Source organism: Dendrobates tinctorius, unplaced genomic scaffold, assembly GCF_039654945.1.
Source record: "Dendrobates tinctorius isolate UK_male_01 unplaced genomic scaffold, ASM3965494v1 ptg000165l, whole genome shotgun sequence".
Classification (NCBI taxonomy): Eukaryota; Metazoa; Chordata; class Amphibia; order Anura; family Dendrobatidae; genus Dendrobates; species Dendrobates tinctorius.
The window spans coordinates 3,023,619-3,095,707 of NW_027361832.1; the positions used below are offsets into that span (position 1 = coordinate 3,023,619).

At 41.6% G+C, this 72,089-nt stretch overlaps 1 protein-coding gene across 1 annotated transcript; it reads left to right on the plus strand.

The window, feature by feature from the left end:
- The first annotated feature begins 18,796 nt into the window (after positions 1–18,796).
- On the plus strand, positions 18,797–24,947 carry LOC141053053 (uncharacterized). The gene is made up of 3 exons (XM_073550381.1): positions 18,797–19,654; positions 19,755–19,895; positions 23,690–24,947. The coding sequence occupies exons 1-2, from the start codon at positions 18,816–18,818 to the stop codon at positions 19,807–19,809; spliced, it is 894 nt and encodes a 297-aa protein (XP_073406482.1). The 5' UTR covers positions 18,797–18,815; the 3' UTR covers positions 19,810–19,895; positions 23,690–24,947.
- Positions 24,948–72,089: the final 47,142 nt, after the last annotated feature.

Sequence of the window (72,089 nt, forward strand, 5' to 3'; positions counted from 1 at the left end):
TCCTAGAGGATTAGGGTATGTGCACACATTGTGGATTACTCTGCGGATTTTTCCACGCGGATTTGGCCAAATCCACAGGTAAATCCGCCGGTTAAATGACCTGCGTTTTTTTTACCTGCGGATTTAGTGCAGATTTTGTGCGGATTTCCCCTGCGTTTTTACACCTGCAGATTCCTATAATGGAGCAGGTGTCAAAACGCTGCGGATTCCGCACAAAGAATTGACATACTGCAGAAAATCCACAGCATGTGCACTGTGTTTTTCATTTCTCATAGACTGTACTGTACAACGCAGCAGGAACTGCTGCCGATCTGCAGGACCAAATCCGCAGCAGAATCTGCAACGTGTGCACACACCCTAACTAGTGTTTGCTGCTCCCAGAGTGCTCCTACTGGGAAGTTAAGTCTGGCACTTGTAGTGCCACAGCAGCAGTTAGTGCTTGATGACAAATAGCTGTGGAATAGTGTTTTTCTATACAGCGATTGTTAGTGGCATGGACATGTTACTAGTGTCATATAATATATTAGTATCAGTAATGCAGGTGACTTATTGTTGGAGTGAATCCTACAATGTTTTGAGCTACAGGGGGGGGGGGGAGGGAGGTCACCCCGGGACCAGCGCTTTGAGGGGACCCACCCACAGCACACCGATAGTGTTACATTCTGCGGCAGATCAGGCAGAATCGATCTCCCTGCTCTGCCACCCAGCCGCTATGGGGCCCGTGAGCAGGCACAGGGGCCCTGCACCAGCAGTGGGTCCCCACCTGTCATTGCAAAATCAACTGTGTTGGCTGGATGCCATTTCAGCTGACTACATTGATGAGAGAATGAGCATTAGGCCGGGGTCACACTGGTGAGGAATACGGCCGAGTGAGAGGCGCTAAAAGCACGCATTACACACGGACCAATGATTCTCTATGGGGTCCCTCGCACCAGCTGTATATTTCTCATCCGTATTCTACGGTCCGTGCCAATCGCAGCATGCTGCGATTGTCAACGTACTACGGCCGTAATACGCCAATGCAAGTCTATGGGTGCGCAAAAAATACGGATTACACACGGACCACACATGTGACTTTCGAGAAATACGCACCAGGTGTCTTTTAGCAAAACCGGCAATTCAGTGCCCTATACAGTAAACTCACACTGACAGGTTTAATAAAGAAACGAATGAATAGATATATATGCATTCTATGTGTCTATATCTATTCTTTGGTTTCTGCTATAAACCCTGTCATAGGGCTCCATTATATGTCCATTTTGCAAGCCTGCGAGAGAATCTCGCCATACGGATGCTTACAAGCGCAAACTACGTGACCATACCTTGCTTATGGATGACATACGGAGCACTGTTTAGGGGCCATTCATCCGTATTACGCCTGTAAAATACTGACTGTATTTTGCGTCGGTTAGTGTGACCCCGGCCTTACGCTCCCTCTCCCATCATCCCCCTCATCAGCTTCTGATGTCACTAACGCCAACACTGACAGGGGGTCGCAATGACATCACTATTCGGAGCCTACTGTTCGGAGATGTGCGGGAGCTCGCAGCAGTGAAGAAACCAGGAGGAAAGGTGAGTTTTGGATTTATTTTTTATGAGGCTGCCTATGGGGTGCATTATATAAAGGTCTGCATTAGTCTATAGGGTCTGCCTATGGGGAGTGCATTATACTATATTGAGGACTATAGTGAACTTGTCTGATGTATTATACTATATGGAGGCTATCTAGGAGGCCATCATACAGTGTGGAGATTAGTGTTGGAGCTATCAAACAATTTGGGGAATAATAAGCGGTCAGTATATATACAGTGAGGGGGGGATTAGACTGTGTATAAGAGAGCATCGTACAGTGTATAGGGGAGCTGTACGGGGGGAGACTCATGACATTATTAAATGTAAAGTGGGCACTTATTGTTATAGGGAACTCAGGTAACTGTGACTGTCAAAGGGGCACAAATGGCGCTATTACTTTCTAGGGGACAAAATATGGGCACTGTTTGAGAGTTTCTTTAGAATTTAGAGGGCACAGAGAACCACACAGCAGGTACAGTTAAAGGGACACATACAGCAGCAGCGGCTCAGCATTGAGGTATCAGCAGGGTAATTCGTTTGTGCAGGTAGGGAGTAGTCCCATTGGTGACAGTGCTGAAAATATGAAACATGAAATTAATCTTTGACTCTGCTGACGAGTCCTGGCTCGAAGAAGTTGTCATGTTGGTCTGGGCCAGATGGAAAAGTGAACGATTCCATCAGAAAGAAGGTCAGCTGTAAGTTACCATCTGTAACTGTGCTGTGATCTCTTATACGGTACATTCTGTAGGACGGGTATCTACCGCTCACTATATGGCGGTAATATCAATATTGGTCTTTATTTAGAAATTATATTCAGCAACAGCGCGGTCCTCTGCCGAGGTTCTCCTCCACTATTATTGTGCGTCACCGAGTGGTAATCAAGGTTACCTGGTTAGGGGCCCACTCAGAAGTTTCGCCCCCCCTGAACCAAAACCCTAGCTAAGCCTCTGCGTTCACACGTTCAGTATTTGGTCAGTATTTTACCTCAGTAAGCCAAAACCAGGAGTGGAACAATCAGAGTAAAAGTGAAATATGTCACCACTTCTACATTTATCACCCTCTCCTCATTTTGTCTTTCAAATACTGAGGTAAAGTACTAACCAAATACTGAACATGAACATGTAATTGTGATCTTATTGTGTATATCGATGAAACTCATCCATTCAAATCAATGGGTGCGTAAAAAAAAAAAAAATCGGATCCAACACACAAAATTCATGTGGCATCCAGTTTTTACGAATACATTTCTATAATTTCTATTATAAACTCTGACACTAAAAACAAAACACTCATCTGAACAGCTCTATTGAATAACATTGATCCGAGTGCTGTCCGTTTTTTTTTTCTCCCCCCCCCCCCCCCTTCCCACAAACAGCACTGGGACTGTAAACGTAGCCTAATACAAAATAAGGTTATTTTCAAGGTGCATTTAGATAAAAAAGCCTTAGAAAACATTCTAAAAAAATCTTTTTATTGATTTCAAAGGAAAAACAATTTGCTGTCCATGTTTATAATAATAATCTTTATTTTTATATAGCGCTAACATATTCCACAGCGCTTTACAGTTTCCACACATTATCATCACTGTTCCCAATGGGGCTCACAATCTAAATTCCCTATCAGTATGTCTTTGGAATGTGGGAGAAAACCCACGCAAACACAGGGAGAACATACAAACTCCTTGCAGATGTTGTCCTTGGTGGGATTCGAACCCAGGACCCCAGCGCTGCAGTGCTAACCACTGAGCCACCATGCTGCCCCAATGTTTGAAGCCTTTTGAGAATCTTTCAAACACTTCAGGCTTTCAAAGCCATCAAGTGTTTAAAATAAATTACATATCCGTTCTTCAGGCATTTTCAGTTTAAAAAAAGAAGCTCAATACTTTAAAACAAGTTAATAGGAAAATTAAAGTTAATATAATGCAATCATCATGTAGAAGAGAGGACTGGACTGCATGGGCTGCTGAAATGCTGGGTCCGGAACTGCTGGTGCCGAGCCTCCTGTTGCTGAAGGGAATGAGATTGCAGATGGAGCAAGCCGGTAATCTGGGTGAAGGGGGCGTGGCCAGGGAGAGTAAGTTTAAATAAGTTGCGTGGGAACGCAAGGGGGCTTCTCACCAGAACGTTGAGTAGGTGCAGTCTTCGGCTGCAGTGATGGGAGCGATAGGATGCAGCGTGCAGATACAGAGTGGCCACGTGAAAGACTTACCCATATCGGTGGGTGCGCAGGGGTAAGTGCGACAGACAGAGCATCGCAGTACTGGCGTTCCAGTGTCAGCTAACACACAGAGGCGCACACCAGGCAGAGCTTTGCAGCTCAGCCATTCAGGTGACGGCGGCTGCTCAGAGAGACACGTGCCGAGTGGAATCTTGCTGAGAGCTCTAATTTTGTGCTCCGCAGTTAAATAGACTAGGGGCTCAGTGGGCAGAACCGGTGACTGCCTGCTGCCGCCAGAAGCAGGACTGTTTGTTGGGTAGGGACACCTGAAGATGCTACACCAACCTCCACCAGCATTCTATTACCCACTGGACACACTTGCATCCCTTTTCCCTGTTATCTCCCTGCGAGGAGTTCATTGCTGTTGACCCATTTAATATAGTTAATCTCTACTCTGCAGCATTTGCGTTACTGCATCCCAGCACCTGCATATTACAATCATATTATATTGCACTGTGTACAATTGCTCATTTTGCCTTTCTACCAGGTAAAAACTTCTCTTTTCTCTGCTCTTTGTAGACACAGGAAGTCTCTTTTTCCCTGCATGAATTATTCCCCTCTTCAACTTCTGAACTAGCTGCTCCCTCCTCCCCCTACTAGTGACTGTTGCGGTGACTCCTCAGTCATGCAGAGACAATTTACCTCCTGTTTCTACATAGAGCTTAGAAGTATTCAGTTAGTCTGTTTCTAATCATGTGATGTCATAGACTTAATGGAAAAGAGAAGAAATAACTGGGTAGAAAGGCAAAACGAGCAATTGTAAGTACACAGTGCTATATAATATTATGATTGTAATATATTTAGAGAATGAAACTTTGATGGGAGGAGGAGGAGTGTTTCTTTAAATGGATCTCTTTTGGGGCAAAAATTAGTTTTGCAATTTCCTTTTATATTCTGTATTTCCTTCTACAGCATCTGTGTTGAACTGTCTATTGCTGGATGTAAAATGAATTAACTGAGAAACTACAGTGGGGAAAAAAAGTATTTAGTCAGTCAGCAATAGTGCAAGTTCCACCACTTAAAAAGATGAGAGGCGTCTGTAATTTACATCATAGGTAGACCTCAACTATGGGAGACAAACTGAGAAAAAAAAATCCAGAAAATCACATTGTCTGTTTTTTTTTCATTTTATTTGCATATTATGGTGGAAAATAAGTATTTGGTCAGAAACAAGCAATCAAGATTTCTGTCTCTCACAGACCTGTAACTTCTTCTTTAAGAGTCTCCTCTTTCCTCCACTCTTTACCTGTAGTAATGGCACCTGTTTAAACTTGTTATCAGTATAAAAAGACACCTGTGCACACCCTCAAACAGTCTGACTCCAAACTCCACTATGGTGAAGACCAAAGAGCTGTCAAAGGACACCAGAAACAAAATTGTAGCCCTGCACCATGCTGGGAAGACTGAATCTGCAATAGCCAACCAGCTTGGAGTGAAGAAATCGACTGTGGGAGCAATAATTAGAAAATGGAAGACATACAAGACCACTGATAATCTCCTTCGATCTGGTGCTCCACGCAAAATCCCACCCCGTGGGGTCAGAATGATCACAAGAACGGTGAGCAAAAATCCCAGAACCACGTGGGGGGACCTAGTGAATGAACTGCAGAGAGCTGGGACCAATGTAACAAGGCCTACCATAAGTAACACACTACGCCACCATGGACTCAGATCCTGCAGTGCCAGACGTGTCCCACTGCTTAAGCCTGTACATGTCCGGGCCCGTCTGAAGTTTGCTAGAGAGCATTTGGATGATCCAGAGGAGTTTTGGGAGAATGTCCTATGGTCTGATGAAACCAAACTGGAACTGTTTGGTAGAAACACAACTTGTCGTGTTTGGAGGAAAAAGAATACTGAGTTGCATCCATCAAACACCATACCTACTGTAAAGCATGGTGGTGGAAACATCATGCTTTGGGGCTGTTTCTCTACAAAGGGGCCAGGACGACTGATCCGGGTACATGAAAGAATGAATGGGGCCATGTATCGTGAGATTTTGAGTGCAAACCTCCTTCCATCAGCAAGGGCATTGAATATGAAACGTGGCTGGGTCTTTCAACATGACAATGATCCAAAGCACACCGCCAGGGCAACGAAGGAGTGGCTTCGTAAGAAGCATTTCAAGGTCCTGGAGTGGCCTAGCCAGTCTCCAGATCTCAATCCTATAGAAAACCTTTGGAGGGAGTTGAAAGTCCGTGTTGCCAAGCGAAAAGCCAAAAACATCACTGCTCTAGAGGAGATCTGCATGGAGGAATGGGCCAACATACCAACAACAGTGTGTGGCAACCTTGTGAAGACTTACAGAAAACGTTTGACCTCTGTCATTGCCAACAAAGGATATATCACAAAGTATTGAGATGAAATTTTGTTTCTGACCAAATACTTATTTTCCACCATAATATGCAAATAAAATGAAAAAAAAACAGACAATGTGATTTTCTGGATTTTTTTTTTCTCAGTTTGTCTCCCATAGTTGAGGTCTACCTATGATGTAAATTACAGATGCCTCTCATCTTTTTAAGTGGTGGAACTTGCACTATTGCTGACTGACTAAATACTTTTTTTCCCCACTGTATCAATAAGCTCATAATGATAAAGAGCTTGTAAGGCTATGTGCAGAGATCGTTGTTTGAGTTTTTTCAATGTTAATCCTCTTTTATTCATATGTAGAGAGTGTTTATTCCACTTCAGGTTTTGAAAACCACCTAGATGAAAAATGAATGTGCACATCACTTATTGAAGTGGATCCTGCTCCAAACTAGGCACTGTCAATCCGAGGGCTACAAAAATGTTTCAGGAAAAAACTCTTCAAAAACTTTCAGAACTAATTCAGGAAACATTTCAAGAATAGAAAAACAGCTCTAAAAAAGGAGCGTTTTTGAGGCTGCATCTGCTTGAAAAACTCATTGTTTTTGAACGCCTCAAATATAATTCTCATGCACATAAAATAGCTTTTTTTTTATCTATTTTTTACTTAACGTCTGTCAGCTGATTTATGGTTTAAGGCCAGGGTCACACATATGAGAAACTTGCGCGACTCTCTCTCATCAATACTCTGCACTGCCGTCGGCGGTTCGGAACGGAGAACTCAGCTTCATGGAAATACATGAAGCCGAGTGTCGGTGGCAGTGCCGGGTATTGAGATGCGAGACTCATGCGAGTTTCTAGTAAGTGTGACCCGGCCTAAGGTCAAAAATCAGCTGAGAGGAGCACTTGGCTCAGACAAGCATAAAGTTCATATGGGACCCACACCAATTTTAAGAGTGGGTTTGCATTTCGCAACACTGCAAGTGGACTAGTTGACATGCATGCGTAGTGCTCAGAAGTCACCTTTCAGGCCATGTTCACACATTCAGTATTTGGTCTGTATTTCATATCAGTATTTATAAGCCAAAACCAGGAGTGGGTGATAAATGCAGAAGTGGTGACGGGTTTCTATCATACGTTTCCTCAGATTGCTCCGCTCCTTGGCTTACAAATACTGATGTAAAATACTGAACATATGAACGTGGCCTTAAAGTCCGAGTGGGAATATGCTTTAAAGAAACACCTAGATTTTTTTTAACAGCATGTTCTCTAATCTAATATATAAAGCTCAATGTGTGTATGTGTGTGTGTGTGTGTGTATGTATGTGTGTATGTCCGGGATTGGCATCTTTGTGAACCTGTATATTACAAGAAGTGAGGTGAGTGAAACATGACTTTCCAATATATAAAGTTGAATGTGTGTATAATTTGTATGTATGTATGTGTGTATGTCTGGGATTGGCATCTTTGTGAACCTGTATATTACAAGAAGTGAGGTGAGTGAAACATGACTTTCCAATATATAAAGTTGAATGTGTGTATAATATGTATGTATGTGTGTATGTCCGGGATTGGCATCTTTGTGAACCTGTATATTACAAGAAGTGAGGTGAGTGAAACATGACTTTCCAATATATAAAGTTGAATGTGTGTATAATTTGTATGTATGTATGTGTGTATGTCCGGGATTGGCATCCGCACTGTCGCAGCTACAGCCACAAAATTTTGCACAGTCACACGTCTGGACCCCAAGAGCAACATAGGCTGTGTTGTGAGGCAAAATTTTAACCCCGTGTGTTCCAATTCACCAAACAATTTTGCCCCTATCTACATAATGGGGAAAAAGTGAAAGGAAAAGTGTTGGAGGCAAATTGACAGCTGCCAGATGTGAACAAAGGGGACTGAAAGAATGAGAGCGATGGCGCCAAAGAGTATATACCATACAGTTGCTAAGGTGGGGCCCGGACATGGGATACTCACCACACATGGGGATATGAACACACACACAAAATGCGCCACACACTACCACATGCTCCAACACATATACCACCCTCAGCACACATTTCACCACACATACACCAACCTCGCCACATAAAAGTCGAAACACAAAAGTCACCACTCAAAACTCATCACGCTGTCCCAGAGCTGTTTAAAAGATGAAAAATGAGCTGTGATTGGTTGCAATCAGCAAGAGTTTTTGTTATAAACAGTTGTGGTAACTGAGGCCTATTATTCTTATCATTTCTATGGTGTTATCGTCCTTCTGTAAAGCTGGAAATAACACAATTTATTACCGTGCCAACACAGACCACCCTCTGACACAGACTGCAGGGGGAGCCCAGTATCTCACAGGATAGGATTAGATACACGGCTCATCAGTCAGTATCACACAGGAGAGGATTAGATACACAGCTCAGCAGTCAGTATCACACAGGAGAGGATTAGACACATGGCTCAGCAGACAGTATCACACAGGATAGGAATAGATACACATGGCTCAGCAGACAGTATCACACAGGATAGGATTAGATACACATGGCTCAGCAGACAGTATCACATAGGATTAGATACACGGCTCAGCAGACAGTATCACACAGGATAGGATTAGGTACACGGCTCAGCAGACAGTATCACACAGGATAGGATTAGATACACGGCTCAGCAGACAGTATCACACAGAATAGGATTAGATACACGGCTCAGCAGACAGTATCACATAATAGGATTAGATACACTGCTCAGCAGTCAGTATCACACAGGATAGGATTAGATGCACGGTTTTTATGTGCAATATAATCATTATAATTTGTTATAACTAACCACAGTTGGTTACTATGCCCAGGCAACGCCGGGCTCTTCAGCTAGTAATTGATATATATTCAAAGGTAAAGTACAGAATCACAGAGCTCATAGTCTTTCGTACCAACTGGCATTGGCAAGCAAAGATCAAAACCAAAAGCATAATTGCATGGGTTAAAATAACTCATAGGTCAATGTCATCATTTCGCAATCATTTACACATAATAAATTTATAGACTAATTATAACCATGACATAGTAGCTGCCATTACTACTTTTTGGGTAGGACATTGGGAGCCAAGATTGAGCTTAGAAGAAGCTCATTTGTAGCAAAACTTTATCAATCGCCTTGGCACAGAAAGAGCTTTCCAGCATGTATCGTTTAGGCACCACAGTGTTGTTCAGAGTCAAAATATATAGATCAAGATGTGTATTTATTATGACTAGTGTTGAGCATTCCGATACCGCAAGTATCGGGTATCGGCCGATACTTGCTGTATCGGAATTCCGATACCGACTTCCGATATTTTTTCAATATCGGAATTCGGAATCGGAAGTTCAAAGTTGATTGACAGCCTGACGTCATCATGATGCGCGGTGTGTGCGCATCATGATGCGCCGTCATTTCGGGCCTTCCGGGGGTCTCTGCCGGCCTGCCGGGGGGCTGTGTGGACTGCCCGGGGTCTGTACCGGCCTGCCGGGGGGCTGTGCCGGCCTGCCGGTGGTCTGTGCACCCTGTGGGGGTCTGTACCGGCCTGCCGGGGGGCTGTGCCGGCCTGCCGGTGGTCTGTGCACCCTGTGGGGGTCTGTACCGGCCTGCCGGGGGGCTGTGCCGGCCTGCCAGTGGTCTGTGCACCCTGCCGGGGGTCTGTACCGGCCTGCCGGGGGGCTGTGCCGGCCTGCCGGGGGGCTGTGCTGATGTCCGGGGGTCTGTGCAAGCATCGTCCGATGGGACTACAAGTCCCATCTGGCGATGCCTGCTACCATGACAGTGATTGACACATTAGCCAATGATGGGACAGTAGTAGTCCCATCATCCGGCTAATGTGTTAAATGTTAAAAAAAAAAAAAAATACTACATACATACTACATGCATGCTACATACATACTACATGCTACATACATACTACATGCTACATACATACTACATATATACTACATGCATGCTACATACATACTACATGCTACATACATACTACATGCTACATACATACTACATATATACTACATGCATGCTACATACATACTACATGCTACATACATACTACATATATACTACATGCATGCTACATACATACTACATGCTACATACATACTACATGCTACATACATACTACATATATACTACATGCATGCTACATACATACTACATGCTACATACATACTACATACATACTACATGCATGCTACATACATACTACATGCTACATACATACTACATGCTACATACATACTACATATATACTACATGCATGCTACATACATACTACATGCTACATACATACTACATATATACTACATGCATGCTACATACATACTACATGCTACATACATACTACATGCTACATACATACTACATGCTACATACATACTACATATATACTACATGCATGCTACATACATACTACATGCTACATACATACTACATACATACTACATGCATGCTACATACATACTACATGCTACATACATACTACATGCTACATACATACTACATATATACTACATGCATGCTACATACATACTACATGCTACATACATACTACATATATACTACATGCATGCTACATACATACTACATGCTACATACATACTACATACATGCTACATACATGCTACATACATACTGCATACTACATACATACTACATACATACTACATACATACATACTACATGCATGCTACATACATACTACATGCATGCTACATGCATGCTACATACATACTACATGCTACATACATACCACATACATACTACATACATACTACATGCTACATACATACTACATGCTACATACATACTACATATATACTACATACATACTACATACATGCTACATACATACTGCATGCTACATGCATGCTACATACATACTACATACATACTACATGCTACATACATACTACATACATACAATACATACATAGACATACAGTACATATAACATAGAGTAACATACTTACCAATACTTGTCACATTGTTCCCCGAAGCCATTGTCTTTTCCGGAATAAATATTAACATAACAAACCACAAAAATACTCACCCACGATCCGAAGCAGTCCACGAGTGTGTCCCACGACGATCTTGGGTAGAGAACTGCAGCATCAGATGATGCTGCCGTTCTCTACGGGCTGCAGGAATCCAATGACGGAAGGTAGGTATCCTTCCGCACTGTATTCCTCCGCCACTTAAAAAAAAAAAAAAGTCCCTAGTCTCACTTTATGCCATTGCTGCGTGGGAAATTCCCACACAGCAATGGCATAAAGTGAGACTAGGGACTTTTTTTTTTTTTTTAAGTGGCGGAGGAATACAGTGCGGAAGGATACCTACCTTCCGTCATTGGATTCCTGCAGCCCGTAGAGAACGGCAGCATCATCTGATGCTGCAGTTCTCTACCCAAGATCGTCGTGGGACACACTCGTGGACTGCTTCGGATCGTGGGTGAGTATTTTTGTGGTTTGTTATGTTAATATTTATTCCGGAAAAGACAATGGCTTCGGGGAACAATGTGACAAGTATTGGTAAGTATGTTACTCTATGTTATATGTACTGTATGTCTATGTATGTATTGTATGAATGTATTGTATGTATGTAGTATATATGTGGTATGTATGTAGCATGTAGTATGTATGTAGTATGTATGTAGCATGCATGTAGCATGCAGTATGTATGTAGCATGCATGTAGCATGCAGTATGTATGTAGCATGCATGTAGCATGCAGTATGCAGTATGTAGCATGCATGTAGTATATATGTAGTATGTATGTAGCATGCATGTAGTATATATGTAGTATGTATGTAGCATGTATGTGGTATGTATGTAGCATGTAGTATGTATGTAGTATGTATGTGGTATGTATGTAGCATGTAGCATGCATGTAGTATGTATGTAGTATGTATGTAGCATGCAGCATGTATGTAGCATGTATGTAGTATGTATGTAGTATATATGTAGTATGTATGTAGCATGTAGTATGTATGTAGCATGTAGTATGTATGTAGCATGCATGTAGTGTGTATGTAGCATGTAGTATGTATGTAGCATGTATGTAGCATGTAGTATGTATGTAGCATGTAGTATGTATGTAGCATGCATGTAGTATGTATGTAGCATGTAGTATGTATGTAGCATGCATGTAGTATATATGTAGTATGTATGTAGCATGTAGTATGTATGTAGTATATATGTAGTATGTATGTAGTATGTATGTAGCATGCATGTAGTATATATGTAGTATGTATGTAGCATGTAGTATGTATGTAGCATGCATGTAGTATGTATGTAGCATGTAGTATGTATGTAGCATGCATGTAGTATGTATGTAGTATTTTTTTTTTTTTTAACATTTAACACATTAGCCGGATGATGGGACTACTACTGTCCCATCATTGGCTAATGTGTCAATCACTGTCATGGTAGCAGGCATCGCCCGATGGGACTTGTAGTCCCATCGGACGATGCCTGCACAGACCCCCGAAGCCTGCACAGACCACCGGCAGGCCGGCACAGCCCCCCGGAGCCTGCACAGACCACCAGCAGGCCGGCACAGCCCCCCGGCAGGCCGGCACAGCCCACCGGAGCCTGCACAGACCACCGGCAGGCCGGCACAGCCCCCCGGCAGGCCGGCACAGCCCCCCGAAAGGCCCGTACAGACCCCAGAGAGGCTGTACAAGGCAAAAACAGGGTTTTTCTTATTCCGATACCGGAAGTCCCATAGACTTGAATGGGACTTCCGGTATCGGAATCGGCGATACCGATACTTTTTTTAAAGATCGGCCGATCCATTCCGATCCGATACTTTGAAGTATCGGACGGTATCGCTCAACTCTAATTATGACCAATCAGCACACTATTTTAACTTGTGTTCTGGCCTTTTAAATTTTAGAGCATTACATGCATGTATGTCCAAGCCAGCGGAGGGCAGCAACAAGGAGTAGTGGGTCATGTTAGAAGAAATCGGAAGGGCCAAATAGACTTTGAACTTAGGCGACATTCACTCATCCGTGTGATATGTCCATGTGCTGTCTGATTTTTTTTTTTTTTTTAAATCAGATGGTACACAGACCAATAAAGTTTCAAGGGTCCTTTCTCACATCTGTGAAAATCATGGATCCGGATATGATATCCATGAGACTGAGAGCATGTCCATGTCCTATTCTGATGCGATTGTGCCGATCAGAATAGAAAAATTCTCAATGGTCTGTGTGCTGTTCGATAAAAAATCGGACACAAATGTTTAAATGTAACCTTAGTGAAAGCAAACCCAAGGAGCAGATTCTAATATTAGGTAAAAAAAAAACAGGTCAATTAAACAACTCTATTACCTTATAAAGTGGAATTGCATAGTAGATTATGCAAAATATACTGGTTGGAGATTCACTGGCAGGGTTCGTTCACATGATCAATTTTCTCGTACTATCCATGGTTTTCTCAAAGAGCACTCATATCTATGATACTCTATGGGGCTGTGCACATTAGAGTGACAGTCTACATTTTTTGTGTGAACTTTTAGGTCTCACCCCTCTGAATAATTCCCTTTGGTATGATTGTTACATTGCAACATTATTTATTGGTGGCTCAATCATCACAAAACTAACAATTATTTTTAATAAATGTCTTGCAGCAAAGTAAATATGCAATTTATGGTAGTTTCACGGTGTCACTTTATTTAACGAAACACGCTTTATTTGGTTGAGGATAGTCATGCCGTCGCTTCTCCACACACTAAAGACTAAACTGTTTCTGGTCTTCTTGAGTGCTCTGAGGAATTGAATGTACTCATGAGTGCAGTGGAACGTTCGGATGCATCATTCATTTTTTTCAATCTGGAGACTTTTGAGGATGCATCAATGTAAGTTGCATTAGTGTGCCACAGACAGATCTTAATGAAGCAAATCTTGGTTTATTTCCGGTGCAACAAACAGTTTTTTTTGTGTTTGACGACATGAAGTGATGAAGTTTCTTGTGTGACACAAGGTCTTCGGCAAGCTGCATGCGAGTTGAGCAGACATCGTTGCCTTCCTTCTGCAGAGCCAGTGACATCTCAACTTTTTCTATGCTCAGAACCTCACTGTCAAAAAAGCCAGACCCACCATAATCTCACTGAGATACCACCGGTGTCTGTTGAAAGTTTTTGTTGTTGCCTCAGCAACAGGATCGTTGATTCCTTTGTATACTACGAGTTCTTGAAGTAATGTGAAGTCATTTTGCGGTAATGTGGCTGGGATCTGACAAAGGTATCAATTCTTCAAGTATAAGTGGACAGTAAAAGTGCAAAATTGATGGAGATTTTTTAACTCAAAAGTCAAAGTTAGACAAAATTAAAGGGGTTGTCCGGGCTTTTCACACAATCTCAGTACATATCTGGGCTGCAGAATTAAGACAATAAGTAATTTACTTTCTGTCACTAGTTTGCACGGTTTTCTAGATATTCTGAACAGAACATCCAAGGGGGGTGTTATGGCATTGAAATGAGAACTAGTCATAACCTCCTACTCTACTCCAAACATGCCCTCCCCGTCCACATGAAGCAGCCCTCATCACACAGTAACGAATTCTTCCCCTCCAGCAGCCTCAGTGCAGAGAGCTGCTCCTCCCCCAGACACACACTGAACAGTGATCTATGGAAAGTGAAACTCTAGTGAGGAGTGAAAATCGTCCTGTATTCTGGGCCACTCCATGATTACAATACATAACTCATTATCAGTAATTCCTTCCCTCACTGTCCGAGGCTGCTGGCAGCAGTGAGAACAGACTGTGTGATGGCCAGTGATGGGGGTCTGCAGCTTCTAATCTGCACAGGGGATGGCAGTCACTGATGTAATCTGTTGTGTGACAAAGCCTCTGCTGTGTGAATGAGACAGCTCTGTGTCACTGATGTCTTCACACAGCAGCAGATTTGGTGCAGTGTATGTGTGAGCACTGTGTCTCTAATGACACAAATACTGATGGGAGCAGCCTGTCCAATCAGCAGCTGTAACAGTGTGAAGTGTTGGGGGGTGTATGTATGTATGTATTGTGCTGCTTTCACAAATACAGGATCACTGCTGTGTTCTTTCCAATGCTGGAATGATGATAAAGATGAGTGCTGGTGCAGTTTACTGCCAGCCAATGAGTGGGTGGTGCTGGTCACTGGAGCTTGCTGGGAGTTTGGTGGAGCTTCGCACATACACTGCACCATATCTGCTGCTGTGTGAAGACATCAGTGACACAGAGCTGTCTCATTCACACAGCAGAGGCTTTCACAGAACAGATTACATCAGTGACTGCCATCCCCTGTGCAGATTAGAAGCTTTAGACCCCCATCACTGGCCATCACACAGTCTGTTCTCACTGCTGCCAGCAGCCTGGGACAGTGAGGGAAGGAATTACTGATAATGAGTTATGTATTGTAATCATGGAGTGGCCCAGAATACAGGAAGATTTTCACTCCTCACTACTTTCACTTTCCATAGATAACTGTTCAGTGTGTGTCTGGGGGAGGAGCAGCTCTCTGCGCTCTGCACTGTGGCTGCTGGAGGGGAAGAATTTGTTACTGTGTGATGAGGGCTTCTTCATGTGGACGGGAGGGCCTGTAGCTATGGAGGGTGGGGTTATTGCTATAGAGGGCATGTTTGGAGTAGAGTAGGAGGTATTTGTAATTCAAAACCAGGAGAGGAACAATCAGAGGAAAAGTACAATAGAAACACGTCACCACTGCTGTATTTATCACCCACTCCGGGTTTTGGCTTACAAATAATAAGGTAAAAACTGACCAAATACTGAAAGTGTGACTGTGGCCTAACATTCCATTTTTTTTCTGACAACAGTGACTAAACCTGAAGGAGGCCTAAATGGCAAACATAAAATCACATTTCATTGACGTTTGATACGTTGCTCATAGGGATGAGCGAATCCCTGTGTATTACGCTGAGCTCCTTCTCCTTTGACATTAGCAACCTATGCAAATGACTGAGGGAGGAGATAAAGTTTGTTCAGCATTTCACCAAATTCTACTATCTGGGAACGGAAGGAAGGACAGTAAATGGAGCACGAGTGTGAGCTGCTGCGCATGCTTGCCCTCGGCTCCATTCACTTAGACTCTGGGCTGGACAGCGGCTGAAGCCAAATACACAAGAATTTGCTCATCCCCAGTTGCTGTAAATCACCCTGTCACTCACCAACACTTGCAAATTACTGTTATAAACTGTTATAAAATTAAGTAAGTGTATTTCAGGCAAAAATGTAATTAGACAGTAAAAGACACATGGGAGTGGTGTAGTCTACTGCATTAGTAATATAATAAGTTCATTGGAGAGAGTTTCGAGGAACCATGGGGCCTTTATTGCCGCTCTATATTAAAACTACCCAAATACAGCTGTTCAAGGACTGACATTGAGCCCTGTTTTAAATACAATCAAAATAAATGACCCTTTTTCTCATATGTGGAGAAAATGGTTCTGAGAACCTACCTGTAGGGCAACTTTTCACATTTTCTCTTTTTAAGTGGGTATCATAAAGCTATCACTTTTATGTAAAAGTGTCACATACCTAGGTTCAACTTTTCAGAGTTTTTTTTTATCACTTTTGGAAACATGAAAACCAGGAGACATAGTGACCTGAAATTGAAACGAAGGAAGAAACTAATTGCAATGAGAACAGTTGTAAAAAGATGCCAACTTGTTAAAGTCTGCGTTTTGTTGTCCTTTTACTGTTGTTTATACTTGCACTTGGCCAAGAACGTAGTGTGTCTAAATAGAAGGTCACCTTAGACAGACAATTAGGCAGAAGCACATTGTTATCCAGGGGAATTGGTTTGGCGTTCAACAAGGCTTGTTGTGGAGTTGTGTTAATAGCTTGTACAAGGATCCGACATGAGAGCACACCTATGTTCTTTTGTCTGTCATTTTTCGGAACTACCTACCACATCTATAAAGAATCCCTTTCTTTTCTGTTCTCTCCCTTTTTTTTTTTTTCCCCCTCCTACGGGATCAAATGATTACAAAAGAGCTATGCTGAGGAGACACAACTAATCACACTTTGCTTGGGAAACAATATGACAAAAGACACAAAATCGTAAGTGGCATCTTCTAAACATCATGAGGAACCCATGGAAAGGAGGTACCAGCTCAAGTCATAAAAAAATATATGAACATCATCTTTTTCTTAAGAAGTATCTAGATTAGAGAAGATGAGAAGGATTTTTTGAAATTGACTTTGCAAGCCTCACAGAATTCCCCCAGAAAATGTGATAGGTTTGTACCCACCTTCTCTGGATACTACAGCCCTATTCTGACTTCTGCCTCCTTACTGGCCTTGTTGCAACCTCAGGTCCTTGTTTCTCAGGCACCACGTGCACTACTCACCTACTGACATTAGTAACATACCCAGAGTTCGGATGATAAAATCACTTCTCTGGGATTGTGTCCAGAATTCAGAACCAACCTCTCACATCACTACATTCCCGTCTCTGCAATTCTCGAGTGAACAGAACAATCACTCTGTACTCTAATATGCACTTCCACTGCGGCACTACAGGTCTAAATAACAATTGCCATTTTACTCCAACAGCCCTAAATTCCATAGTCACAAATCCAACATACATTGCATAACAAATAAAACATACATATTACCAGTCTCAAATGATTACATATTTGATTATTATTGTTTGGAGCATATGTATGCACAGAAGTCCCCCTTTTTAATATGTGTATGTATGACTGGTAATATGTATGTTTTATTTGTTATGAGAGAGTATAAGAGATGAACAACATATATTATGCATATGTCATATTATATTCTGTCACTTTGTATTATTTATGCTTTGTTTTATTAAGGCATAATTTATTCACGTATATTTGCATATTTATATATAATCAATAAAATTAGATTTCACTTTTACTTTAGTCCACGGCACTATTTCTCATTATTCTCACATTTCTCATTATGTGTATTATTTTTATATCTTCATTCACAATGTTCCATTGCATATTCCCTCGGTATGGCGCCGCAAGTGTGTGACGCGCTGGGTGCTTGGTACCAGCCCCATCATGTGACCATCTTATGTGTGCCGAGACCAAGGTTTGGAAGCAGTGGACAGCACGTCTATGTTCCGTACTAGCGCACTCTTTTCACCTCACATCTTAGTCACGTGACCAGATTCACTTGTCATAAAAGCTCGACCGAGACCGGGATTAGGCCACGCCCCCTGAGGAAGCGACATCGTGAAACGCGCGTCGGGGTATCTGACCGAGGTTCAGACGGGACTGCACACACGCCGCTATGGGTAATTACTCTGCACTTACCTTCTTATAGACCTTTCTTTATTGTGCACTGTATCATAAAGGAGCTAATTTGTGTCTATGTGAAGCTATTCACTTAGCGGTATAGCAATAGTGGGTTTTGGGGAAGTTAGTACCGTCTAAATCCCTATCCCTGGAGAATATGTGAATAAAAAAATATATTCTAATTTCTTATATAGAAAAAACCTTTTTTCCTTTTTGAATAGTACATATGTTATTCACATTGTGGGTCCCGTTTTTCTTGGTCATTATATTGACCTATGGAGTCAGTCACATGACATTGATATATGCCCATGCATGTTGTTTTATGTATGATGTTTGTATTACAAATATTTATTAAAGTTTAACTTGTTTGATAAATATAATTATCTCTTTAAATTTTTGGCTACATTTACTCGTTGTTCCTCCTTCATTGTAGTATGATATTGAGTCGCCTTGTAGCATGGGCATTTGACGTCTTTTGCTGGTATTTCTATTTGCAATTGATTATTTCTGTGTTTTTCACAGCATTCAAAGCCAGTTCAAACATGGATTATAAAGCCCGTGAACAGACATGGCTGACACAGTTGAATGATGTTTTCTGTGATGATCCAGGGGTTTTACCAATGGGTAATGGTAGAGATAAACAGGATATTTTTAATAAATTAAAAGATGTTTTGAATAAACGTATGAGGACCTGGTGGAACCGGGCCTTTTTAAATAAATACCTTGAGAAAGGATTAATACCCAGAGGCCTTAGGGTTCAAGTGTTTCCCTCATTTGAGGTTGATGACCTCACTTTTCGTCAAAAATGGGAAGATTTGGCCACAACATGTTCCAGGGGATTCATGGAACTGTTGGTGTCCAATAATCAGACTACTCTGGAGAATTTGGATAAAGACATTGTGGAACTGCAAAATCAATTAAAACAAGATTTATCTAATGAGGGTTTAGTTAAATTTAATACTGAACTTGAAAATGAATTTGTCAAATGGGAGAAAAATATTTGTGAAAACAAATCAAAGAAATTCCAACGGGATATAAGTGATCAACAATCTAATATGGTATACAGATGGAATAAAAAACCTTATCATGCCCGAGGACCCTCTCGTGCCAGATCTGCCTCTACTATATCGGTAACTTCAAGTGAAGGATCTAATAGATCACATCCAAAATATTATGACTTGCGTAATTCCGGCTTCAACCGTGAAAGACAAGCTACTAAATGTAAAACTTCTCAAGTCAATCAGCAAAACAAAAAGAAAAGAAGGGTTTGGAGGTAATTAATTTGTCAAATCATATTCTCTCTAATGATCAGCTGGAGGTATTGGAGAAAGGTTTATCGTTCTCTCCAACTAATAATTTCGATCTCTTTACAGCTACAAAAGATTTACACCTCTTCTCAAGGAAATTAATCTTGAAAAAATTACATGAAAAAGACGCCAATATGCCAGCGATAGAGAATATAGAATGTGAGGCACTCATGGCACTTGAGGATCTTCTGGATGAACAATCTTCAGGTACAAAGAATATTTTTCCTCAGAATTGTTATCCTAGATCTACTAGGTTTCCCCCTTTGTCTCTGTGTCCGGCGGTGGAGGTCTTTACAAAAATGGTATTACAAGACTTTCAAAATATATCTAGTAGGCGTAGACGTGATAACTTGACGTTTAAACAAAGATCAGCTCTTGAAAACTTAAGGACATATGACGATATTGTCATAAAACCAGCAGACAAGGGGGGAAACATAGTCTTATGGCCCAAAGACCTTTATGAGAGAGAGGCACTGAGACATCTGAAGGATAAACAAACTTATTATAAATTGGATCGCAACCCTATTGACCGATTTAAACAAGAATTGGAAGTTATTCTAATGAATGCGTTTGAGAAGGGAACAATACCCAAAAAAATTGTGGATGGACTTCTAACAAAAAAACCTAAAGTTCCGACTTTATACTTTATCCCCAAAATACACAAAAATCCCACTGACCCTCCTGGCCGTCCGATCGTCTCGGGGTTAGAGGGCTTAAACCATCCTATTTGCAAGTTTGTTGACTTTTATTTGAAACCTCTTGTGGAGTCACTTCCCTCCTATGCCCGGGATACATCGGACGTCCTATGTAGGATCAATGGGATTCAATTGGAGGAAGATATGTGGCTGGTGGTTGCTGATATAGAGTCTCTCTACACATGTATTCGGCATGATGATGGTTTACGGGCGGTTCGCTTTTTCTTAGATGCATGCAACTGGGATGTGGATATTTGTGATCTTGTTGTCGAATTGTTGACATTTATTCTGACTAAGAATTTTTTTGTCTTTAGGGATGTCTTTTATCTGCAGCAACACGGCACTGCCATGGGCGCGGCCTGTGCGCCTTCTTTCGCCAACCTCTTCCTGGGTTACTGGGAAAGGGAGGTATTTGGTGGGGGAGACGCGTGGGTCATCGACCATGTGCAGTGCTGGTTGCGCTATATTGATGATTTATTCATCATATGGCAAGGATCAGAGGATATGTTGCATAAATTTATGCAGCAATTGAATGATAATGGGTACAATATCAAATTTACCTATCAAATGAGTAGGGAGGCAGTGGACTTCCTGGACATTAAGATCGAGGTGGATGAGAATCGTTATTTGCAGACTGATGTGTACAGGAAGCCCACAGCTGTTAACTCTCTGCTACATGCGGATTCAGGTCATCCCTACTCTACAATAAATGCCATCCCAGTTGGTCAGCATCTGAGAATGAAGCGTATCTGCTCCTCAGCTGCTAGATTTGAATTGCAAGCTGAGGACTTGAAATCTAGATTTAAAGCAAGGGGATACAGTAATAGATCCATTAGGAGAGGATATGAAAGGGCTAAATATCAAACAAGAGAGGATTTATTATGCCCACGGATTAAGATGAATAAAGAAAAAGATGTTGTCCATTTTATATCCACATATAATGGAGAATGGGTCTCAATGAGAAATTGTTTACAAAAACATTGGGACATTCTCCTTATGGATCCAACTTTATCGAAATATTTGACTAGATATCCATCTATGACCTCCAGACGTGGTAAAAATTTAAAAGATTTACTTGTATCGAGCCATTATGTCCCAATGCCTAAACAAAATATTTTTGGTTCACGTGGTCTACCTAGGGGATGCTTCCCATGTGGCAACTGCATAGCTTGCAGTAATGGTTGTCGTACAACAGAATTTGCATCATCAGACGACAAAAAGATTTTTTCTATCAATTTTCATATTACCTGTGGAACCACCCAGGTAATATATTATGCGAGATGCAGTTGTCCTAAAATATACATAGGAATGACATCCAGACGCCTAGGCACACGAACGCGGGAACATGTACGTGATATAATGGCGGCTGAAAGTGCCACTGATATAGCACAACTAAAAACGTTACCACGTCACTTTTTGCAGTTCCATAAATGTGATCCTAGGTGTCTCTCAGTGCGGGGGATTGATCATGTCCAATGTGGAATCAGAGGAGGCGACATTCAACGCCTCCTTGCACAAAGAGACTGTAAGTGGATCACAATATTGGACACCATGACTCCTAGGGGTCTCAATGAAACTCATGGGTTTTCTTCCTTTTTATGAAAATGTATATACAGTGGGGAAAAAAAGTATTTAGTCAGTCAGCAATAGTGCAAGTTCCACCACTTAAAAAGATGAGAGGCGTCTGTAATTTACATCATAGGTAGACCTCAACTATGGGAGACAAACTGAGAAAAAAAAAATCCAGAAAATCACATTGTCTGTTTTTTTTTCATTTTATTTGCATATTATGGTGGAAAATAAGTATTTGGTCAGAAACAAAATTTCATCTCAATACTTTGTGATATATCCTTTGTTGGCAATGACAGAGGTCAAACGTTTTCTGTAAGTCTTCACAAGGTTGCCACACACTGTTGTTGGTATGTTGGCCCATTCCTCCATGCAGATCTCCTCTAGAGCAGTGATGTTTTTGGCTTTTCGCTTGGCAACACAGACTTTCAACTCCCTCCAAAGGTTTTCTATAGGGTTGAGATCTGGAGACTGGCTAGGCCACTCCAGGACCTTGAAATGCTTCTTACGAAGCCACTCCTTCGTTGCCCTGGCGGTGTGCTTTGGATCATTGTCATGTTGAAAGACCCAGCCACGTTTCATATTCAATGCCCTTGCTGATGGAAGGAGGTTTGCACTCAAAATCTCACGATACATGGCCCCATTCATTCTTTCATGTACCCGGATCAGTCGTCCTGGCCCCTTTGCAGAGAAACAGCCCCAAAGCATGATGTTTCCACCACCATGCTTTACAGTAGGTATGGTGTTTGATGGATGCAACTCAGTATTCTTTTTCCTCCAAACACGACAAGTTGTGTTTCTACCAAACAGTTCCAGCTTGGTTTCATCAGACCATAGGACATTCTCCCAAAACTCCTCTGGATCATCCAAATGCTCTCTAGCAAACTTCAGACGGGCCCGGACATGTACAGGCTTAAGCAGTGGGACACGTCTGGCACTGCAGGATCTGAGTCCATGGTGGCGTAGTGTGTTACTTATGGTAGGCCTTGTTACATTGGTCCCAGCTCTCTGCAGTTCATTCACTAGGTCCCCCCGCGTGGTTCTGGGATTTTTGCTCACCGTTCTTGTGATCATTCTGGGGTGGGATTTTGCATGGAGCACCAGATCGAGGGAGATTATCAGTGGTCTTGTATGTCTTCCATTTTCTAATTATTGCTCCCACAGTTGATTTCTTCACTCCAAGCTGGTTGGCTATTGCAGATTCAATCTTCCCAGCATGGTGCAGGGCTACAATTTTGTTTCTGGTGTCCTTTGACAGCTCTTTGGTCTTCACCATAGTGGAGTTTGGAGTCAGACTGTTTGAGGGTGTGCACAGGTGTCTTTTTATACTGATAACAAGTTTAAACAGGTGCCATTACTACAGGTAATGAGTGGAGGAAAGAGGAGACTCTTAAAGAAGAAGTTACAGGTCTGTGAGAGCCAGAAATCTTGATTGCTTGTTTCTGACCAAATACTTATTTTCCACCATAATATGCAAATAAAATGAAAAAAAAACAGACAATGTGATTTTCTGGATTTTTTTTTCTCAGTTTGTCTCCCATAGTTGAGGTCTACCTATGATGTAAATTACAGACGCCTCTCATCTTTTTAAGTGGTGGAACTTGCACTATTGCTGACTGACTAAATACTTTTTTTCCCCACTGTATATTATACATTTTTTCATCTGAGGTATGGTATCTCTACTTGTCACTGTTGTTTTTTGTAATAATTTTTGTCTTGGTTGTTTTTTATTTTTAGTGTAGGTGTGCGATGGAGTTGTGCATCATTTGCTTCAGCAATTTTTGACAGCATTATTTTTGAGTAATAAAGATGAAGATAAGAAATATGAAAAATGAAGTTTGAAATGAAGAAAGAAATAAAATAAAGATATTGGAGATTATTACCTGAAGGGACATATTAAAGGATATAATTAAATTTCTCTACTAATATTTCACTATATTTTTGAGACTTTATGTAATTTAATAATATGCAAGTTGTTGTACTGTAAAAACAATGTCTCTAGTGAAATTGGAAAAATATACATAGTTCTATTGCTCAAATGATTACATATTTGATTATTATTGTTTGGAGCATATGTATGCACAGAAGTCCCCCTTTTTAATATGTGTATGTATGACTGGTAATATGTATGTTTTATTTGTTATGAGAGAGTATAAGAGATGAACAACATATATTATGCATATGTCATATTATATTCTGTCACTTTGTATTATTTATGCTTTGTTTTATTAAGGCATAATTTATTCACGTATATTTGCATATTTATATATAATCAATAAAATTAGATTTCACTTTTACTTTAGTCCACGGCACTATTTCTCATTATTCTCACATTTCTCATTATGTGTATTATTTTTATATCTTCATTCACAATGTTCCATTGCATATTCCCTCGGTATGGCGCCGCAAGTGTGTGACGCGCTGGGTGCTTGGTACCAGCCCCATCATGTGACCATCTTATGTGTGCCGAGACCGAGGTTTGGAAGCAGTGGACAGCACGTCTATGTTCCGTACTAGCGCACTCTTTTCACCTCACATCTTAGTCACGTGACCAGATTCACTTGTCATAAAAGCTCGACCGAGACCGGGATTAGGCCACGCCCCCTGAGGAAGCGACATCGTGAAACGCGCGTCGGGGTATCTGACCGAGGTTCAGACGGGACTGCACACACGCCGCTATGGGTAATTACTCTGCACTTACCTTCTTATAGACCTTTCTTTATTGTGCACTGTATCATAAAGGAGCTAATTTGTGTCTATGTGAAGCTATTCACTTAGCGGTATAGCAATAGTGGGTTTTGGGGAAGTTAGTACCGTCTAAATCCCTATCCCTGGAGAATATGTGAATAAAAAAATATATTCTAATTTCTTTATATAGAAAAAACCTTTTTTCCTTTTTGAATAGTACATATGTTATTCACATTGTGGGTCCCGTTTTTCTTGGTCATTATATTGACCTATGGAGTCAGTCACATGACATTGATATATGCCCATGCATGTTGTTTTATGTATGATGTTTGTATTACAAATATTTATTAAAGTTTAACTTGTTTGATAAATATAATTATCTCTTTAAATTTTTGGCTACATTTACTCGTTGTTCCTCCTTCATTGTAGTATGATATTGAGTCGCCTTGTAGCATGGGCATTTGACGTCTTTTGCTGGTATTTCTATTTGCACTTATGTAAATTGGTCTTTTTTCACATCTGAGATAAATCACTGATGTCTGACCCCTCGTTCTAGCTAGTCGTGGAGATCCCAGTGGTGGGAATCTCAGAAGTAGGTCCCCGAGCAATCATACATTTATCACATATACTGAGGGCAGGCAATATATGAGCTCTATTGTAAAACCACTCCTAAGAAATTCAGTTAATAGTTTGCATATTAAATAGTTGAATCCACTATGTAAGCAAAAATACAAGCTTCAAAGCCTCATACAAATTCTTTATGGCCTCACTAAACACCTGTTAATTGACTTAAGCTCTTACGCTCCATGTCTAAAAAAAAATTTGAGCAAACATAGCCATGAAGTGGCTCACACATGAGGTAAAGTGTTTTGTATACTCTGCAATGAATTCAATGAAATCTGATAATTAGTGTTCATATGTAACAAAGACTGAAAGTTAAGGTCTGGTTACCAAGAGTACTTCTTGTTCCAAGCTGTCTATTCCTTCAAGACGAGTGCTTTGGTTCATTTAGAGCTTTTCATTCAACACATTTGGTGAGTAAATCGTCATTGTTGCCATGTCAGTTAATGCCTTGTCACATTTAACATTCCTTCTAACTACATTGATGTGATCAATAACACAATCTTTGCACACAGCCTCTTCTGGTTTTCTTCTTTCAGAATCTCTTTCACATGTACTTATGAGCATTGGTTGATGGTCTGTACCGTAGGGTGGCAGTACGCAGATCTCTAGTTGTGGTAGAATTCCCAGCAAATGTAAAAATTTAATGCCTAAAGCAGTATTAATAAAAATTCCAATTGATTGTTAGCAGAGAAGATTGTTCTCTACACTCCAAAAAAAGGGTCTCCAGAAGAGATCCCTAGATGTTCGAGTTAGTCTGATTCAAGCAAACTTTAGTCAAATGTTTGGTTCGGGTACCAGGACTGTACCCGAATTTGAACCTGAACACAACCCCTATAAAAATCAATGGAGACCTGAACTTTGGAGTTGAAAAATCTCTCTCCTCCCCGAACTGTAAAAAGGACTTCCAGGAGAAATCCGTGCTCAGAATTAATCACTGTCCGTTACGAACCCCGAACTTTACAGTTCAGGTTTGCTCATCTCTAATCTCCAGCTCTAATTTTTCAGTTTGTAAGGAAAATCTTTGGACTACCTACTTGTCACTAGAGATTATCAAGTCTTTTGATATTCAAATTCGCCTGCTTTGGAACAATTTTCCTAAAAATGTAATTGACAAGTACTGGACAGCCTCCAATTGCCCTGCTCTCAGGTCTCCTAGGAACTAATTGATCAATTTTCAAATATTCTAATGCAAATACAACCTTAAAAATGAAATGTTCAAGTGACCTCAACATATCTTTCTTTTTAAATAGAAAAAATGTTGAAAAATTATTGTTTCTGTACTCTGGTTCATATACACAGGTGATGTACACAGAAGATGCTGTGACTTTTTGACAAATCGTCCCAAAATTATTAATGTAGATACCCATTTGTGAGAAAAAAACGGACTGATTTCCGGACCAAAAAATAGACGAGTGCTATGCGAGTGTCATGCAATTTCCGTGCGATTTTTTTTTTTTTTTTTTTTTTTTAAAAGGAACATCTGTATGACATCCATATGCAATCCATATGCATTGCGATTTTAATATGAGGTTTTACATAGAGCAGTTCTCTGTATGTAAAAGCTCATGTTAAAATTGCATAGTAAAACAGAATTGTACACATCGATTTAAAACCAAATAATCCTCAAAACATATACGAGTATATATGGGACCTGGAGGAAGACACATGTAGTGTCGAAACATATCGTCCAAAAGGGATTGACTATATGCAAAATTGTTACTGAAGAGACATGGAAACTTTTTAATGGAAAAATAAAAGTTATATTTTACTCCACCATTGGACTGATCGCTGGAGAAACAATACTATTTCATAGATTAAAAGCCGGCAGATGCCGGGTACAGAATAGAATAGATTACAATAGAATAGATAGCATAAATACTCGTACACAAAGAATAGGTGTGTGTGTATATAATATGTATATATGTCAGTGACACACACATATACAGTATATATTTAATATCTATGTATAATATACAGTATATGTAATATATTTCTATAATCTATATATGATATATAATGTATATACATATTGTATATAGACTATATATATATACATGTTATATATAATGTATATACATATTATATAAACAGTATATATAATATTATACGGTATATATAATATATATAGGAAAAATATATAATATATTATATATGTAAATTATATAAATTTTAATATGATATATATTATACAGTATATATTTTATCTGTATGTATATATTATATGTACATACATGATCTATATGTATTATATATATGATGTATATATTATATATATATATATATATATATATATATATATATATATATATATATATATATATATATATACAGTGCATATATATATATATATATATATATATATATATATATTTTTCACAGAAAGATTGAAGAAAAGCCGTTAATTCATTTGTTGGCATCTGTAAAATCATTGCAGAACCCAACAGGATAGGAGACATGGTTTACATACAGTAAACCATTGCAGAACATTTAGCTTTATATATGTCAGTGACTAATAGTGTTAACAGTATGTGTGTGTGTAATATTTGGGACCTGTATGTATTTAATAAAAGAATGTATTCACAGAAAAAAAAACTGGCGTGGTTTCCCATGCCATTTTCTGCGCCAGAGAGGGAAAGCCAGTGAGTGAGGGCAGATATTAATAGCCTAGGATGGGACCACGGTTATTGGCCCATCCTGAAGTTTGCAAAGGGTTAAATAAGGTCATAATATTTTTTTATATTTTATTTATTTTTATTATATCCATTTTTTTGGCAATATTTTTTAAACAGGTCTATTACCAAGTGGGGGTTATTATATATGGAAGTTTTGGTATAATAATGTTGTTGCCATGATTAGTCATTTGGATTGACTGGGGAGCGATATGCTCTTAAACACAGTGTGTTTTCTCTCTTGTCTCCTGTGGTCAATGGGTTATTATTATTATTATTATTTATTGTTATAGCGCCATTTATTCCATGGCGCTTTACATGTGAGGGGGGTATACATAAAAACAAGTACAATAGTCTTAAACAATACAAGTCATAACTGGTACAGGAGGAGAGAGGACCCTGCCCGCGAGGGCTCACAATCTTCAAGGGATGGGTGATAATACAGTAGGCGAGGGTAGAGCTGGTCGTGCAGCGGTTTGGTCGATCGGTGGTTACTGCAGGTTATAGGCTTGTCGGAAGAGGTGGGTCTTCAGGCTCTTTTTGAAGGTTTCGATGGTAGGTGAGAGTCTGATATGTTGTGGTAGAGAGTTCCAGAGTAGGGGAGATGCGCGAGAGAAATCTTGTATGCGATTGTGGGAAGAGGAGATAAGAGGGGAGTAGAGAAGGAGATCTTGTGAGGATCGGAGGTTGCGTGCAGGAAAGTACCGGGAGACGAGGTCACAGATGTATGGAGGAGACAAGTTGTGGATGGCTTTGTATGTCATGGTTAGGGTTTTGTAATGGAGTCTCTGGGCAATTGGGAGCCAGTGAAGGGATTGACAGAGGGGAGAAGCTGGGGAATAGCGGGGGGACAGGTGGATTAGTCGGGCAGCAGAGTTTAGAATAGATTGGAGGGGTGCGAGAGTGTTTGAGGGGAGGCCGCAGAGCATGAGGTTGCAGTAGTCAAGGCGAGAGATGATGAGGGCATGGACTAGGGTTTTTGCAGATTCTTGGGTGAGGAATGAACGGATGCGTGAAATATTTTTGAGTTGAAGTCGGCAGGAAGTGGAAAGGGTTTGGATATGTGGTTTGAAGGAGAGATCAGCATCAAGGATTACTCCGAGGCAGCGAGCTTGTGGGACTGGGGAGAGTGGGCAGTCATTTACTGTAATTGATAGGTTCGTAGGGGGGGTCACGTGAGATGGGGGAAAGATGATGAATTCTGTTTTGTCCATGTTGAGTTTCAGATATCTAGTGGAGAAGAAGGATGAAATAGTGGACAGACATTGAGGGATTCTGGTTAGTAGGGAGGTGATATCTGGTCCAGAGATGTAGATCTGTGTGTCATCAGCATAAAGATGATACTGAAAGCCATGAGATTCTATGAGCTGTCCCAGGCCAAAGGTGTAAATAGAGAACAGCAGGGGCCCTAGGACTGAACCTTGTGGGACTCCGACAGATAGGGGGCGAGGTGAGGAGGTGGTGTGTGAGTGGGAGACGCTGAATGTCCGGTCTGTTAGGTATGATGAGATCCAGGAGAGGGCCAAGTCTGTGATGCCGAGGGATGAGAGGGTCTGTAATAATAGGGAATGGTCCACTGTGTCAAAGGCAGCTGACAGGTCCAGGAGGAGGAGGACAGAGTAGTGTCGCTTGCTCTTGGCAGTTAAGAGGTCATTGGTGACCTTAGTAAGGGCAGTTTCAGTGGAGTGGTGTGACCGGAAGCCAGATTGTAAGCGGTCGAAGAGGGAGCAAGAAGAGAGATGGGAGGACAGTTCAAGGTAGACGTGTTGTTCCAGTAGCTTGGAGGCGTATGGGAGAAGTGATATAGGGCGATAGCTAGATACAGAGGATGGGTCAAGAGAGGGCTTTTTGAGGATAGGTGTGATGGAGGCATGTTTAAAGCTTGAGGGGAAAACACCAGTTGTTAGTGACAGGTTGAAGAGATGGGTTAGGGTTGGGATGAAGACTGTGGTGAGGTTTGGGATGAAGTGGGATGGGATCGGGTCAAGTGCACAGGTGGTGAGATGTGATCTTGAGAGTAGAGTGGAGAGTCGATCTTCTGTAATGGTGGAGAAGTTGGTTTTGAAGGTGGAGGGCTGGGAAGTCGGGAGGAAGGGCTCTGGGGGTTGTTGACCAAAACTGTCCCTGATGTTATCAATTTTCTGCTTGAAAAATGAGGCAAAGTCTTCAGCTGAGATGAGTGGGGAGGGAGGAGGTGCTGGGGGGCGGAGGAGAGAATTGAAGGTGTTGAATAACTGTTTAGGGTTGTGAGACAGGGAGGATATGAGAGATGAGAAGTAGGTGTGTTTAGCTGTGGCGAGTGTGGTCTTGAAAGTAGTGAGGGACTGTTTGAATGCGATGAAATGCTCGTTGGAGTGGGATCTTTTCCATCTGCGCTCAGCAGCCCTGGAAGCTCGCCTCAGCTCTTTGGTCAGGCTGGTGTGCCAGGGCTGTCTGTTGATTTTGCGAGTTTTGGTATGTGTAAGTGGGGCAGCGGATTCCAAAGCTACAGCTATTGTGGTGTTATATAGAGCGGCAGCGTCATCCGCATTGTGTAAGGAACTTATATCTGTAAGAGGGAGGAGGGATTCGGAGAATGAGTGTAGGTCAAGGTGTTTAAGATTCCTGCGAGGGTGTGAAAGTTTGTGGGGTGGGGATTGTAGACATGGAGTGAAGAGGGAAGAGAATGTGAGCAGGTTGTGGTCAGAGAGAGGAAGAGGTGAGTTAGAGAGGTTAGATAGGGAGCAGAGGCGGGTGAAGATGAGGTCCAGTGTGTGGCCATCTTTGTGGGTGGCTGTAGAAGACCATTGAGTGAGGCCGAAGGAGGAAGTGAGAGATAGAAGTTTAGTGGCAGCTGAGAGGGAAGTGTCAATGGGGATGTTGAAGTCGCCCATGATGATAGTAGGGATGTCCGCGGAAAGGAAATGAAGTAACCAGGTGGTGAAGTGGTCAAAGAAGGTGGTGGCTGGCCCTGGGGGGCGGTAGATGACAGCCAGTTGGAGGTTGGAGGGGGAGTAGATGCGCACAGAGTGCACCTCAAAGGAAGGGAGGGTAACAGAGGGTGGCAGTGGGATTGGGGTGAAGGAGCAGGTATCTGACAGGAGCAAACCAACTCCTCCACCATGTTTGCTGCTGGGGCGGGGGGTGTGAGAAAGGTGGAAGCCGCCATACGAAAGTGCAGCAGGAGAGGCTGTGTCAGAAGGGGTGAGCCAGGTTTCGGTGATGGCGAGGAAGGAGAGTTTGGTAGTAACGAAAAGATCATGGATGTAGGAAAGCTTGTTGCAGACAGAGCGAGCGTTCCACAGAGCTCCTGTTAGTGGGACTGGGGAAGCGGGGGCTGGGTGAATGGGTATAAGGTTGGAGAGGTTACGGAAGGTTGTGATAGAGCGTGGATGGGAGGTAGAAATGACTGTGGGAATGTGGTGAGGAGGACCAGGATTTGGAGAGATATCACCAGCAGTGAGAAGGAGCAGAGAAAGTGTTAGCAGGTGGGAGCAGGAGAGGGCATGAGGGGGCTGTCTGTGTTTGGAGACAGAGGATTGTATGTTAAGGAACAGTTTTGAGGCGGAGGTGAGGTGGATGGGGAGGATTGAAGAAGAGATGAACAGTTCCTTACTAGGAGTAGGGATTAGGGGAATTAGCAGAAAGTGAAGGATTATTGGGGTGAAAGTGAAAACAAACAGAAACATTGTTTACAGTGACTGTGTCCAGTTACCTTCAGTTCCCTTCTGGTTCAATTCTGGTTTTAAATCTTAAATTAATCTTCACACTTCTAGCACACACTTATAGCAATCACAATGCAGACTGAAGTCTATGCAGACTTGTACTCTGCAATATATGTACAACTAAGTGCAGTCAGGTGTGAAGCAGAGAGGAGTGGTCTCTGCTCATCTTGGCCAGACAATTAAGAGTGGACCAGATGTATATGATCAAGCCAGAGTAAACAAGGTCATAAATAACACTGGGGTAAGCTGGGGTTAGCTGAAAGGCATACCATGTGAATGCTAGGTGCAGAGGCAAGTCTATGTGCAAAGCTGGGTGACGCACTGTGTGTCCTTCATAGACAGACAGCAGGAGAGCTGGGTGGATGGACATACCATGTGAATGCTAGGTGCAGAGGCAAGTCTATGTGCAAAGCTGGGTGACGCACTGTGTGTCCTTCATAGACAGACAGCAGGAGAGCAGGAGAGCTGGGTGGATGGACATACCTGTCGGAAGAATAGAGATGCTTGTTAGAGTGCGATGGTGGCAGGTAGCAGGGCACAGTCTGTATACATCCTTCTGGTTTTAATTCTTAAATTAATCTTCACACTTCTAGCACACACTTATAGCAATCACAATGCAGACATGTTATTCCCAGTGTATGGGTGGTGTTCCCTATTCTTCTAATTGAATAAACCTATATGTAACTTCCTTTAATTCCTCTTCCCCATTATCTTGGTAAATTTTTATCTGTTTTGGTTATAATTATTTTTTTTGCTATTTTTTTAGTAAAATAAGTAGAGACTTGCTCGATTGATTCAGATTTGCCATTTTCAAATGTAATGCTGAACAGCTTAATTTAATATAAGAGCATTTGTGAATGATAAAATGTTTGGTTATAAGATACCTTTTTTACTTTTTTTGAAGTGTATAAATAGCTGTGCGTTAATTATAGGATGTTACCTTAATGTACAGAGAATTGGCATATATTTCCGGATTTGCCCATTTTTCTTATGAAGCTGAACAGTACAACTGGAACAAGGAGCATGCGTGAAAGATCTAGTACCTTGCTTACTAATAGCGCTATTCAGCGCATGCGCATTAGAGCGCTTTACCTTCCTCAACATGGAGTTTTCTGAATCCTCAAGGCATGATTGTGCAATACCGGAAGTGACTGCATGTTTTTTTCTTTACTGACATGTGTGTTGTATATATTAGGACGCCGGTTTTAGGCGCAATATATTGTGAACTGATGGGGTGAGTCTTGTGTTATGATTACATAAAGCTGGCATCTTATTAACAATTAGGATTTTTTTTGTGAATTTATTGCATTGTATTCTAATTATGTAGTTTTTGTGCGCTAGATCACTTTACACATTTATTCTATGAGATGTATAATTGTATATTATGATTGTATAATTCTCACATGATCACAAATATTGATATTGCTGCTAAATATTATATCAGTTTGGTTGTCTTAAATAGCCTGCATATGCACTTTTGTAACTGCTTGAGAAAGGTCTGATTCAGGACCGAAACGTCGCCACATGGGCCAATAAAGAGCACCATATAATTGCTACATGGAGTGCTGTTTCAACTTTTTTTTTATTCTATATATATTATATATATCCACTTCAGAGAAAATACAAACCGAACCACACAGCACCTGACCCTCAGTGCTAGTGCATACAGTGTGACAATCGCTCACACATTGCAAGCTGTTGACCGGAAAAATAACCAGGTGTCTTGAAAACAAGGCAATAACAGTCCAATCCAAGAAAAAATGGATGGCACTTACCGGTAAAAACCACTTCTTTATTTCCACATGTTCGTTGGGAGAATGGGAGCGGGAGTGCAGGAGATGACGGCCGTTTCATGCTGGGGTTTCAGCAGAGAGGGTTAGCCAGTGAGTGAGGGCAGATATTAATAGCCTAGGAAGGGACCATGGTTATTGCTCCCCCCCCTCCCTGGCTAAAAACATCTGCCCCATATGTGGTAGGGGTCGGGATTGGGGGGTGGACAACTGCTTACCCTGTCCGGATGACACAGACACCAGGCGATGCAAGGACGATGCGGAGACAGATTTCAGTTGTAACAGTTCTGGATTTATTCGTCGTCCTCCTGACGACCACAACCACGCACCGCAGCCTCTTTACAGTTCTCTGTCTCCAGGCCTGGGTACCTGCACCTTTGCTCCAGTCGAAGTAACGTCCCTCATGGATCTTTCGCTGGGGCTGTCCTAGACCAATCTACCGCCAGCGCTTCACCTGCCCGAGGTCGTTGTCCAATCGGTATCCCCGGGGCCTCGACTGTCCTGCGGTCCGTCGGGTCAGGACCACCCCCATGACTCTCTTTGCTGTCCGTCCCCTGGTCGAGCTCTTCTCTCTTCACCATCTTCTACCGAGCTCCTCCCAGGACTGGCCCGCCTGGAACCCTATCCTGTTCTATTTATCCCCTCTCTCACCAGGAATTCCCCTCCTGGGTTCCTATCTCCCCCCATGACTAAGCGTTTCTCAAGCCATAAGCTGATGTTGAGTCCTAAGCTACTCCCCCTGCCATCTTGTGGTCATTTCTAGGTACTGCACTCTCCTATCCACCTTTCCCAGCTGTTACCCTTCTATCCTATCAATCTTCATCTCTAGTGCACAAACTGTCCCCTCCTACTACCAGTCACGTCTGTCCGTCAAGTCACCTTCCCCACACATCCACCCAAGAAAAGGCTCCTCTGTAAGAGGTGCCAATTCTGGTACTTAGAATCTCACCTTCCATTGCCCTGTAGCGATGGCATATGGGGTAATAGGGGGTTAGTTTCACCTTTGTATTGTAAGGTGACATTAAGCCTGGTTAGTAATGGAGAGGAGTCAATAAGACACCTCTCCAGTACTAATCCTGAAGTTTTCAAAGGGTTAAAGAAACACACACACGCAGAATAAAGTATTTTAATGAAAAAGAAGACCAAACAGTATTGCCATCTTTATTCTTCTGCTAAATCCAAACAAAGCCCTTGATCTCCTGAAAGAAAACAAAAATAAAACAGCAACAATATAACATACCTATCCGTAGGTTGTGTCCCATGCAGTAATCCATATCTGGGGTTAAAATAGTTTACAACAGGGAGCTGTCATGAACTCATTTTCTGCTCCACCAATTGAGAGTTCCCCTTCCGTTCTCCCTCTGGTGGTGACAGGAGGTAAAGCGGTTGGTTTAAGTGGTAGTGATCTGCCACCTGATGAGGAAGATAACGATTGGATCTCTGGAGTATCAGACTGGATATGACAGCCGACGCCCTATCCGGGTGCTGGTGATTCAGTCTGCTTCTCGGGTCCTGGACTTCAGCTCTCTTCCAGTCTTCTCAAGTTAAGTTTGTTTTTTGCTAATGTTCACACTTGCGCTTGTTGGTCAATTTAGTTTGTTGTGTAATCAGCCTGCCCCTGCTGGGGCTATGCTGAAATTCCACTCCTATTAATCAGTATTTGCCAATCTGCTTTTTGTCCCTTATTAAATTGGTCTCTTTTTTGCTCTGTCTCAGAATATTTCAGAGTGCTGATATAGGTTTTGAAGTCTAGTGATTTCAGGGTTAATTTTGCTATCAGAAGTGTTGGACAATATTTTTGTAGATTGTTTTTGGCAGATTGCAGACAGTGTCTTTCCTTTTCTGTCCTTTTTAGTTAGCCGGGCCCCATCGTTTGCTCAGCCTATTTTTCTGCCTTTGTTTGCATTTTCATCTTGTTTCACCGTCAATACATGTGGGGGGCTGTCTTTCCTTTGGGGTCTGCTCTGGGGCAGTTAGTTTTCCTCTTTTCCTGCTTTAGGCTTATGTAGTTCTCCGGTTGTGACAAGGCGTCTAGCACCAACGTAGGAACGCTCCACGAGTGCTGCTAGTTGTGCGGTTAAGATCAGGGATCTGCAATCTGCATAGTTACCAACTTCTCTGGTTTTCTGAGACTTAGCTTGTTGTCTTTTTTTTCCTCCTCGGTTTCCCATTCATAACAGAATCACCAGCCATACCGCAGATTCTAGGGTACTCAAAAGCAGGAAAGAATTGTTAGAGAAAGAAAAAAAAAGTGTCAGAATTTTTTTTTTTTTATGTATTTTTTCCTCTTTTTTCTGGAGATTAAGCAACTGTGTGATCGTGTGGAGCAGCTTGCCGCTGAAGTCCAGGGAATTTCCACCTACCTTATTCAGTCACATGCTGCTGAACCCAAGATTCCTACTTCTGATGTGTTTTCTGGGGATCGGTCTAAATTTCTGAATTTTAAGAATAATTGTAAATTATTTCTTGCTTTGAAGCCTAACTCATCGGGGAGCTCTGTGCAGCAGGTTAAAATTGTCATCTCCTTGCTGCGCGGCGATCCCCAAGATTGGGCTTTTTCTCTGACACCTGAAAATCCTATTCTGACTAATGTGGATGCATTTTTTTCATGCCTTGGAGTTGTTGTATGATGAACCTAATGCTGTTGATCAAGCTGAGAGAACCCTGTTGGCATTAAACCAGGGTCAGGATCCTGTAGAGTTGTACTGTCAAAAATTCCGAAAGTGGGCCGTCCTTACTACATGGAATGATGGTGTATTGGCAGCTCTCTTTCGGAAAGGTTTGTCAGAGACCGTAAAAGATGTTATGGTGGGATTTCCTGTTCCCTCTGGTCTGGATGGCTCTATGTCATTAGCCATTCAAGTTGATCGCCGTTTACATGATCTTAAAACTAAACTAAAAGGGAGGTGCTGCCACCTTTTGAACAAATGTCTGAACCTATACAATGTGATGGGGTTTTGTCTAGGGCGCAACGTCGGGAGTTTAGAAGGCGTAATAAGCTGTGTTTTTTCTGTGGAGACGCCTCTCATACTATTTCTGTCTGCCCTAAACGAGAGAAATGTTTTGCACACACATTTGCTGTGGGCAGTATACAACCTAAGTTCCTTTTGGCAGTTACTCTGATCTGCTCCTTGTCCACATTTTCCACTAAGGCTTTTGTGGATTCTGGAGCAGCTCTGAATCTGATGGATTTGGACTTTGCTAAACGTTGTGGTTTGTCCATGACGCCTCTGCAGACGCCCATTCCTTTGAGGGGTATTGATGCCACTCCTTTGGCGGAGAATAAACCTCAGTTTTGGACCCAGGTGATAATGCGAGTTGCCCCAGACCACCAAGAAAATTGTAAATTTTTGGTGCTGCATAATTTGCATGATACTATTGTTCTGGGGTTCCCCTGGTTGCAAACTCATAACCCAGTTTTGGATTGGAAATCTGTGTCTGTGGTGAGTTGGGGTTGTCAGTATGTTCTTAGGGACGCTCCTGTTTTCTCCACCTCTCCTCAGTCTCATGATATTCCTGATTATCTGGCTGATTTCTCTGATTTTTTTTAGTGAGAGTAAGTCTGCGTCTTTGCCTCCTCATAGGAGTTATGACTGTGCAATTGAGTTGATGCCTGGGTGTAAATTTCCCAAGGGTCGGCTTTTCAACTTATCTGTACCCGAACATGATGCTATGCGATCCTATATTAAGAAGTCATTGGAGAAGGGTCATATTAGACCATCCTCATCACGGTTAGGCGCTGTTTTTTTTTGTGGCCAAGAAACATGGTTCATTAAGACCGTGTATTGATTATCGTTCTCTTAACAAGATGACTGTTAAATATCAGTACCCATTACCTCTGATGTCTGATATATTCTCCCGAGTTAAGAGTGCCTGCTGGTTTACTAAGCTTGACCTCAGGGGGCGTATAATCTTATTCGCATCAAGCACGGGGATGAATGGAAGACGGCGTTTAATACTCCGGAGGGACATTTTGAGTACCTGGTGATGCCTTTTGGGTTCACTAATGCCCCTTCTGTCTTCCAGTCCTTTATGAATGATAGTTTCCGAGACTTTGTGGATAAGTTTTTGATCATCTATCTGGATGATATTTTGATATTTTCTAGTGATTGGGATTCCCATGTGGAACATGTCCGGACTGTGTTCCTGATTTTGAGGGAGAATTCCCTGTTTGTTAAGGGATCGAAGTGCCTCTTTGGTGTACAGATGATTTCATTTTTGGGATTTATCTTGTCTCCATCGACTATTGAAATGGACCCGGCCAAGGTACAGGCCATTTATTATTGGGTTCAGCCTACTTCTTTGAAGGCTCTCCAGAAGTTTTTGGGTTTTTCTAATTTCTATCGTAAATTTATAGGTAATTTTTCTGGTATTGTCAAGCCACTGACTGATCTGACCAAGAAGGGAGCTGATGTGCTGAATTGGTCTCCTGAGGCTGTCTCAGCATTTCAGGAGCTTAAGCGGAGATTTACTTCAGCTCCAGTTTTACGACAACCTGATGTCTCAGTTCCATTTCAAGTGGAGGTGGACGCTTCTGAGATTGGTGCAGGAGCTGTGTTGTCCCAAAAAGACCCTGTGACTTCTAAGATGAATCCCTGTGCCTTCTTTTCTCGAAACTTCTCCCCATCTGAACGCAACTATGACGTGGGGAATCGGGAATTGTTGGCCATGAAATGGGTATTTGAGGAGTGTAGACATTGGTTGGAGGGAGCTAGACATCAATTTGTGGTCCTCACCGATCACAAGAATCTGATTTATCTGGAGCCGGACAAACGCTTGAATCCTAGACAGGCTAGATGGGCCTTGTTTTTCACGCGTTTTAATTTTGTGGTCTCTTTTCTTCCGGGCACTAAGAATGTTAAGGCCGACCCCGTTTCTAGGAGTTTCTTTGCTGATTCTCTTAATGTGACTGAGCCTAAAACTATCCTAGGTGAGGGGGTAGTTCTTTCTGCCATTTTGCCCGATTTGAGACGCGCCCTGGAGGAATTTCGGGAGGATAAACCTGAGCATTGCCTTATGGGAAGATTTTATGTTCCTGACCAGTGGAGAAAGAGAGTGATGTCTGAAGTCCATTGCTCCGCATTGGCTGGTCATCTGGGTATTTTTGGTACCAGAGATTTGGTGAGTCGGTCGTTTTGGTGGCCTGCCTTATCTCGTGATGTCAGGAATTTTGTACAGTCCTGTGGGACTTGTTCTCGGTCTAAACCCTGTTCTCGTTCTAGTGGGTTGCTGATGCCGGTGCCCAAGAGGCCATGGACCCATATCTCAATGGATTTTATTTCTGATCTTCCTGTCTCTCAGAGAATGACTGATATCTGGTGATTTGTGATAGATTTTCGAAGATGGTCCATCTTGTACCACTCCCAAAGTTGCCATCTTCTGCTGAGTTGGTGCCCTTGTTTTTACAACAGGTGGTTCGGTTACACGGGATTCCTGAGAACATTGTGTCCGATAGAGGGGTCCAGTTTGTTTCCAGATTCTGGAAAGCCTTTTGTTCCAATCTGGGAATTCAGTTATCCTTCTCCTCCGCGTTTCATCCCCAGACCAATGGGCAGACTGAGAGAACAAACCAGACCCTGGAGTCTTATTTAAGATGTTTTATATCTGCTGATCAAGATGATTGGGTCTCATTTTTGCCCTTGGCCAAATTTGCGCTGAACAATAGAGCTAGTTCTGCCACTCTGTCACCCTTTTTCTGTAATTTTGGGTTTCATCCTCGATTCTCTTCAGGGCAAGTGGAATCTTCGTCCTGCCCAGGTGTGGACACTGTGGTTGTGAGAATACAGCAGATGTGGGACCAAGTGGTGGATAAGTTGTCACTCTCTCAGGAAAAGGCCCAGCATTTTCCAACCGGCATAGGACCATTGGTCCCCGGTTTAAAGTGGGTGATATGGTTTGGCTGTCGTCTAAGAATATTCCTATGAAGGTTGCATCTCCAAAATTTAAGCCAAGATTTATTGGACCTTATACGATTTTGGAGATTCTTAATCCTGTTTCTTTTCGATTGGCTCTTCCAGTTATGTTTAAAATCCATAATGTATTTCACAAGTCACTGTTGAAGAGGTTTGTTGAGCCAGTAGTTCCTGTGGCGGCACCTCCTGATCCTGTATTGGTTAAAGGCAATGGGGAATATGAGGTAGAGAAAATATTGGATTCTCGTTTGGTTAGACGGAGACTCCAGTATTTGGTCAAATGGAAGGGTTATGGCCAGGAGGATAATTCTTGGGTCTCTGCCTCTGATATTCATGCCAATAAATTGGTTCGTGCTTTTCACCGGGCCCTTCCTGATAGGCCTGGTGGCATGGATGAGGGTTCGGTGACCCCTCCTCAAGGGGGGGGTACTGTCATGAACTCATTTTCTGCTCCACCAGTTGAGAGTTCCCCTTCCGTTCTCCCTCTGGTGGTGACAGGAGGTAGTGCGGTTGGTTTAAGTGGTAGTGATCTGCCACCTGATGAAACGATTGGATCTCTGGAGTATCAGACTGGATACAAGACAGCCGACGCCCTATCCGGGTGCTGGTGATTCAGTCTGCTTCTCAGGTCCTGGACTTCATCTCTCTTCCAGTCTTCTCAAGTTAAGTTTGTTTTTTGCTAATGTTCACACTTGCGCTTGTTGGTCAATTCAGTTTGTTGTGCAATCAGCCTGCCCCTGCTGGGGCTGTGCTGAAATTCCACTCCTATTAATCAGTATTTGCCAATCTGATTTTTGTCCCTTATTAAATTGGCCTCTTTTTTGCTCTGTCTCAGAATATTTCAGAGTGCTGATATAGGTTTAGAAGTCTAGTGACTTCAGGGTTAATTTTGCTATCAGAAGTGTTGGACAATATTTTTGTAGGTTGTTTTTGGCAGATTGCAGACAGTGTCTTTCCTTTTCTGTCCTTTTTAGTTAGCCGGGCCCCATCGTTTGCTCAGCCTATTTTTCTGCCTTTGTTTGTATTTTCATCTTGTTTCACCGTCGATACATGTGGGGGGGCTGTCTTTCCTTTGGGGTCTGCTCTGGGGCAGTTAGTTTTCCTCTTTTCCTGCTTTAGGCTTATGTAGTTCTCCGGTTGTGACGAGGCGTCTAGGACCAACGTAGGAACGCTCCATCAGTGCTGCTAGTTGTGCAGTTAAGATCATTGATCTGTAATCTGCATAGTTACCAACTTCTCTGGATTTCTGATACTTGGCTTGTTTTTCCTCCTCGGTTTCCCATTCATAACAGGGAGCGGTGCTAATGCTACCACCCCTGCTGTAAACCACTGAGGAATTAATGAATGTGATGCTATTCATTGTGATGCTATTGATATTATATACAGGTGCATCTCACAAAATTAGAACATCATCAAAAAGTTAATTTATTTCAGCTCTTCAAAACAAAAAGTGAAACGCATACATTATATAGAGTCATTACAAACTGAGTGATCTATTTCAATTGGTTATTTCTGTTAATGTTGATTATGGCTTACAGCCAATGAAAACCCAAAAGTCATTATCTCAGTAAATTAGAATACTTTATAACACCAGCTTGAAAAAATTATTTTAAAATCCGAAATGTTGGCCTACTGAAATGTATGTTTAGTAAATATACTCAATACTTGGTCGGGGCTCCTTTGGCATCAATTATTGCATAAATGCGGCATGGCATGGAGGCGATCAGCCTGTGGGACTGCTGAGATGTTATGGAAACCCAGGTGCTTTACAAGAACTAAAGCAATGTGGAAGGAAAAAATGAACATTTTACTTTTTCACAAAAGATTTACATTGGAACCAAACTTTTTTAATTTCTTAAGTGTATCAGGAGAAAATGGACCTCAAAATTTGTTGTGCAATTTCTCCTAAGTATGACGATATCCCCCGAGGAAGCCAGTTCTTCTGGCAACACACGTTGCGCACATCTTGTGCCCTTGCCTCTGCCATTCTTCCCACCCACAGCTCATTGTCCATCTTTGACAGGGCCCTCACATGTGGGTTGTATCTTGCCTAGGTCCAGGCAGTATGTGGATTCTAAGACCTTTTCTTTGACCAGTGTATCTCCTGGTTCCTGGGTGTATATTGCTACAGTGGGCTTTTTTGCAAGCTAACCTTGTTTGGCCATTTCAATCAACCGTCTCTTTGCATTTGTTTATGTTGCTTCATGTGCAACATCTGTGTGTCTACCACCATGGTCTGTTTGACATGATATTACTTTTTTGATACTTTTCCATGTATTATCTTATATTATTTTGTTGCTACTTCTTCACGTATCACCTCCTGTCATACTTACCAGCACGGATGTACAGCATAATTAGCCACAACAATATGGTCTTCTACATATCCATGGTGTAGCCTTTGATACTTGATTGCTAACTGGGGGGTTTGGCAAGGGCAGGGCCCTACTGTGAACCTATGTATGTTTTCTTTGCTACATGCAATTTTAATGTTTTAGTACAGTGTTTTCGTGTTGTCACTTGAATAAAGATTGATTTATCATTTATATGGTGATCCCCGTGGTTTGCATGCTACTTTCTCTTTTTCTTTCACAAAGCCACTGTTTGGGCACATGGCAGGGCTCAAAAGGGAGGTAGCACCATTTTACTTTTTGAACACTAAATTGGTAGGAATCAATGGCAGGTGCCATGGGTGTTAGTAGACCCCTGATGTACCTAAAAAGTGGAAACCCCACAATCCTAGCTCCAGCCCCAACCCTAGCTCCAGCCCCAACCCTAGCTCCAGCCCCAACCCTAGCTCTAGCCCCAACCCTAGCTCCAGCCCCAACCCTAGCTCCAGCCCCAACCCTAACTCCTAGTAGCCGAGACCTCAGAATTTCCGATGCTGGGGGACACTATAACCTAATTTATCAGCGCTGAGGAATAATTACCCTTAACTGCAGCCGTTAAAAGGTGTATCAGCAGTGGTTAAGGGGTTAACAAGTCATGCAAAAATCATGCCTATTATTTGGGACAAGAGCAGACACAGACAGAAAAGAGTCTCTGTGCAAGAGCAATGTATGGGCCCTTTGCAGTCCAAAATTTTATTTTAGGAAGATTATAATTCTTCTTAAAGGGAACCTGACAGCTTCGCTATGTCCTCCAAATCATCAGTTGAACTATTTGTTACTAAATACCCTGCCTAACCAGCTCCTTATAGTGTTTAACACCTCCACCCGTTTTTAAGCCCCCGTTACACACCGCAATATCGCTAGCAATATCGCTGTAAAGTCACTGATTTTGTGACGTTGCAGCGATATTGCTAGCGATACCGCTGCATGTGATACTTGCCTCCGACCGGCTCCCCCGCTGGTTATCGCTGATCGCGCGAGAAGCTCCTGGACCATTCCTCGTCGTTCACTTCCTGCAGCGCTTCCTGTGGCGCCGACGAGCGACACGTGGAGCCGGGCGGGAGGACATCAGGATCGCCGCGTCTGACAGGTAACGACCCCCATCCCCAGCGATGTCGCTGGTGAGATCTGCCTGTGTGGCAGCTCACTAGCGACCACTTAGCGATGCACCAGCGATCCTGACCGCGTCATATCGCTGGTCGGGATCGCTGGTGCATCGCTAGGTGTAACGGTACCCTTACAAAAAGGCTTGTAATCAAGCCTGATGAAGGGACCTTCTGAGTCCTGAAAGCTTGCTTGCAAATATAATTTCTCTGGTTAGCCAATAAAGGTATCACACCTTGAATAATTTTCTCAATTTTTTGGGGGACTTAAGTATTTACATCTATTTTTCTGGCTAACACAGTACCACAATTTTATTTTGTATTGTACTGTACATTACAAAAAGGCTTTATAATCTTTGCATTTCATATGCTAATTAGGTCCTTTGACTAGTCCATGGGGCATTGTTTTCTCCAGACCAGTAGGTGCTCACATCATGTTATCCTGACCCTGTGGGGGTGATAATAGGATTTGCAAGAGCCAGTGTCATCCCTAGCTCTCTGAAAAATTCGCTCACATCATTGTTCCCCTAAAGCCGGGTATATGCTTTATGGCTTCAGAGGCATATTATGGATGTCTGGAAGTGTCTTCCTCACTTCTGTTGGCTGGACATGACAGTATACCCATGGTCAAATGGGCCACTTCTTTTCACTGGTCTAGTCTACTGACCAATAAATCCGTTGGGTTAGTGATCAAGTTATGTGCTGAAAAAAGCACACAGTCCAGGTACGACTGAACCTGGCTATTCAGGCAGTGCATCTCTGTATAATGAATTGTATAAGGGTGGAACAATGGTAAAAAAACATCTAGTCCATCATATCATATATAGTGTAATCACTGCTGCTACTGCCTTGTCTACTTGTTCTAGTCCTAACTAGCTCCTCCTCATCTTCTCCCCCTACATCTTGCAGCATATAGCATTGACCTTGAGTGTCTTCAAGTTTCTGAACTTTCTCCATCATGCATACTCAAGTGTTTTTTCCAAAAAAAAACTTAGTGGGATGACATTGTTGATGCCACACTGACAAATTTAGTAGCCTTTCTGAAGGACTTCAGTAGGTAAAATCCTTCGGTTCATCAGTTGCCAGTGGCGGATTTCAGACTTGCCTGTTTTACATGATGTCAATGATTTATACTGCTCGTACTCACGCTCAGATATATGTGAGGCATTCTATAAGCATGGCTGTGTTATATATAGCACTTAGCATATTTATTTTACTCACTTATGTAGTGAGTTTAATTCCACAGCGCTTTCAAGACATCAGTATCACTGTCCCCACTGGGACTCATAATTTAAATTTCCTATCAGTATGTCGATGGAGTGTAGGAGGAAATCGAAGAACCTGGAGGAAAACCATGCCAACATCGGGACATACAAACTTTTGCAGATGTTTTCCTTGGTGGGATTTGAGCCCAGAACCCCAGCGCTGCAAAGAAACAGTGCTAACCACTGGGTCACCGTGCTGTCCATAAATTACCATAAATAACATAAATGAGTTGAGTGCAATCCCTTTGAAAAGTAAGATTTTATTCTATATCTCACTGAACACAAGAACAATTTTCAAAATTTTGACAATATTGAGTTTCATATAATATTTTTTAACCCATTACATGACAGTAAGGTTAGTAATATAATTCACATTACAAAATCTTCAGCTTTGCTCAAATTAATTGATGCAAAAACGATTACACCCACATCAAAAATAACTAAATCTAGTATTTAGTAAACAGAGAGTGATATCACATGAAAGTTTACATAATTAAAGTGGCATGAAGTACACATTAACTATCAAAGAAAATGCACCCTCATGCTCTTTTCTTTAGTTAACTGCAGTGGCCTTGCATGTTGATTTCCTCAAATTATTCTCATTAGAAGATGCACGAGTTTAGGTGTAAATGTTCCGATATATGCCATTTATATACGGCGCTGCGGGAGCTGTGTTCCCGCAAATCACCATATGTATATATGGCGTGATGAACATGCAGGCTTACACTGAGCGTAGCTGCGATCAAATGTAGGAATCAGCTTTTTATGAGAACTGACACCCTGCAGCAATGCCTACGATCTGTGCTAGCACCGATCATGGGCATTTAACCCTTTAGCTCCCTGAGGCCACTGTCAATAATGGCAGCGACATTGAGGGGCATCACAGAGGAAGGGCATCACCGAATGATAGTCGTGGGTCACCCAGGGATGGTGGCCTATCAGCTCATGCTCCGAGTATGAGCTGACATCCCTCCTGCCTGCTTATGAGATGCTGATCTAAGGCTAGTTTCACACTAGCATTACCGGGCGCAGCGCACGGCTGTCACTAATCTCCGCCCCGTCCACGCCCCCTCCGGTCAGCTCCTCCTATGGGCGCATGACTCTGCATGTGACCAGCGTACCCTATATTTAGCGTTGGGTACGCTGGTCTTGTGCTGGTACACTTTTGCTGGCGCATCCCCCCTTTTGGTGCTGTGCCGAGCGCACAAAAATGCAACACAGTGCGTTTGGCACACGTCGGCGCAGCGCCAAAAGGGTGGATGCACCGGTAAAAGTGGACCAGCGCACGACCAGCGTACCCAATGCTAAATATAGGGTACGCTGGTTGCATGCAGCGTCATGCACCCATAGGAGGAGCTGACCAGACGGGGCGCTGCCGGGGGCGGAGCTTAGTGGCAGCCGTGCGCTGTGCCCGGTAATGCTAGTGTTAAACTAGCCTAATGCAGAAGCATTGCAGACTATTGAATCAGCAATCTGTCAGTAGACTGTTGTTGTCCCATCCCGGAACAATGTAAAAAAGTTAATAAAAAAGAAAATAAATTGTACAAATATTTTTTGCAAAAATCACAAAACAAAGAAAGAAAAAAGAAAAATATTATTCCAATAAATACATTTATTCATGTAAAAACAAAATAAACAAAAACAGTACACATATTTGGTATCACTGCATCTGGAATGACTCACTCTATAAAAATCTCTCACTAGTTAACTCTTTCAGTGATCATAGCTAGAAAAAGAAATTAAAAAAGAGGCAAAAAGCTATGCTTTTTCATTATACTGTCTAACAAAAAGTAAAATAAAACGCAATCAAAAAGACAAATGTATTTACATTTGGTATCTCTGAAAATGTCATCCTGTCCTGCAAAAAACAAGCTTTCATACAGCTCCATCTGCAAAAAAATAAAAGTTATAGCTCTCAGAATACAGCGACACAAAAATAATAATCTTTTCTTTAAAATAGTTTTTATTGCGTAAAAGTGCCAAAAGATAAAAATGTGGCATTGCTGTAATTGCAATGACCCAAAGAATAAAACTGCCTGATCAATTTTACCACACGTGGAATGGCATAAAAAAAAACTCCTGAATTGCTGGGTTTTGTTCATTCTCCCTCACAAAAATCAAAATAGAAAGCGATCAAAACATGTCATGTGCCCAAAAATGGTGCCAATAAAAATGTCCACTCATCCCGCAAAAAAACAAGCCCTCATATAACTTTATCAGCAGAAATATGGAAAAATTATAGCTCTGAAAATATGGAGATGCAAAAATTATTTTTTGCAATAAAAAGCATCTTTCAGTGTGTGACAGCAACCAAACATAAAAAACTGATATAAATCTGATATTGCTGTAATCATACCAACCCGAAGAGTAAAGTCATCTAATCACTTATACCGCACAAGGAACAGTGTAAAAAAGTAAATAAAACCAATCCTTCACCTGCTGTTGATTTTTTTCATTCTGCCTCCCAAACTTTGCAGTAAGGCTTGGCTCACATTTATCCTGCGCTCACTTACACCGGGGTTTCTGTGTAAATCTTTGAAATACATGATTCATATGGAACCTTGGGAGGTTAATTCCCTATAATGAGGCAGATGGAGGCACTGTGGATGCTGTCCAACCTGTGATTCGCGGGTGTCCGTCTTTTTAGGCATGCATAAAAGCCGCAGTTTTCAGCACTTCTGAAAAGACGGATGCAGCTGAACAGACGCCAGAGTCCAGAGTAACTCTGCTGCCTCATTATGAAAAAAAATAAACCTCAATGTAAGTGCTCAGTATAGAGGGCTGGATAAATGTGATCTTAAATGTTATGTAAAATGTTTTCAACAAAAGCTTCAGCTGCAACTAAATCCCCAAAAAAAACAAGTCCCCACTCCAGTCCGTCATCTTTTAATGCAAATATAGGGGGTGTTCCAAGTTATTGGTAGTACAAAGGCTCTGTAAAAGCACTATAGGTCTTTGCACCCCAAAAGAAATCCAGTAAATTCTGTGCTCCGAAATCCAAATGCCCCCTCCCTTCTGAGCCCCACAGTGTATCTAAACCATATTTAGCGTCCACATGTTTGGCATTTCTGTAGCGATAACAGCTCAACTAATGTACATTTGTGTGTCTCCAGAAGCCCGAGCTGGACAACCCAACGTACTGGGCACTACAATGCACTGGTGACTGCAATGTACTTGGCACTGCAATGCAATTTTTACTCAGCAACATTCACTACTGCTTATTTCTGGAAGAAATAAACTCCCAAAGGGGAAAAATTTCCAAAATGGGGTACCTTGATGGGGAATTCTGCTCTTCTAGCATTTAGGGGCTCTGTATTTGAAGTCTGCAAACTATTCTAGCAAAATCTGCGCTCCAGGAGGAAAATATTGCTTTGTCCCTTTTGAATCTCGCCGTGTGGATAAGCAGTACCGTACAGCCACATATTAGGTATTTCTGCATTCAGCAGAAATTATGGGACAAGTTTAGGTGCCATTTTCACCGATTTCCCAGTGTGAAAATGTAAAATCTGGGGTAAAACAAAATTTTGGTGTTAAAAATGTCATTATTTTTTTCTTCACAGCCCAGTGGTATAAAATTTTGCAATCTACTTGTAGTGTCAATATGATTACTGCACACCTAGATGAATTCACTGAGAGGTGTAGTTTGTAAAATGGGGTCACTTAAGGGGGATTCTGCTGTCCTGGCACATCAGTTGCTCTACGAATGTGACATGGCACCCTCAAACCAGTCCAGCAAAATCTGAACTCCAATATGAAGATTATTCCTTTCTGTGCTTTGCACTGTGCTTCAAAAGTAGTTTTTGACCATATTGGTGTACTCGGCAGAATTTGCACATCAATTTTTGGGGTCCATTTTCTCATGTTACACTTGTGAAAATTACAAATTTGGACTAAAATAATATTTTTGTGTGGAAATTTTGATTTTTTTTTTTTTGTTTTCATAGCTAAACTTCTGTGAAGCATCTGGGGGTTCACGTAGATAAATTCCTTGAGGGATCTATTTTCCAAAAATGGGGTCACGTGGGGGGATTTCCACTGTTTAGGCACATCAGGGGTTTTCCAAATGCGATATGACACCCGCAGTACATTTCATCAAAATCTGCGTTCCAAAATGTCACTTCATCTTTTCTAAGCCCTGCCATGCTCCCAAACAGTAGCTTTCCCCCTCATATTGGGTATCAGCAAATTCAAGAGAAATTGAACTAGAGTTAGAGTCCATTTTCTCCTGTTACCCTTGGGAAATTAAAAAAAATTGAGGAATAAAATAATTTTTGTGGGGAAAATGTGATTTTTAATTTTCACAGCTCAATGTTATAAACTTCTATGAAGCACCTGGGGTTTGAAGGTGCTCACCACACATCTAAATAGGTTGCTTGAGGGGACTACGTTCTAAAATGAGTTCACTTTTGGGGGTTTCCAATGTTTAGGCACATAAAGGTCTCCCCTAACGTGGCATGGCATCTGCTAATGGTTCCAGCAATTTTTACATTCAAAAAGTCAAATGGCGCTCCTTCCCTTCCAAACCCTGCTGTGTGCCAAAACAGTAATTTTCCTCCACAATATTGGATATCGGCATACTAAGGAGAAATTGCATAACAAATTATTTGGTGCATTTTCTCACGTTACCCTTATGAAAATACCCAAAAGTGACACCATTATAAAGACTGCACCCCTAAAGGTGCTCAAAACCATGTTCAAGAAGTTTATTAACCCTTGCTTCACAGGAATTTTTGGAATGTTTAAAAAAAAAGAACAATTAACTTTTTTCACAAAAATTTAATTAAGATCTAATTTGTTTTATTTTGCCAAGAGTAGCGGGAGAAATTGGACCACAAAAGTTGTTGTGCAATTTGTCCTGAGTATGTTGATACCCCATATGTGGGGGTAAACCACTTTTTGGGTGCATGGCAGAGCTCGGAAGGGAAGGAGCACCGTTTGACTTTTTCAATGCAGAATTGACTGGAATTGAGATCAGACGCATGTCGCATTTGGAGAGCCCCTGTTGTGCCTAAACAGTGGAAACCCCCAATTCTAACTCCAACCCTAACCCCAGCACACCCCTAATCCCAACCCTAACAACAAACCTAACTCTAACACACCCCTAACCCTAATCCCAACCCTAACTTTAGCCCTAACCCTAACTTTAGCTCCAACCCTAACCCTAAGTTTAGCCCCAATCCTAACCCTAATCCTAACCCCAAACCTAACCCTAATGGGAAAATGGAAATAAATACATTTTTTTAGCTATTTTTCCCTAACTAAGAGGGTGATAAAGGGGGGTTTCATTTACTATTTATAGCGGATTATTATAGCGGGTTTTTATGCTTGACAGCTGTCACACACTAAAAGAGGCTTTTTATTGCAAAATATAGTTTTTGCATCACCACATTTTGAGAGCTATAATTTTTCCATATTTTGGCCCATAGAGTCATGTGAGGTCTTGTTTTTTTGTGGGACGAGTTGACATTTTTTTATTGGTACCATTTTCGGGCACATGACATTTTTTTGATCGCTTCTTATTCCGATTTTTGTGAGGCAGAATTAGCAAATACCAGCAATTCATGAATTTCTTTTGGGGGAGGGCGTTTATACTGTTTTGCATGTGGTAAAATTGATAAAGCAGTTTTATTCTTCAGTTGAGTATGAAGACAGCGATACCTCATTTATATCTTTTTTGTGTTTTGGCGCTTTTATACAATAAAAGCTATTTTATAGAAAAAAATAATTATTTTTGTATCGCTTTATCCTATTACTTTTTTATTTTTCCAGTGATTGAGCTATATGGCGGCTTGTTTTTTTGCGGGACAAGATGACATTTTCAGCGGTACCATATTTATTTATATCCGTCTTTTTTTCGGGTGTTATTCCACTTTTTGTTCGGCGGCTTGATGATAAAGCATTGTTTTTTGTCTTGTTTTTTTAATGGTGTTCACTAAAGGTGTTAACTAGTGGGACAGTTTTATAGGTCAGGTCGTTACGAATGCGGCGATACTAAATATGTGTACTTATATAGTTTAGATTTCTTATTCAAATATTGATTTAATCATAGAATAAATATTGATTTATTATTTTTAAATATTTTTTCAATTATTTAAAAAAAAACATTTTATTTCATTCTCTCTTTTACAATTGTCCCACTATGGACCACTCATTTTGTGCAGGCTGATCGCTTATATGGCATGCAGATCTGTATACAGTGACATCAGAGACTTCCTGACATGCACTGGGCATGACAGGATGTCTCTGAGCTCTGGTATCCCGGATATCGTCATGATATGTCGTCCGTGACTGCTCCTGGCACTTAGTGCCGGGTGTCAGCTGTGAGAATCAGCTGACACCTGGCCGCGATCAGCGACGCTCCCCCTTGAGCGTGGCTGATCTCGTATGACGTACTTTCGGTCCTTGGGCATTAAGTCCCAAGGCACATGGACGGAATAGTGCTTCCAATGTCAGGAAGGGGTTAATTTCTATGAAGCACCTGAAGGGTTAATAAACTTCTTCAATGTGGTTTTTAACACCGTGAGGGTTTCAGTTTTTAGAATAATATCACTTTTGGGTATTTTCTATCATATACAATACAAAAAAGACACGTCACTCCGACAATTCAGATGTGGGGTGCGCAGAAAAGGGTACCAGTCCCAATTCAATACAGAATAAGAAATCCACCACTCCCAAATGCAGAAAACAGTTTTGTTTTATTCACAGCTTAATAATCCACACGGTGTAAATTCTATTTGTTACGTTTCGGTCACTATCATGGACCTTCTTCAGACATGTGGAGCTGTGAGGAGAGCAGGAGGAGGAACAAATACTGCACCATAGCGATACAGCATATCTCTGTCAGCGCTTTGTTCCTCCTCCTGCTCTCCTCACAGCTCCACATGTCTGAAGAAGGTCCATGATAGTGACCAAAACGTAACAAATAAAATGTACACCGTGTGGATTATTAAGCTGTGAATAAAACAAAAGTTTTTTTTCTGCATTTGGGAATGCCGGATTTCTTATTCTGTATTTTCTGTCACATAGGCCCCTAAAAGTCACTTCAGATGTGATGTGGTTTCTTAAAAAAATGGTTTTGTAAATTTTGTGTCACAATCCATGCTGGATTGTGACAGATAAAAGCACATGTAACATTTTTTTTCCTTTGCTTAAAGTTAGTTTTGCCCCCGGTGGCCATTAGGATCATTACACAGTAGTGTCTTTAGTTCTAGTTTTACCCCCTGTGGTGGCTAGTATTATTACATGGGAATCACTAGCAGGTGTGATGGCGCTGGCTCTTGCCTATAAATGAGTGTCAGGTGGTCTCACTCACTGTGGGTGATATTGGTCATATCGAACCATCCTTGGTGAAGGAAGGAGCTAGAGAAGAGTTCCTTGCAGCTCAGTCAGAGTCCTGGTGTGGAAGGAGCAACAGTGAGGAGTTCCTTGCAGCTCTGACAAAGCTTTGGTGAAGTAGCAGCTATTCAGGAGGACTGTTGCTGGGAGCAATAGCAACAGAGCAAAGCTAAGTGGTTTTTCCCTGTTTGTTTCCTTATGTGTGTTTTAGTGCAGTGGTGGGATTAGTTTCTGCACCGTCCAATTGATTAGAAAGGGATAGGTGCAGGGCGAGCTAGGGTTTTTAGGTATCCCGCTCGTCGCCAGGTGCGGAACCTGCCTAGGGACCGTCAGGAGTGTAGAGACACTGGCTCAGGCTAATTTCACACTTGCTTTTTTTTGCAGTGCGTTTTTCCCGCAAAAAAACGCATTGAAAAAACGCATACAAACGCATACAAATGCTGCGTTTTTTTCAAGCATTTTTATGAGCATGCATGAAAAAAACGCAGCGTTTTTATGCGTTTGTATGCGTTTTTAGTGCGCTTTTACCGCGTTTGCGTTTTTTTCCAACATTAGGTGGCCCCTCACACTAACCCAAACCATGACTTTACTAACCCTAACCCTGACCCTGACCCTAACCCTGACCCTGACCCTGACCCTACCCTGACCCTAACCCTAAGCCTGACCCTAACCCTAACCCTTAACCAAACCATACTAACCCTAACCCTGACCCTAACCCTAACCCTGACCCTAACCCTACCCTGACCCTAACCCTTAACCAAACCATACTAACCCTAACCCTGACCCTAACCCTTAACCAAACCATACTAACCCTAACCCTGACCCTAACCCTTAACCAAACCATACTAACCCTAACCCTAACCCTGACCCTAACCCTAACCCTAACCCCCCTTAACTGACCCTAACTATAACCCAAACCCCTAAATTCCATTGTCAAACTAATGGTAAAAAAAAAACGCATGCGCAAAAAAACGCATACATAAGCATGCCAATGCGCACATATGCGCACCCATAGACTTATAATGGGTGTCCTGCTGTAAAAAACGCATTGCGCGTGCATGCGTTTTTTTGAGGCAAGTCGGACGCCCAAAAAATGCAACAGGATGCAATTTGTGCTCCCGAGCGCATACCGCAGAAAAACGCATGCGCGGAAAAACGCATACAAACGCATGTGTATGCGCACAAAAACGCATCCCATGCAAAGTATAGGAAAAAAAACGCATGCGTTTTTTAGCGCTAAAATCCCGCGAAAAAAAATGCAAGTGTGAAACCAGCCTCAGGGGAGTGCAGAAGGTCTCCACATCCCCGTTCCCTATTGCAGGGCCCTCCATTGTATCGGTTTCCCTGGTGTTTCCCTTATCTCTGTAAATTCGCCCTGCTGGAGGCGGTGTATCCAGATACACGTGTAACTATTCGCCTGCTGGAGGCGGTGTATCCGGCTGCACGTTTCATTGTTTAAATTCGCCCTGCTGGTGGCGGTGTATCCAGGGTCACTGGTGTCATAGAAATTCGCCCTGCTGGAGGCGGAGTATCCAGTCACCCGTGATATCACATTTTGATGGAAAATTGAAAAATTGCTGGTCAACTTTTAACCCTTATAACTTCTTAAGAAAGAAAATTACGGTTCAAAAATTGTGCTGATGTAAAGTAGACATGGGGGAAACAATGTTTTCTTAATTATTTTGTGTGACAAACCTCTCTGGTTTAAGGGCATAGAAATTACAAGTTTGAAAATTGAAACATTTTCTAAATTTTTGCCAAATTTCCAAATATTTTGACAAATAGACACAAGTCATATCAAACATGTTTTACCACTGTCATTAACTTCATTATGTCACAAGAAAAAAGTCTCAGAATCGGTGGTATCCGTTGATGTGTTCCAGAGTTATTACCACATAAAGTGACACTGGTCAGAATTGTAAAATTTGGCTTGGTCAGGAAGGCGAAAACAAGCTTCGGTGTGAAGGGGTTGAAGAAATATTTTTTTTTTCTAAAGTGGCACTTCTCTTTCGTGTGGTGCCATTGCTGACAGTATGGAATTTGAAGGTGTTTTCTTTGTTAAGTAACGCTCTTTTATAATCAGCTGTTTGCTAGACACCTAGTTAATGAATGATTAGACTTACATGTGGCTGAATTTTTGTTAATTAGGAATAAGGCTAAAGTTTAGAATACAAGATTCTAAAACTTTCATTGGTGTGTATACTTTTTTGCAGCATGGTCTTGAATGAATTTGTTAAGCAAATTACTTTTTTGGGTGTGCAAAATAACAGGTGCTTTTTGAAAACAATGGCCGACATTTGTGGGAGTAGTTTTTGTATGGTATCATATAGAAAATGTAGATTTTGAACGAAAGCAAAGTCTTCTGACAAACCTGTTAGGATATGCTCATTTATGCTGAGCACTGTACATGTTATCCCCATATGTCTTCACTTGATCTATATTGGATCCATTTTTTATATCTGTTAATATTCTCAGATATTATTAAGAATAACGTTCTCTACTGTCACATTTGTAAAAAATAATCTAATTGAACATAAATTGAATGGTGTTTCAGATCTGTATGACAGATATGATTATTTTATTGTTTAATTTTATTATTTAATTCTCAGTTGAAAAAAGTAATGCCTGAGACGCTTTTGATTTAATGCGGTTTGACTTTGCATGCTTCCTTGCAGAAGATCGCTTAGTGAATTAAACAAAGGATTATTGTACGATCGGCGTGCAAACAGGTTTGCTATCAAGGTAGACAGGGTATCATACGGACATAAAAATATGGTAATTTCTGCACACTAGATCAACCATTCTATGCTTTATACTTCTACTCAAGATTGACCTTTGTCACTCCAGCAGTAGAATATACTCTCCAGTACAAACATTCATCTCTTAGATCCGAATTTACCGCGTTAGGAATATTATTTGTTGTATTTGTAATTTAATAACTAACTAGTGCGTTATTGTTAAAAAGATTATCAATCCACAACCCGCCAATAATGTTCCTGCTCCTTTTTTAGTTGACTTGGGAAATGCCCCAAGCAGATTACCAAGCAGATGTAGGATGTGAAAATAATGCAATATTCACTTCATCCCAAACAAATGTTTTAAAGCCATAAATATGTACATTATGTAGGCACGGAAATAGCATGTAATAAACATATTGCTTCATTGTTGTGTTCATTGCACAGATGTGATTTCGGTCAGGATAACATATGTTCAATTGTCTTTTCACGCTTCTATTTTTGCAACGTTTTTCATTTAGATGGACGTGAAGGATGAAGCATTTAAGCTTACATAAATACATTAATGCAGTATTCTGAAATGTCTGTATTTAGGCTGTGTGCACACGGTGCGGATTCTGCTGCGTTTCCGCAGCGGTTTTGGCCCTGCGGAAACGCAGCAGTTCCGCAGACCAAGTACAGTACAATGAAACCCTATGGGTTTTCAAAAACGCTGTGCTCATGCTGCGGTTTTTTCCACGCGGTTTTGCTGCGGTTTACAAACCGCAGCATGTCAATTGTTTGGGCGGTTTCCGCAGTGGTTTCACACCTTTAACATAGTAGAGGTGTGAAACCGCAGACTAAACCGCAGGAAAACTGCAGGTCACTTTACCTGCGGTTCCGCGCGGAAAAAAACGCAGGTGAATCTGCATCGTGTGCACATAGCCTTAGACTCCATTATATTGCTAAAATTCAGCACATAAAATGATTACTTTATACTGATAATCACAACAAATTAGAGTAAGGAAATATTTAGCATGATTTTTTGGGGAGCATTGAAAGGCTTAAAAGTCTCCTCACCTTAGCATGTCAGGCTTAACATGTCAGTTTCCGCAAGGAGAAACGTTACCCCTTGGATCCGGGTCTAACACGTCTCAACCAGCTAAACCAGATGTCATGCTTTTCTCTGATGAGGGGCAGTACCCCGAAACAGTGTGTGCAAATTGAGATTTTGGTTTTGGCTTTTATCCTAAGTCAGGCTCGTTAGAGGGACGATATTGACTTTTAGAATTGCTACTTCCAATAGGTGGAACTAGAGTTTTAGTCCTCTTCCTCTCTGAAGAGACAATTTGTGTTTTGGGGGAGAAAATGGATAAACTTTATAATAACACGTATCCTATAAATGGGAGAAGAGTATTTCTGCGGGTACGGCTAGACAAGACTTATCCACTATGATATTTCTAAACTGAGGTATGCACTTAAAATATTAATGCGATAATGCTGCATATTTAGTCATATTTCACGCAATAATCAATCTACTCTGTGTACTCTGCATATCTAAGTATAAGCATAAATTTATTGAATAAAAACTCTACTTCCTTTACAAATATCAAACTTAGCCCCACACATTTGATTGAGAGATGTATCGTGATATTGAGGCTATGCACCCATGTACTGAAAACTCAGCATTTTTGTTCTGCGCATTTATCCGCATTGTTTCTGTAGGTGTAAAAAGGAAATGTGGAAGAGGAAGCTGCTTAGTTTTTTTGCATTTTTGGTGCATTTTTGTAATGTGTTTTCCTGTTCATTTGATCTTGTGACTGGGAATTGACACAATAGTTTAAGTTTTTTTTTTCTAAGGCAAAAAAATTCAGCATTTGTGCACTTAAAAATTTAATTATGATTTAACATGCTTTTTTCCAGGCTGTCTGTGGAAAGTTATGAGACTAAAACACAAAAAATGCATGGTTCTGCAGCCCCTGAAAACCCACAGTGGCCATGCGGTTTCATGAAATAACATCCACTTTGCGAAAGGGGTTGTCCACCACTCGAACAACCCCTTCTCAATCCCAGTGTTTCCGCTTTTCAAAACAATAACACCTATACTCTGGTGCTGTTCCCGTTCCAGCAGGGTCGGCACTGGCCCTCGCAGGGATCACGTGACTTAACAATGATGTGACGCTACCAGCATTGAGAGAAATTACATACAGAGATCGTTTGACATGAAAATGTCACGTGATCCCTGAGAGAGTCAGTGCAGACACCGCCAGCATCAGAGATAAGCATAAGTATTATTTTAAGGGGCAAACATAGGGATTGAGAAGGGGTTGTCCGTGTAGTGGAAAAGCCATTTAAGTTGTTAAATGCAGCGGGAAAAAATATGGAACATGGTGTAACGGTTTCTTGACAATTGACAGATATATTGCAAAAATATCTTTGAAAATCAGTTGCATTATTGTGCAGCCTGGAAATTTAGCCTATGATGGCTTAAAACAGGAAGGAGATATTTAAAAATATTTGTTCACAGTATTTAAACTTTAAAACAGCCATTCATTTATTCTGATTCTTTTAGAATAAGAAAAGACTTTTAACAAAAAGTTTTGCAAACTCAAAAAATGTACGATGGCAACAACATTCTACACTTGTACACTTGATGTGGATGTTAATTTGCAGTGTATGAAGTTTACAGTAAATCTGATCTGAAGTAACTAATCCATTCTGATGTGAAGTCAGTTACTTCTACAGCACAGAACAATTTTGTGATTAATTGTTTTGTCACGTGTCACTTTTGGTTAACAGAGCGCTAAAGTAGAAAACGTAAGTCGGTTTAGTAGAAAAAGTATTGTTTGAATTTTTTTTGTAAATATATTAATTGCAAAGAGCAGATAGGAAGTAGAAAAAAACAGAACATAACTTTATTGTATATCATATAAAATTGCTAAGTTTAAAAGTTAATGTCCAGTTATTCAACCAGGTATTCTAATGATTCAATGCATTAAAAAAGTTGAAGCCACTTTGCAAACAGTCTAAAAATGTCTATTTTCTGTATTTCTAATATTGAGCCACATGTTTCCATAGTAACAGACTACAGACCAACTGTGTGTAGTCTGATGCTGCAGCCGCACTGTCTTCCATCTGCAAAAGCAAGATGAAACTACACAAGCGCAAGATGTGAATGAAGCTAAACAGACTCGAGTCCGTTTAAATAGTTCTTGACCGTCCCTCTATTTGGAACTAATACAGTGCAAAAGGCATTTCAGTGGTGCTCACCTGAGAACATTTACGAATAAACATGTAGAAAAGAAAAGCGGCACTCACCACGTCCTGAATTTGTGAAAGTCCTTTAATCAGTAGTAGCAGGACTTCAATGTGGTGTGGAGGGATTGACGATGCCAGTTTCGTGCTTCCACAGCACTACTATGGGTCCAAGTCCTGTAAGTGATGCATCACTGAAATCGGGGTCAAGCATCAAAAGGTTGTGAGTGACAGATCTGACACGTTGAGTTAGCAAAGCTCAGGACAAAAGGAGTGCCTGCAATATGGAGTCCAGGCAGTGTAACTTCTTTGTTCAGACAGCTAGGATTTCATAAGGAGAATATGGACTTATCGGATGTCCTAGCCATACACCAGTTACATTATTGATGTCTCTGGAATGAGCCAAACACCTTCCAGGGCCAGGGTCTCAATCCATTCTAGCACCCCAGGGTGGGCAGGTACGTACATTGGCAAGTAGGAGCTGTCATGATCCAGGACGGGATTTCGCTTTGACCCATCCTGGTTAGACTATGGGTTAATTGTGCTGCCTCTCTCTGGCAGCCGGAGGCTATTTAGTGCTCTCTGGACCTGGGTCCGGTGTCAGTTATACTCCTGCCCTCGGCTGAGTTAAGTGACCTCTTGTATACGTGTGCCTGATATCTTGCTTGCTTGTTCGATTGTGATCTGGTTCTGTCCCTGTTACGAGTTCTGCCTGACCCTCTTGTACTGCGCTACCTCTCGTGTATGACTCTCTGCTTGTGACCCGACTTCTCTCTGCTTGTCCCCTTGGTACCACGTCGCCCTCTTGTGTATGACCTTTGGCTTTGTCTGACTACCCGTCTGTTTGTCCCTCCTGTACCTTGTTTGCCTGTACTGCTGTGACCTCTGTTTTGCCTGACTCTGAGTTGTTGTATGGTGTCCTGTCCTATCTGAATACAGGACGCTAAGCCCCGCCCCCTTGCAGTCACATGACCATAGGTCCCGTGCAGATTATTCATTTTTAGTGTCCGCAGGTCCTATGCCTCTTTACTTTCCAGCGCTGACTGGACCCTGACACTATTAGCTTGAAGCACGCCTGGTCACCTCTGCTGCCCACTCCACAGGTAACTCTTAGCACTGCTTCTGTACTCAGGACACGCGCACTGGCTCTATGAGCAAGTGCAGTGCGGTGTCTCTGACAGGAGCCAGGTAGGAAAGCTGTGTTTGGTCTCAATGCGTAGCAGGGGCCCACCCGGATCCAATGGTGCCAAAACCCACCTCCCTAGAGCTGTTCCTAAAGGAGTTATGGCTGATGTTAGGTTTTGGAGTTTTTAGCCGCTAGAGGCAAGGGGAAGGGATTTAGGTTCAGCCCAGAGGGCTGGAGGGGAGTGACCTAAAAATGCTCATGTAAAGTATGGCCATTGGTTTTTCTCTGGGGAGGTCACAATGACACAACATGTGCGGTGAAGTCAATGAACAGAGGGGACCAACAGCCTCCCATGTGACAGCCCTTCCCCCCGCAAGCCAGGCCTTTCGACTGGTAACTGACTCATATTCTGCATACTTTCTTCTACCCGTATTTGCATATCTGATCATTTTATACGTATAACCATTGTGTATATGGTGTATTGTCTAGTGTGCCCATAAGGCGAATAAATATATATAATTTAGCCTTGGGCTGCTCTTTTATCTCGATCCACGAATCCACACGTCTGTATTCTCGGTTTGACTTTTCATGCTACTGAAGCTTGTTTCTGGCTCAATATAATCCCATCAGCAGACTGGGCTTATAACTAAAAAGTACTGTTGTCAGTCCTACCGGGCTCATCAGGTGCTATTTCACTGGTGCTAGTGAATGGGGCCTCTCAGCCTGTCCCACCAGCTTGTGGTGGGAGAGTGTGGTGCCACACCAGTGACTGCGTGGGCCACATCTTCTCACTCTCCATGCCACCCTAGGCCCGTGGATACAGAGGGTATCTGTGTAAAACTCTACCAAGCTGACCTTACGCATCCCCAGGGGGTACGCAACATCCTGTTTGTGCGAGTAGGGAGATCGCACTATGTGATCCTTCTGACGTAATAGTGACATCAGGTGGGTTGGCGAGGTACAGGTTCATCACACACTTATACAAACAAAAAGATCGTTCATAAGAATAAGGGTTAAACAAGCCACCATTCAACCAATTAATGAGTGAAACATGTATCTCACGTGATGTGCGGCTGACAACATGCATGCTATATGTGGACAGAACAATTGTATTTATGATGTATTGTATCAAAGATTATCAGTTTCAATGAGTCATTGTGAAAGGAACCTTTAAATGAGCACCAGTTGACTTCTAGATAGTCGATCAGCACTCATTAATTGCCTGAAAATACCCAATGTACATTGGATTTAAGGATGTCTTTAGGCTGAGTGCAGACGTACTTTTTGGCCCTGCGGATTTTTCCGCGCAGAATGGAAGAAATCCGCAGGTCAAATGACCTGCATTTTTCCTGCGGATTTCTTCCATTTTTCATGCGGTTTTCATGTGGTTTTTGTGTGGTTTTTCATCGAGGCTTTCCCCCTGCGGATTTGTTGACAGGGGAGATGGAAAACCGCACAAAAGTAGTAACATGCTGCGGATTTTGTACCGCGGACAAATCCGCAGCGTCTGCACAGCGGTTTGTTTTTTACATTGATTTTAAGGCTACTGTACATCACAATGCGGATATGCAACGTTTCTGTGCGGTAAAATCCGCTGCGGAACCGCTGCAAATCTGCATCGTGTGCACACAGCCTAAACACACATACTGATAGCTGACCAATTTTTGTCCAATCTGATTAAATTTAGTATGTATAAAAAGCTATTTGAGCTCAATGAGTATGGTATCATAAAAAAATGATCTAACATGCTTAAAAATGTAAATATGGTACAGTCAGCAGCAATCTTCCATCAACTGGATGCAGAGTCCACAAACCAAGGAATCCGACTTTGTAAATATTGTGCGGCTGTGCTTAAATATTTGTTTGCCAAACACAACGATTGCGGCATGTATGCCATGATTGAAATATATATCTGTAAGACATCTCCATTATAAGCAATGGAGATGTTTTAATTTAGAACAATTACAACAGAAGAGGAAGAGAAAAATATCTGTTGGTGTTAATGGCCATCTCAAGCCATTTTCACCATGTGTAGGATTGGCGTGAATTCTCATAGATCTGTGAGTATTAACCCAGCCTTTCTGGCCAGACAGAAAATGTGCTAATGTTAGGCTTTATATTTACAGTTTTGTGAAAAAGTGTTTACTCCCTTTCTGACTTCCTATTCTTTTGCATGTTTCTCGTGCTTAAATGTTTCAGATCACCAAACAAATGTAAATATTAGACAAAGATAATATAAGTAAGCACAAATTTCATTTTTTAAATGAAGGTCTTTATTATTAAAGGAAAAAGAAATCCAAACCTCTTGGGCCCTGCATAAAAAATGATTGCTCTCTAAATCTAATAACTGGTTTGGCCACCCTTAGCAGCAAAAACTGCAGTCAAGCTTTGGCGATAACTGACAATAAGTCTTTTATAATGCTCTGGAGCAATTTTGGCCCACTCATCTTTGCAGAATTGTTGTAATTCAGCCACTGGAGTGTTTCCGAGCTGCCTTTTTTTAGGTCATTCCACAGCATCTCAATCGGGTTAAGGTCATTACTTTCGGTAGGCCACTCCAAAGTCTTAATTGTGTTTTTCTTAAGCCATTTGTGGATTTGCAATTGTGCTTCAGATTGAGGTCACAAACAGATGGCCTGAAATTTTGCTTCAGGATTTTTTGATAGGCAGCAGAATTCATGATTCCATTTACAACAGCAAGTCTTCTGGGTCCTGAAACAGCAAACAAGGCCTAGATAATCCTACTACCACCACCATATTTTACTATTGGAATGATGTTCCTTTTCTGAAATGCTGTGGTACTTCTCTGCCAGATGTAATGGGACATAGACCTTCAACTTTTCTCTCTTCAGTCCACAGAGTATTCTGCCAAGTCTTGGGGATCATTAAGATGTTTTGTGGCAAAACAGAGACAAGCTTTTATGTTCTTATTGCTCAGCTGTAGTTTTTGTATTGGAACTCTGCCATGAAGGCCATTTTTGCCCCCTCTCTTTCTTATGGTCGAGTCATGAACACTGACCTTAACTGAGGCAAGCGAGGCCTGCAGTTCTTTGGATGTTGTTGTGGAATCACTGCCACTGCAATCTTGGCTCCTGTGAAGGTTCACCACTGTTTCATGTTTTTGCCATTTGTGGACAATGTCTCCCACTGTGGTTTGCTGGACTCCCAAAGCTTGAGAAATGTCTTTTTAACCTTTTCTAGACTGATATATTTCAATTACTTTGTTTCTCATTAGTTTCAGAATTGATTTGGATTGTGGCATGATGTCTAGATTTTGAAGATCTTTTGGTCTACTTCACTTTGTCAAGCAGGTCCTATTTAAGTGATTTCTTGATTGAGAACAGGTGAGGCAGTAATCTTTCCTGTATGTGGCTAGGGAATTTGTACTCAGCTTCCCAAAGATGTGATAAACCACAGTTAATTTTTGTTTTTAAAGGGGGAGGCAATCACTTTTTCACACATGGCCCTGTAGGTTTTGATTTTTTTTCCCTTAATACATACCTTCATTTAAAATCTGCATTTTGTGTTTACTTGTGTTATCTTTGTCTAATATTTACATTTGTTTGGTGATCTGAAACAATTAAGTGTGACAAAGATGCAAAATAATAGGGAATCAGGAAGTTATAAAATATAACTGAAAAAAAAATATGCTCACATAGTTCTTACCTGTCCATTCACTCAGTCCCTCACCAGTCTGGTTGTCTTCTTTAGTCCGTCTTTGCTGAGCGACCTTCAACATCTTCTATGGCATAGCGATCTTTACCCATATGGCATCTTTGACACTTTCTACTCTAACTAGGATGCTCACACAATGTCTTGATGTAGTATGAGGTCTTGCGCAATGTTATGAAGTGATTCACCAACAGTGACAGGACAGGTCATGATATTGCCTGGGATGCTGGTATTATGGGGAGTCTGCCAATGTGAACAACAACAATGATATTTGTCTACATAATTGTTCTCATATGGATGGAATATAGTGAACATTTGGAGCAGATCTGTAGAGAATATAGTGATGTTCTGTAGACTTTTATGGAATTAAAACCAATCAAACTATTTTAATGGGGTTGGAGTACAAAATTCAGAATATAATATAAAAAAGGAACAATTTTATAATTGATCATATAACAAATAGTAACTAGTACAATAAATACACAAAGACCTAAAGGCAATGGCGCACAGCAAACTACACATCCACAAAAAAGTGATAGCAGGCATGGGAATCAAGATTCACTGATCACAATTGGAGCGAATATCAGGTGGCGTTTACATATGGGTAACATACATGCTGCAAGTGCACTGTTAAATAACATTAAACCCATAAGGAAATAGCCAAATATGAAATACCAAAAGCTCTCCAGTGTTCAGCCTCATAACATTTTGATGGGTTTTTTTTACCCAGGAGAGTTTTACTACTGTTATGAGTGCTACTTTCATTCCTTACTGGGATACAAATTAATTTAAACACTGGGGAGCTTTTGGTGTTTCATATTTGTCCATTTCTATATGGGGTTAATGTTATTTATTGATATCCCATTGGAACGTTTTTGTGTGATTATTTATGTGTGATAAAGTATATTATATTCCTATGACTGGTTATGTCTCGGCTCTCCTCCAGGCTTTGCCTGAAGGCCTTCCCTGGGAATGCTGGAGATCTGTCCACTAGGGGCACAATACTAGATATAGGAATAAAGCTTGCACTACACAGGGTATTAGGTAGTTAATAATGTTGGGATTAGCTCATAGTCTAGGAGGGGTTTCGATGAGTTTTTTTTATAAGAACAGTCAGTTTCAACAGGTGCAAAGAGAAGCAGATGCAGCAGAGCCGAATAAGTGCTGTTAATCCAGGTTTCCCCCAGCATGAGGACACATTCTAAAGTTTTGTCTGGATAGTGGGACAGTCTTGGGCTTGAGGTACGGAGAGGGTATTGAGAACCAAACCCCTGACCCTCCTGTGAGGAAGATGTCGGGTGGGTCGCAGAGAAAGGGAAGTATGGTGGTCCTCAGGAAAGCTGTTATGCTATAAGAAGGGTCAATAGGGCCAGCTAGTTGGGGTAGGGACAAGTCGGGCAGAAAGGAGACAAAGACTGACAGACCAGGAAACAAAGTATAACCAAAATGCACAGTAAGGCTGAACCTGTTAACCTGAACCTAAGGTCTTCTGTCTTGTCTGAAGCTACAGCTGAACCTGATCCCATAGATGGGGAAGTAGAAAGGACTACTGAAGGAACAGTCAGTAAGGAACAAACTCCACAGCTCAACACCCTACACATGTTAGACTCCTGTTAGACTCCTGTTTAGAAAAGGGGTTTCAAAGCAACCAGTACTCAGTTCAGGCCCACAGCATCTTCGACCCTGTACACCCCTTCACTAGAACCACCAGCAATCAGTTGTAATCTGCTGTGGAATTAGTAAGCAAATCATTAATATCCCTCAGGGAGGAATGAAATATTACATACACCTTTTTATAGAAAGATGTAAAGTGAGATCTCATGTAATGTCATGACGTCTCAGGGCTTAGTCAGCAAAGGAGATGCCAAGGACAGACATTGAAAATACCTAGGCACCAGAAAACTTTGAAGTAGACTATACTAAAGAAGACGACCAACAATCGGCATTCCTACTCTGTAAAGCCCCCGTCACACACAGCAATCTCGCTAGCGAGATCGCTGCTGAGTCACAAGTTTTGTGACGCAACAGCGATCTCACCAGCGATATCGCTGTGTGTGACACCAGCGACCAGCCCCCATGCCGGTTATCGCTGATTGTCCAGGAATGGCCAGGACATTTTTTTGATTGCTGGTCTCCCGCTGGCCAGCACGCATCGCTGCGTGTGACAGGAGGGAGACCAGCGATCAGCGAGCTGACGCTGGTAACTAAGGTAAACAGAGGGATTCTAAGTGGCGCGCAGCGCTTAGAAACCCGATGTGTACCTTGGTTACCAGCTCCCTGCACTAGCACGCTGGTAACTAAGGTACACAGTGGGTAACTAAGCGATGTGCGTCGCTTGTTACCCGCGTGTCGCTGGTGCTGATCGCTGGTGAAGCCGTCTGTTTGCCAGCTCACCAGCGATCATGTAGCGACACACCAGTGATCCTGACAAGGTCATATCATTGTCGGGATCGCTGGTGCGTCGCTATGTGTGACAGGGCCCTAAGTATAACACCCTCTCCAAAATAGACACCTCTCTTTATAGGACATGCTCTTTGGCAAGATTAAATTGGAGCCCAGGTAATCTAATCCTTTAGGCCTGTTTCACACTTCCGTTTTTTTGGGTGAGTTAAAATCCGCCAAAATGGCGGAAAGCGGATCCGTTGCTAACTGATGTGAACGGATGCCACCGGACCGTTTTTTGACGGATTCGCAGAATGAAGATTTTTAAAGGAGCCGCTGCCCGGGAAGGGGAGAGAGATTTTTTTCGTCCGCCAGAAGGGATTTCAGGGTTAAATTTACGGCTGACTTCCTTTCTCCGGGCATGTGCACTGTAAAATGCAGATCCTGCAGCAAAAAAAAATGTTGCAGGGTCCGTCCAGGCATGTCGGCGGGCGCAAAAAAATTTGGGGGATCCGCAAAAAAAAACGGATCCAACGGATGGCCATCCGTCAAGATCCGCTGGTAATGCAACTGAATGGGGAAAAAAACGGATCCGCCAAAAAAAGCGGATCCGTTTTTTTAAAAAAAACTGGCGGATTTTGACTGATGGTCAAAAACGGAAGTGTGAAAGAGGCCTAAGACTATCCAACATATTTTGCAATTAATTCAGATTGCTTATGCTAAAGTAAAATGCTAAAGAATAGATAGTTATAGGTCAAGTGCAAAAACTGGAATTACTAGAATAAATGCAGTGACTTGAAGGTCTGTGATATTTCATCTCTGACCAATACCACCACATCTGTTACTACTGAGAGAATATTTTAGCACAGTGCTACAAAGCTGTAGGAAAATGCCAAAATGATGAATTGGTTTGTGAATGACTGAACAGCTTTAGTAAATATCACTTCCATGTAAATATTTATTTATGGAGAAACACAAGTGTATGTTATACATTGCCTGGGATGCTGGTATTATGGAGCACACATGTCTGCCAGTGTGAACTAGCAATGATATTTTTTTTACAAAATTGACTTTATTTGGATGGAATATTGTGAACATTTACAAGATGATTAGTAAACTTATGCTCACTAGACTTTTATGGGATGAAAAACAAATGTCAAAATGCGAAATAAGTAAAACTATATTAAAGAGGTTATCCATTTTGGGAAAAATGTTGTTTGTTGATAGGGTTTCTTGATTACAGTCTGATCTCAGGGTGTCTGCCTGCTAGGACCACCAGCAATCACTTGTAATCTGCTGAGGAACCAGCCAGAAACCATTATATAACTCTGTAGCACCACCTCAGGGCAAATTAAGTATTACACAGATACCACTAAAAAAAGATGTCCATGCAATTCAGAAATGTGCGAGGTCCTCCAGGATAAAAGCTGGTCTTCTTAGCCCTCTTACACCTTGATTAATTAATGAGGTTTGTGAATAAAGCATCCTATTAAGGGGCTTCACACATAGCGATATCACTAGCAATATCGCTAAAACGTCACCGATTTTGTGACGTAGCAGCGATATTGCTAGCGATATCGTTATGTGTTATACTTACCTCCGACCGGCTCCCGCGCTGGTTATCGCTGATCGCGCGAGAACGGCCTGGGTCGTTTCTCGTCGGCCGCTTCCTGCTGGCGCCGACGAGCGACGCGTGGACGCGGGCGGGAGGACGTCTTCATCGCCTCCTCTGACAGGTAAGTAGCGACCCCCGACCGCTGCTACGTCGCTGGTGAGATCTGCCTGTTTGGCAGCTCACTAGCGACCACTTAGCGATGCACCAGCGATCCTGACCGGGTCATGTTCGTGAAACAAAGATCATGGTCAGTTCACAAACCTATCGGCCTCTTCAATGCATCAGGCATCTACACAGCGTTCCACATTATTATGAAAATTAGAATTAAGGGTCATAAAGATGTAAATTTTTGTTGATGATTTGAATGTTATGCTGACTCGTTTGCATTGACCCTTTAGGAAAATCAGAGAACAATATAATTTGCATAATAATTTGGAACGAGTTGTAGTTCAGCTCTGAACATTCTCTGGTTTTTATTTAGTTTACTCATTTATATAGTGCCATTAATTCCACAGCACTTGACATACATTATCATCGCTGTCCCTGATGGGGCTCACAATCTAAATTCCCTATCAGTATGTCTTTGCAATATCGGAGGAAACCGGAGTACCCAGAGGAAACCCACGCTAACATGGGGAGAACATACAAACTCCTTGCAGATATTGTCCTTGATGGGATATGAACCCAGGACTGCGGCACTGCAAGGCTGCAGTGCTCACCACTGATCCACCATGCTGGTTGGGTCCGTTTTTACAATCTGAGCACAGTCCATGATTCATGAATGTGTGAATTAAATTCAGAACATTCTGGACATACCTTATATTCAAATAATGCAAAAGGTTAAATCGGTGTCATAAAACGTTAAATCAATACATTAAATCAATAGAATAGTTGTAAAAATAATCTTTTTTTGAAACATTATATATATATATATATATATATATACACTGTATATATATATATATATATATATATATATATATATATATATATATATATATATATTCTACAGTTGTGGCCAAAAGTATTGACACCCCTGCAATTCTGTCAGATAATACTCAGTTTCTTCCTGAAAATGATTGCAAACATAAATTCTTTGGTATTATCTTCATTTAATTTGTCTTAAATGAACAAACACAAAAAGAATTGTCCAAAAGCCAAATTGGATATAATTCCACACCAAACTTAAAAAAGAGGGTGGACAAAAGTATTGGCACTGTTCGAAAAATCATGTGATGCTTCTCTAATTTGTGTAATTACCAGCACCTGTAACTTACCTGTGGCACCTAACAGGTGTTGGCAATAACTACATCACACTTGCAGCCAGTTGACATGGATTAAAGTTGACTCAACCTCTGTCCTGTGTCCTTGTGTGTACCACATTGAGCATGGAGAAAAGAAAGAAGACCAAAGAACTGTCTGAGGACTTGAGAAACCAAATTGTGAGGAAACATGAGCAATCTCGAGGCTACAAGTCCATCTCCAAAGACCTGAATGTTCCTGTGTCTACCGTGCGCAGTGTCATCAAGAAGTTTAAAGCCCATGGCACTGTGGCTAACCTCCCTAGATGTGGACGGAAAAGAAAAATTGACAAGAGATTTCAACGCAAGATTGTGTGGATGTTGGATAAAGAACCTCGACTAACATCCATACAAGTTCAAGCTGCCCTGCAGTCCGAGGGTACAACAGTGTCAACCCGTACTATCCGTCGGCATCTGAATGAAAAGGGACTGTATGGTAGGAGACCCAGGAAGACCCCACTTCTTACCCCGAGACATAAAAAAGCCAGGCTGGAGTTTGCCAAAACTTACCTGAAAAAGCCTAAAACATTTTGGAAGAATGTTCTCTGGTCAGATGAGACAAAAGTAGAGCTTTTTTGGCAAAGGCATCAACATAGAGTTTACAGGAGAAAAAAGAGGCATTCAAAGAAAAGAACACTGTCCCTACAGTCAAACATGGCGGATGTTCCCTGATGTTTTGGGGTTGTTTTGCTGCCTCTGGCACTGGACTGCTTGACCGTGTGCATGGCATTATGAAGTCTGAAGACTACCAACAAATTTTGCATCATAATGTAGGGCCCTGTGTAAGAAAGCTGGGTCTCCCTCAGAGGTCATGGGTCTTCCAGCAGGACAATGACCCAAAACACACTTCAAAAAGCACTAGAAAATGGTTTGAGAGAAAGCACTGGAGACTTCTAAGGTGGCCAGCAATGAGTCCAGACCTGAATCCCATAGAACACCAGTGGAGAGATCTAAAAATGGCAGTTTGGAGAAGGCACCCTTCTAATATCAGGGACCTGGAGCAGTTTGCCAAAGAAGAATGGTCTAAAATTCCAGCAGAGCATTGTAAGAAACTCAGTGATGGTTACCGGAAGCGGTTGGTCGCAGTTATTTTGGCTAAAGGTTGTGCAACCAAATATTAGGCTGAGGGTGCCAATACTTTTGTCTGGCCCATTTTTGGAGTTTTGTGTGAAATGATCAGTGTTTTGCTTTTTGCTTCATTCTCTTTTTTGTGTTTTTTCATTTAAGACAAATTAAATGAAGATAATACCAAAGAATTTGTGTTTGCAATCATTTTCAGGAAGAAACAGTATTATCTGACAGACTTGCAGGGGTGTCAATATTTTTGGCCACAACTGTATATATATAAATCAAGAAAAATAGGCAGCACTCCAAATTAAATGTGGAAAAAGCCTTGATAAAGACGGGTCACAGTCAAAACGTCGCCACCTGAGGATCAGTAAAGTATCCACTTTTTTCTCATTTAATTTGGAGTGCTGCCTATTTTTCTTGATTTATTAACTCGGTTGTTTGGACACTGCTGAATAGGTTTTGCACCAATTGTATAATTTTGGTAGTGCTGCCCTTTTTTTCGATATATATATACATATATTACATTGCACAAGGATGGAACAAATAAGAGAGGTACAGCCTGGTTGCACCAGATTTTAAGAAAGAATTTGTGTTACAGACCGATGCTTCAGAGGCTGGATTAGGAGCGGGGCTGTCACATGAAATAAATGAAGAAGAGCATCTCATCCTCTAACTGAGCTGGAAACTCTCTTCTTGCAAGAAGAATTATGCAATTCTGGAGGAGTGCTTGCCATAAAGTGGGCTGTAGATACGCTAAAGTACTACCTTCTGGGCCATAGGTTCAAATTAGTATTAAACCATGCACCGCTGAGATGGTTGAGGGAGGAAAAGGGTAAGTGGTAGGTGGCTCTTATCTCTTCAGGACATCTTGTTTCATGTAGAACACTGGCTAGGGAAGTTACATGGCAACGCGGATGCCCTCTCCCGAATTCCCTGTCTAGTGTCTAATGAATGATGCCAAAACCCCCCGGGCTTTGGGCAGAGGGGGAGAATATATGACAGAGTCACTGGCTTTGTAGAGGAAGGGAGGTACGTGTCACTGCGTTTGCAGCAGTCAGTGATATGAAACCAAAGTGTTTTTTTTCTTCCAGCACACTATAAGCTGAGAAGCCATGTACAGAGTTTAATGGGCCAGAGTTAAGTGAGCACCCGCAGTGCGGGAGGGAGGGTGCGCACCGTACACTTTTACATGCAAGACTTGCAGGTGTTTGATGACCTGCAGTGATGTCACGATCACGTGACCAGCACATGGGATGATATACCTGGACCTGTGGTTCAGTCTGTGTGTGGTGCTGTGGGGAGAAGCTGTACTTCCCACAGAAATGGGGAGAAGCTGTACTTCCCACAGAAGTGAGGACTGAGAGTGGTTTTCCCTACCAGTGGGTGGGAGAAGCCCGCACAAAGGAGGACTTAACTGTATGCCATCATTTTTTTTTTTCCTGTCGTGACTGGAGGGCTGTGTTTTGTTTACAACACCATGGTTTATGCTGCATATAATAAATCCGCTGATGTTTTATGAGCACGGGCTCCTGAGTCTACCCGGAGGCTTCTACCAAAGCGTGACAACTCCTCACAGCAGTCATTGACACATTCCACAAGAAAGGTAAGTCACAAAAGGTTATTTCTAAAGAAGAAGGTGGCTGTTCACACAGTGCTGTATCCAAGAATATCAATGGAAAGTTGAGTGGAAGGAAAAAGTGTGGTAGAAAAAGGTGCACAAGCAATCGGGATAACCGCAGCCTTGAAAGCATTGTTAAGAAAAGGCCATTCAAAAATTTGGGGGAGAGTCACAAGGAGAGGACTGCTGCAGGAGTCATTGCTTCAAGAGCCACCACACACAGCCGTATCCAGGACATGGGCTACAAGTGTCACATTCCTTGTGTCAAGCCACTCATGACCAATAGACAACACCAGAAGCGTCTTACCTGGGCCAAGGAGAAAAAGAACTGGACTGTTGCTCAGTGGTCCAAGGTGTTGTTTTCAAATGAAAGTAAATTTTGCATTTCATTTGGAAATCAAAGTCCCAGAGTCTGGAGGAAGAGAGGAGAGTCCACAATCCAAGCTGCTGGAGGTCTAGTGTGAAGTTTCCACAATCAGTGATGGTTTGGGGAGCCATGTCATCTGCTGGTGTAGGTCCACTGTGTTTTATCAAGACCAAAGTCAGCGCAGCCGTCTACCAGGAAATTTTAGAGCACTTCATGCTTCCCTCTGCCGACAAGCTTTTCAGAGATGGAAATTTCATTCTCCAGAAGGGCCTGGCACCTGTCCACACTGCAAAAACTACTAATACCTGGTTTAAAAACAACAGTATCACTGTGCTTGATTGGCTGCAAACTTGCCTGACCTTAACCCCATAGAGAATCTATGGGGTATTGTCAAGAGGAAGATAAGAGACACCAGACCCAAGAATGCAGACGAGCTGAAGGCTGCTATCAAAGCAACCTGGGTTTCCATAACACCTCAGCAGTGCCACAGGCTGATCACCTCCATGCCACGCCGCATTGATGCAGTAATTGATGCAAAAGGAGCCCCGACCAAGTATTGAGCGCATTTACTGAACATACATTTTAGTAGGCCAACATTTCGGATTTTAAAATAATTGTTCAAGCTGGTGTTATAAAGTATTCTAATTTACTGAGATAATGACTTTTGGCTTTTCATTGGCTGTAAGCCATAATCATCACTAACAGAAATAAACACTTGAATTAGATCACTCTGTTTGTAAAGACTCTATATAAGAAATGGCTTTCACTTTTTTATTGAAGAACTGAAATAAATTAACTTTTTGATATTCTAATTTTGTGAGAAGCACCTGTAGTTTATCAGAGAAATATTATTACAAACACCTTCTACTGGAACCAGTTGAACCCTTTAGACTTGATCTCGGAGGCTGTGAGTCAGTCCAGATCATTTTCTTTTTAATTAACCAGACTTGCACAACCCTTGTTAAAAAAAAACCTGCACATGTTTTGCACGAAAAACTTGTGATAACATTCCCAGTAATTCCAAAAATTAGAAACTTGGATATCAGTCGATCTTTAAATATCTGAATGGAATCCAAGTGATAATGTAAAACTGTCAGATGAGAGAATCTATTAAAATCCAAGACATTGAAAAGTCAAATTGCAGTCCACTTATTTAAAACAGCTGCTCTGAAAAGTCTTCTGCATACCTATATAATTAATCTAAGCTTTGTGACATACTAGATGACTGTGGCTTGGCCGCTCTCCAAACTTATGCCACTACTCAAAAATGGCTTTCTAGCTTAACCAAACTGAAGATGACTTTAGTCTCCCTTTCTGGCACTTAGCAAACTACATGTTATATGTTAATAAATAAAATCTATATTTTGCTTAATTTGCGTATAAAGAGGATTTCCTATATGGATTCTCTCTATTTGCTAAAAATCTATGGGGCAATACAGAAACAAGTGTTAGTTTCCTGCAGTACCACTACAGTTTAAATCAAGGAGAGCGTATCATCTGAAATTTTTCTAATTATTTACAGTATATAAGGTTTTTATT

Coding starts and splice junctions, on each gene's coding strand:
- LOC141053053 (XM_073550381.1), top strand. CDS start 18,816: ATGATATTGAGTCGCCTTGTAGCATGGGCATTTGACGTCTTTTGCTGG. Junction 19,655..19,754: donor AAGAAAAGAAGGGTTTGGAG/GTAATTAATTTG, acceptor ATCTCTTTACAG/CTACAAAAGATTTACACCTC.